This window comes from Bombina bombina, chromosome 7 (assembly GCF_027579735.1).
Source record: "Bombina bombina isolate aBomBom1 chromosome 7, aBomBom1.pri, whole genome shotgun sequence".
Classification (NCBI taxonomy): Eukaryota; Metazoa; Chordata; class Amphibia; order Anura; family Bombinatoridae; genus Bombina; species Bombina bombina.
In genome coordinates this window covers 432,676,746-432,748,834 of record NC_069505.1, presented here as the reverse complement: position 1 = coordinate 432,748,834, position 72,089 = coordinate 432,676,746, and positions in this window count along the sequence as shown.

The following is a 72,089-nucleotide window of genomic DNA, read 5'->3' as shown; positions in this document are numbered from 1 at the left end:
TTCATGTGAACATGCTGAAGGAGTATCAGGAGAGGCCAGAGGACGTAGCCGCAGTATGTGCCCCTGCTGCAGACGACCCAGAGAACTTACCCCTACCCGACTTATTAGAGAAGGACCCCCAGACTGACCTCACTAGTCTTGTGCAGCTAGGGGACCGGTTGAACCCTACCGAGAGGGTACAGGCAAGACAGCTCCTGTGGGAGAAGCAGGCGACGTTCTCCCAAGAGCCCGGCTACACTACCCTAGCTGTCCATAAAGTAGAGACTCCCGGACAGAATCCCCTGCGACAGCCTCCCTACCGTATACCCGAAGCAGTCCGAGAAGGAATGCGGAAGGAGATACAGGAGATGGCCCGGCTGGGAGTGATCGAGCCCTCCGATAGTCCTTGGGCTTCCCCTGTAGTCCTGGTACCTAAGAAGGATGGAACCACCCGGTTCTGTGTGGACTACAGGCGGCTCAACGAGAGGACCACCACTGACGCCTACCCGATGCCCCGGGTAGACGAATTACTAGACCGTATTGCTAGAAGGCGCTATCTGACAACTATAGACCTGTGTAAAGGCTATTGGCAGATTCCCCTGGCCGAGGATGCTATCCCCAAGTCGGCATTCGTCACCCCATTCGGCCTGTACCAGTTTAAGGTCATGCCCTTTGGGATGAAGAATGCTCCGGCTACCTTCCAGCGTATGGTGGATAGACTCCTTGATGGCTTCCAGGAATTTGCTTGTGCATACCTGGACGACATTGCGGTTTACAGTGGGTCCTGGAAAGAACACCTTACCCATGTAGGGCTGGTTCTGGACAAGATTCGGGCCGCTGGCCTGACCTTGAAACCGGACAAGTGCCATCTAGGTATGGCTGAAGTACAGTACTTGGGGCACCGAGTGGGGTGTGGGAGCCAGAGACCGGAGCCAGCCAAGGTAGAGGCTGTGGCTAACTGGCCCACACCTATCACTAAGACCCAAGTACTAGCCTTCCTGGGGACGGCCGGGTATTACCGACGTTTTGTCCCCGACTACAGTACTATCGCCAAGCCCCTGACTGACCTGACTAAAAAGAACCTCCCCAAACAGGTCCTGTGGTCTCCAGCTTGTGAAGCCGCGTTTCAGGCACTGAAGCAGGCCCTTGTGAATGCCCCTGTCTTGGCTGCCCCAGTCCCTAACAAACGTTTTCTCATTCATACAGATGCTTCCATGTATGGACTGGGGGCTGTACTGAGTCAAGTCGGGGAGGATGGAGGAGAGCATCCTGTCGCATACCTAAGCAGAAAGTTATTACCTCGGGAAGTAAGTTATGCGGCAGTAGAGAAAGAATGTTTAGCCCTGGTCTGGGCACTGAAGAAGTTGAACCCTTATCTATATGGACAGGAATTTTCCCTCATAACGGACCACAATCCCTTAGTCTGGCTCAACCGGGTCTCAGGAGACAATGGTAGATTGCTGAGGTGGAGTTTAGCCCTCCAGCTCTATAACTTCACCATCAGCTACCGGCCCGGTAAGCTAAACGGGAATGCAGATGGATTGTCCCGGCAAACTGATATGCCTACCACCACCCAGTCCGGTCATCCCCAAGTTGACCCGCCAAAGGGTCAAGCCGGGTCTGCCGGAGTGTTCCACAAGGGGGGAGCTATGTGACAGACCCTTCGGTCAGGACTGAAAGTGTTAACTTTATTTTCTAAACACAAGTGGCTGGCTCCAGCTATAATCTAATTAATGCTAAGCATTCTATTGTTTGATCACCTCCAGAGAGAAAACGCCTAAGTGATAAGAAGAGCCAAGAGTGTCTTGTGGTTGAAGTGTTTAAGTAATATAATTCTATTGTATCATGTCAAGGGCGCTTCTCCCTTTTATCTAATGTACAACATTCTTTCAACCCCATCTGGGGGGGTCAAAACCTGTATAAATACTAGGCATCTAGCCTTTAATAAATCTCATTCTGTTTTAAAACCTGAAATGTGGAGCTTGGTCTCATGTTTGAGGGGAAATTGATCGGGGTTGTGAATTGCTGATTGTCTATGCAGGACGTTGTCATCTGGTATTAACCCTTGGTACACTGTTGGTACTGTAACAATGGGTATCTTCTCTCTAGGTGTACTACAGGTTTACAGGACTAGTGTGTATGGGTATCTTCTCTCTAGGTGTACTACAGGTGTACAGTACAAGTGTGTATGGGTATCTTCTCTCTAGGTATACTACAGGTGTACAGTATAAGTGTGGTTGGGTATCATCTCTCTAGGTGTACTACTGGTCTACAGTACAAGTGTGGTTGGGTATCTTCTCTCTAGGTGTACTACAAGTGTACAGTGCAAGTGTGGATGAGTATCTTCCCTCTACGTATACTACAGATTTACAGTACAAGTGTGGATGAGTATCTTCTCTCTAGGTGTACTACAGGTGTACAGTACAAGTGTGGATATTTATCTTCTCTCCAGGTGTACTACAGGTTTATAGGACAAGTGTGGATGGGTTTCTTCTCTCTAGGTGTACTACAGGTTTACAGTACAATTGTGGATGGGTATCTTCTCTCTAGGTGTACTACAGGTTTACAGGACAAGTGTGGATGGGTATCTTATCTCTAGGTGTACTACAGGTTTACAGGAGAAGTGTGGATGGGTATCTTCTCTCTAGGTGTACTGCAGGTGTACAGTGCAAGTGTGGATGGGTATCTTCTCTCTAGGTGTACTACAGGTTTACATGACAAGTGTGGATAGGTATCTTCTCTCTAGGTGTACTACAGGTTTACAGTGCAAGTGGGGATGGGTATCTTCTCTCTAGGTGTACTACAGGTTTACAGTACAAGTGTGGATGGGTATCTTCTCTCTAGGTGTACTACATTTTTACAGTACAAGTGTGGATGGGTATCTTCTCTATAGGTGTAGTACAGGTGTACAGTACAAGTGTGCATGGGTATCTTCTCTCTAGGTGTACTACAGGTTTACTGTGCAAGTGTGGATGGGTATCTTATCTCTAGGTGTGCTACAGGTATACAGTACAAGTGTGGATGGGTATCTTCTATCTAGGTGTACTACAGGTGTATAGTACAAGTGTGGATGGGTATCTTCTCCTAGGTGTACTACAGGTTTACATTACAAGTGTGGATAGGTATCTTCTCTCTAGATGTACTACAGGTGTACAGTACAAGTGTGTATGGGTATATTCTCTCTAGGTGTACTTCAGGTTTACAGGACAAGTGTGTATGGGTATCTTCTCTCTAGGTGTACTACAGGTGTACAGTACAAGTGTGTATGGGTATCTTCTCTCTGGGTGTACTACAGGTGTACAGTACAAGTGTGGTTGGGTATCATCTCTCTAGGTGTACTACAGGTCTACAGTACAAGTGTGGTTGGGTATCTTCTCTCTAGGTGTACTACAAGTGTACAGTGCAAGTGTGGATGGGTATCTTCTCTCTACGTATACTACAGGTTTACAGTACAAGTGTGGATGAGTATCTTCTCTCTAGGTGTACTACAGGTGTACAGTACAAGTGTGGATATTTATCTTCTCTCCAGGTGTACTACAGGTTTATAGGACAAGTGTGGATGGGTTTCTTCTCTCTAGGTGTACTACAGGTTTACAGTACAATTGTGGATGGGTATCTTCTCTCTAGGTGTACTACAGGTTTACAGGACAAGTGTGGATGGGTATCTTCTCCCTAGGCGTACTACAGCTTTACAGTACAAGTGTGGTTGGGTATATTCTCTCTAGGTGTACTACAGGTGTACAGTACAAGTGTGGATGGGTACCTTCTCTTTAGGTATACTACAGGTTTAAAGTACAAGTGTGGTTGGGTATCTTCTCTCTAAGTGTACTACAGGTTACAGTACAAGTGTGGTTGGGTATCTTCTCTATAGGTATACTACAGGTGTACAGTACAAGTGTGTATTGGTATCTTCTCTCTAGGCTTTCTACAGGTGTACAGTACAAGTGTGGATATTTATCTTCTCTCTAGGTGTTTTACAGGTGTAAAGTACAAGTGTGGATGGGTATCTTCTCTCTAGGTGTACTACAGGTTTACAGTGCAAGTGTGGATGGGTATCTTCTCTCTAGGTGTACTACAGGTTTACAGGACAAGTGTGGATGGGTATCTTCTCTGTAGGTGTACTACAGGTGTACAGTGCAAGTGTGTATGGGTATCTTCTCTCTAGGTGTACTACAGGTTTACATGACAAGTGTGGATAGGTATCTTCTCTCTAGTTGTACTACAGGTTTACAGTACAAGTGTGGATGGGTATCTTCTCTCTAGGTGTACTAAAGGTTTACAGTGCAAGTGGGGATGGGTATCTTCTCTCTAGGTGTACTACAGGTTTACAGTAAAAGTGTGGATGGGTATCTTCTCTCTAGGTGTACTACAGGTTTACATTACAAGTGTGGATAGGTATCTTCTCTCTAGGTGTACTACAGGAGTAAAGTACAAGTGTGTATGAGTATCTTCTCTCTAGGTGTACTACAGGTTTACAGGACAAGTGTGCCTGGGTATCTTCTCTCTAGGTGTACTACAGGTGTACAGTACAAGTGTGTATGGGTATGTTCTCTCTAGGTGTACTACAGGTGTACAGTACAAGTGGGGTTGGGTATCTTCTCTCTAGGTGTACTACAGGTGTACAGTACAAGTGTGCATGGGTATCTTCTCTCTAGGTGTACTTCAGGTTTACAGTGCAAGTGTGGATGGGTATCTTATCTCTAGGTGTACTACAGGTTTACATTACAAGTGTGGATAGGTATCTTCTCTCTAGGTGTACTACAGGAGTACAGTACAACTGTGTATGAGTATCTTCTCTCTAGGTGTACTACAGGTTTACAGGACAAGTGTGCCTGGGTATCTTCTCTCTAGGTGTACTACAGGAGTACAGTACAAGTGTGTATGAGTATCTTCTCTCTAGGTGTACTACAGGTTTACAGGACAAGTGTGCCTGGGTATCTTCTCTCTAGGTGTACTACAGGTGTACAGTACAAGTGTGTATGGGTATCTTCTCTCTAGGTGTACTACAGGTGTACAGTACAAGTGTGCATGGGTATCTTCTCTCTAGGTGTACTACAGGTTTACAGTGCAAGTGTGGATGGGTATCTTATCTCTAGGTGTACTACAGGTGTACAGTACAAGTTTGGATAGGTATCTTCTCTCTAGGTGTACTACAGGTTTTTTGTGCAAGTGTGGATGGGTATCTTATCTCTAGGTGTACTACAGGTGTACAGTACAAGTGTGGATGGGTATCTTCTCTCTAGGTGTACTACAGGTGTACAGTACAAGTGTGCATGGGTATCCTCTCTCTAGGTGTACTACAGGTTTACAGTGCAAGTGTGGATGGGTATCTTATCTCTAGGTGTACTACAGGTGTACAGTACAATTTTGGATAGGTATCTTCTCTCTAGGTGTACTACAGGTGTACAGTACAAGTTTGGATAGGTATCTTTTCCCTAGGTGTACTACAGGTTTACAGGACAAGTGTGGATGCGTATCTTCTCTCTAGGTGTACAAGAGGTTTACAGAACAAGTGTGGATGAGTATCTTCTCCCTAGGTATACTACAGGTTTAAAGTACAAGTGTGGTTGGGTATCTTCTCTCTAAGTGTACTACAGGTTTACAGTACAAGTGTGGTTGGGTATATTCTCTCTAGGTATACTACAGGTGTACAGAACAAGTGTGTATGGGTATCTTCTCTCTAGGCTTTCTACAGGTGTACAGTACAAGTGTGGATATTTATCTTCTCTCTAGGTGTTTTACAGGTGTACAGTACAAGTGTGGATGGGTATCTTCTCTCTAGGTGTACTACAGGTGTACAGTGCAAGTGTGGATGGGTATCTTCTCTCTAGGTATACTACAGGTTTACAGGACAAGTGTGGATGGGTATCTTCTCTGTAGGTGTACTACAGGTGTACAGTGCAAGTGTGGATGGGTATCTTCTCTCTAGGTGTACTACAGGTTTACATGACAAGTGTGGATAGGTATCTTCTCTCTAGGTGTACTACAGGTTTACAGTACAAGTGTGGATGGGTATCTTCTCTCTAGGTGTACTACAGGTTTACAGTGCAAGTGGGGATGGGTATCTTCTCTATAGGTGTACTACAGGTGTACAGTACAAGTGTGCATGGGTATCTTCTCTCTAGGTGTACTACAAGTTTACTGTGCAAGTGTGGATGGGTATCTTCTCTCTAGGTGTACTACAGGTGTACAGTACAAGTGTGGATGGGTATCTTCTCTCTAGGTGTACTACAGGTGTACAGTACAAGTGTGGATGGGTATCTTCTCCTAGATGTACTACAGGTTTACATTACAAGTATGGATAGGTATCTTCTCTCTAGGTGTACTACAGGTGTACAGTACAAGTGTGTATGGGTATCTTCTCTCTAGGTGTACTACAGGTTTACAGGACTAGAGTGTATGGGTATCTTCTCTCTAGGTGTACAACAGGTGTACAGTACAAGTGTTTATGGGTATCTTCTCTCTAGGTATACTACAGGTGTACAGTACAAGTGTGGTTGGGTATCATCTCTCTAGGTGTACTACTGGTCTACAGTACAAGTGTGGTTGGGTATCTTCTCTCTAGGTGTACTACAAGTGTACAGTGCAAGTGTGGATGTGTATCTTCCCTCTACGTATACTACAGGTTTACAGTACAAGTGTGGATGAGTATCTTCTCTCTAGGTGTACTACAGGTGTACAGTACAAGTGTGGATATTTATCTTCTCTCCAGGTGTACTACAGGTTTATAGGACAAGTGTGGATGGGTTTCTTCTCTCTAGGTGTACTACAGGTTTACAGTACAATTGTGGATGGGTATCTTCTCTCTAGGTGTACTACAGGTTTACAGGACAAGTGTGGATGGGTATCTTATCTCTAGGTGTACTACAGGTTTACAGGAGAAGTGTGGATGGGTATCTTCTCTCTAGGTGTACTGCAGGTGTACAGTGCAAGTGTGGATGGGTATCTTCTCTCTAGGTGTACTACAGGTTTACATGACAAGTGTGGATAGGTATCTTCTCTCTAGGTGTACTACAGGTTTACAGTGCAAGTGGGGATGGGTATCCTCTCTAGGTGTACTACAGGTTTACAGTACAAGTGTGGATGGGTATCTTCTCTCTAGGTGTACTACAGGTTTACAGTACAAGTGTGGATGGGTATCTTCTGTATAGGTGTACTACAGGTGTACAGTACAAGTGTGCATGGGTATCTTCTCTCTAGGTGTACTACAGGTTTACTGTGCAAGTGTGGATGGGTATCTTATCTCTAGGTGTGCTACAGGTGTACAGTGCAAGTGTGGATGGGTATCTTCTATCTAGGTGTACTACAGGTGTACAGTACAAGTGTGGATGGGTATCTTCTCCTAGGTGTACTACAGGTTTACATTACAAGTGTGGATAGGTATCTTCTCTCTAGATGTATTACAGGTGTACAGTACAAGTGTGTATGGGTATATTCTCTCTAGGTGTACTTCAGGTTTACAGGACAAGTGTGTATGGGTATCTTCTCTCTAGGTGTACTACAGGTGTACAGTACAAGTGTGTATGGGTATCTTCTCTCTGGGTGTACTACAGGTGTACAGTACAAGTGTGGTTGGGTATCATCTCTCTAGGTGTACTACAAGTGTACAGTGCAAGTGTGGATGGGTATCTTCTCTCTAGGTATACTACAGGTTTACAGTACAAGTGTGGATGAGTATCTTCTCTCTAGGTGTACTACAGGTGTACAGTACAAGTGTGGATATTTATCTTCTCTCCAGGTGTACTACAGGTGTACAGTACAAGTGTGGTTGGGTATCATCTCTCTAGGTGTACTACAAGTGTACAGTGCAAGTGTGGATGGGTATCTTCTCTCTAGGTATACTACAGGTTTACAGTACAAGTGTGGATGAGTATCTTCTCTCTGGGTGTACTACAGGTGTACAGTACAAGTGTGGTTGGGTATCATCTCTCTAGGTGTACTACAAGTGTACAGTGCAAGTGTGGATGGGTATCTTCTCTCTAGGTATACTACAGGTTTACAGTACAAGTGTGGATGAGTATCTTCTCTCTAGGTGTACTACAAGTGTACAGTGCAAGTGTGGATGGGTATCTTCTCTCTAGGTATACTACAGGTTTACAGTACAAGTGTGGATGAGTATCTTCTCTCTAGGTGTACTACAGGTGTACAGTACAAGTGTGGATATTTATCTTCTCTCCAGGTGTACTACAGGTTTATAGGACAAGTGTGGATGGGTTTCTTCTCTCTAGGTGTACTACAGGTTTACAGTACAATTGTGGATGGGTATCTTCTCTCTAGGTGTACTACAGGTTTACAGGACAAGTGTGGATGGGTATCTTCTCCCTAGGCGTACTACAGCTTTACAGTACAAGTGTGGTTGGGTATATTCTCTCTAGGTGTACTACAGGTGTACAGTACAAGTGTGGATGGGTACCTTCTCTTTAGGTATACTACAGGTTTAAAGTACAAGTGTGGTTGGGTATCTTCTCTCTAAGTGTACTACAGGTTACAGTACAAGTGTGGTTGGGTATCTTCTCTATAGGTATACTACAGATGTACAGTACAAGTGTGTATTGGTATCTTCTCTCTAGGCTTTCTACAGGTGTACAGTACAAGTGTGGATATTTATCTTCTCTCTAGGTGTTTTACAGGTGTACAGTACAAGTGTGGATGGGTATCTTCTCTCTAGGTGTACTACAGGTGTACAGTGCAAGTGTGGATGGGTATCTTCTCTCTAGGTGTACTACAGGTTTACAGGACAAGTGTGGATGGGTATCATCTCTGTAGGTGTACTACACGTGTACAGTGCAAGTGTGTATGGGTATCTTCTCTCTAGGTGTACTACAGGTTTACATGACAAGTGTGGATAGGTATCTTCTCTCTAGTTGTACTACAGGTTTACAGTACAAGTGTGGATGGGTATCTTCTCTCTAGGTGTACTAAAGGTTTACAGTGCAAGTGGGGATGAGTATCTTCTCTCTAGGTGTACTACAGGTTTACAGTACAAGTGTGGATGGGTATCTTCTCTCTAGGTGTACTACAGGTTTACATTACAAGTGTGGATAGGTATCTTCTCTCTAGGTGTACTACAGGAGTACAGTACAAGTGTGTATGAGTATCTTCTCTCTAGGTGTACTACAGGTTTACAGGACAAGTGTGCCTGGGTATCTTCTCTCTAGGTGTACTACAGGTGTACAGTACAAGTGTGTATGGGTATGTTCTCTCTAGGTGTACTACAGGTGTACAGTACAAGTGGGGTTGGGTATCTTCTCTCTAGGTGTACTACAGGTGTACAGTACAAGTGTGCATGGGTATCTTCTCTCTAGGTGTACTTCAGGTTTACAGTGCAAGTGTGGATGGGTATCTTATCTCTAGGTGTACTACAGGTTTACATTACAAGTGTGGATAGGTATCTTCTCTCTAGGTGTACTACAGGAGTACAGTACAACTGTGTATGAGTATCTTCTCTCTAGGTGTACTACAGGTTTACAGGACAAGTGTGCCTGGGTATCTTCTCTCTAGGTGTACTACAGGAGTACAGTACAAGTGTGTATGAGTATCTTCTCTCTAGGTGTACTACAGGTTTACAGAACAAGTGTGCCTGGGTATCTTCTCTCTAGGTGTACTACAGGTGTACAGTACAAGTGTGTATGGGTATCTTCTCTCTAGGTGTACTACAGGTGTACAGTACAAGTGTGCATGGGTATCTTCTCTCTAGGTGTACTACAAGTTTACAGTGCAAGTGTGGATGGGTATCTTATCTCTAGGTGTACTACAGGTGTACAGTACAAGTTTGGATAGGTATCTTCTCTCTAGGTGTACTACAGGTTTTTTGTGAAAGTGTGGATGGGTATCTTATCTCTAGGTGTACTACAGGTGTACAGTACAAGTGTGGATGGGTATCTTCTCTCTAGGTGTACTACAGGTGTACAGTACAAGTGTGCATGGGTATCTTCTCTCTAGGTGTACTACAGGTTTACAGTGCAAGTGTGGATGGGTATCTTATCTCTAGGTGTACTACAGGTGTACAGTACAAGTTTGGATAGGTATCTTCTCTCTAGGTGTACTACAGGTGTACAGTACAAGTGTGGATAGGTATCTTTTCCCTAGGTGTACTACAGGTGTAGAGTACAAGTGTGTATGGGTATATTCTCTCTAGGTGTACTACAGGTGTACAGTACAAGTGTGGATGGGTATCTTCTCTCTAGGTGTACAGTACAAGTGTGCATGGGTATCTTCTATCTAGGTGTACTACAGGTTTACTGTGCAAGTGTGGATGGGTATCTTATTTCTATGTGTACTACAGGTGTACAGTACAAGTGTGAATGGGTATCTTCTCTCTAGGTGTACTACAGGTGTACAGTACAAGTGTGGATGGGTATCTTCTCCTAGGTGTACTACAGGTTTACAATACAAGTGTGGATAGGTATCTTCTCTCTAGGTGTACTACAGGTGTACAGTACAAGTGTGGATGGGTATCTTCTCTCTAGGTGTACTACAGGTTTACAGGACAAGTGTGTATGGGTATCTTCTATCTAGGTGTACTACAGGTGTACAGTACAAGTGTGGTTGGGTATCATCTCTCTAGGTGTACTACAGGTCTACAGTACAAGTGTGGTTGGGTATCTTCTCTCTAGGTGTACTACAAGTGTACAGTGCAAGTGTGGATGGGTATCTTCTCTCTACGTATACTACAGGTTTACAGTACAAGTGTGGATGGGTATCTTCTCTCTAGGTGTACTTCAGGTGTACAGTACAAGTGTGGATATTTATCTTCTCTCTAGGTGTACTACAGGTTTATAGGACAAGTGTGGATGGGTTTCTTCTCTCTAGGTGTACAAGAGGTTTACAGAACAAGTGTGGATGAGTATCTTCTCCCTAGGTATACTACAGGTTTAAAGTACAAGTGTGGTTGGGTATCTTCTCTCTAAGTGTACTACAGGTTTACAGTACAAGTGTGGTTGGGTATATTCTCTCTAGGTATACTACAGGTGTACAGAACAAGTGTGTATGGGTATCTTCTCTCTAGGCTTTCTACAGGTGTACAGTACAAGTGTGGATATTTATCTTCTCTCTAGGTGTTTTACAGGTGTACAGTACAAGTGTGGATGGGTATCTTCTCTCTAGGTGTACTACAGGTGTACAGTGCAAGTGTGGATGGGTATCTTCTCTCTAGGTGTACTACAGGTTTACAGGACAAGTGTGGATGCGTATCTTCTCTGTAGGTGTACTACAGGTGTACAGTGCAAGTGTGGATGGGTATCTTCTCTCTAGGTGTACTACAAGTTTACTGTGCAAGTGTGGATGGGTATCTTATCTCTAGGTGTACTACAGGTGTACAGTACAAGTGTGGATGGGTATCTTCTCTCTAGGTGTACTACAGGTGTACAGTACAAGTGTGGATGGGTATCTTCTCCTAGATGTACTACAGGTTTACATTACAAGTATGGATAGGTATCTTCTCTCTAGGTGTACTACAGGTGTACAGTACAAGTGTGTATGGGTATCTTCTCTCTAGGTGTACTACAGGTTTACAGGACTAGAGTGTATGGGTATCTTCTCTCTAGGTGTACTACAGGTGTACAGTACAAGTGTGTATGGGTATCTTCTCTCTAGGTATACTACAGGTGTACAGTACAAGTGTGGTTGGGTATCATCTCTCTAGGTGTACTACTGGTCTACAGTACAAGTGTGGTTGGGTATCTTCTCTCTAGGTGTACTACAAGTGTACAGTGCAAGTGTGGATGGGTATTTTCCCTCTACGTATACTACAGGTTTACAGTACAAGTGTGGATGAGTATCTTCTCTCTAGGTGTACTACAGGTGTACAGTACAAGTGTGTATGGGTATCTTATCTCTAGGTGTACTACAGGTTTACAGGAGAAGTGTGGATGGGTATCTTCTCTCTAGGTGTACTGCAGGTGTACAGTGCAAGTGTGGATGGGTATCTTCTCTCTAGGTGTACTACAGGTTTACATGACAAGTGTGGATAGGTATCTTCTCTCTAGGTGTACTACAGGTTTACAGTGCAAGTGGGGATGGGTATCCTCTCTAGGTGTACTACAGGTTTACAGTACAAGTGTGGATGGGTATCTTCTCTCTAGGTGTACTACCGGTTTACAGTACAAGTGTGGATGGGTATCTTCTGTATAGGTGTACTACAGGTGTACAGTACAAGTGTGCATGGGTATCTTCTCTCTAGGTGTACTACAGGTTTACTGTGCAAGTGTGGATGGGTATCTTATCTCTAGGTGTGCTACAGGTGTACAGTACAAGTGTGGATGGGTATCTTCTATCTAGGTGTACTACAGGTGTACAGTACAAGTGTGGATGGGTATCTTCTCCTAGGTGTACTAAAGGTTTACATTACAAGTGTGGATAGGTATCTTCTCTCTAGATGTACTACAGGTGTACAGTACAAGTGTGTATGGGTATATTCTCTCTAGGTGTACTTCAGGTTTACAGGACAAGTGTGTATGGGTATCTTCTCTCTAGGTGTACTACAGGTGTACAGTACAAGTGTGGATGGGTATCTTCTCTCTAGGTGTACTACAGGTGTACAGTACAAGTGTGGTTGGGTATCATCTCTCTAGGTGTACTACAGGTCTACAGTACAAGTGTGGTTGGGTATCCTCTCTCTAGGTGTACTACAAGTGTACAGTGCAAGTGTGGATGGGTATCTTCTCTCTACGTATACTACAGGTTTACAGTACAAGTGTGGATGAGTATCTTCTCTCTAGGTGTACTACAGGTGTACAGTACAAGTGTGGATATTTATCTTCTCTCCAGGTGTACTACAGGTTTATAGGACAAGTGTGGATGGGTTTCTTCTCTCTAGGTGTACTACAGGTTTACAGTACAATTGTGGATGGGTATCTTCTCTCTAGGTGTACTACAGGTTTACAGGACAAGTGTGGATGGGTATCTTCTCTCTAGGTGTACTGCAGGTGTACAGTGCAAGTGTGGATGGGTATCTTCTCTCTAGGTGTACTACAGGTGTACAGGACAAGTGTGGATAGGTATCTTCTCTCTAGGTGTACTACAGGTTTACAGTGCAAGTGGGGATGGGTATCTTCTCTCTAGGTGTACTACAGGTGTACAGTACAAGTGTGGATGGGTATCTTCTCTCTAGGTGTACTACAGGTTTACAGTACAAGTGTGGATAGGTATCTTCTCTATAGGTGTACTACAGGTGTACAGTACAAGTGTGCATGGGTATCTTCTCTCTAGGTGTACTACAGGTTTACTGTGCAGGTGTGGATGGGTATCTTATCTCTAGGTGTACTACAGGTGTACAGTACAAGTGTGGATGGGTATCTTCTATCTAGGTGTACTACAGGTGTACAGTACAAGTGTGGATGGGTATCTTCTCCTAGGTGTACTACAGGTTTACATTACAAGTGTGGATAGGTATCTTCTCTCTAGATGTACTACAGGTGTACAGTACAAGTGTGTATGGGTATATTCTCTCTAGGTGTACTTCAGGTTTACAGGACAAGTGTGTATGGGTATCTTCTCTCTAGGTGTACTACAGGTGTACAGTACAAGTGTGTATGGGTATCTTCTCTCTAGGTGTACTACAGGTGTACAGTACAAGTGTGGTTGGGTATCATCTCTCTAGGTGTACTACAGGTCTACAGTACAAGTGTGGCTGGGTATCTTCTCTCTAGGTGTACTACAAGTGTACAGTACAAGTGTGGATGGGTATCTTCTCTCTACGTATACTACAGGTTTACAGTACAAGTGTGGATGAGTATCTTCTCTATAGGTGTACTACAGGTGTACAGTACAAGTGTGGATATTTATATTCTCTCCAGGTGTACTACAGGTTTATAGGACAAGTGTGGATGGGTTTCTTCTCTCTAGGTGTACTACAGGTTTACAGTACAATTGTGGATGGGTATCTTCTCTCTAGGTGTACTACAGGTGTACAGGACAAGTGTGGATGGGTATCTTCTCTCTAGGTGTACTGCAGGTGTACAGTGCAAGTGTGGATGGGTATCTTCTCTCTAGGTGTACTACAGGTGTACAAGACAAGTGTGGATAGGTATCTTCTTTCTAGGTGTACTACAGGTTTACAGTAAAAGTGTGGATGGGTATCTTCTCTCTAGGTGTACTACAGGTTTACAGTGCAAGTGGGGATGGGTATCTTCTCTCTAGGTGTACTACAGGTTTACAGTACAAGTGTGGATGGGTATCTTCTCTCTAGGTTTACTACAGGTTTACAGTACAAGTGTGGATGGGTATCTTCTCTATAGGTGTACTACAGGTGTAGAGTACAAGTGTGTATGGGTATATTCTCTCTAGGTGTACTACAGGTGTACAGTACAAGTGTGGATGGGTATCTTCTCTCTAGGTGTACAGTACAAGTGTGCATGGGTATCTTCTATCTAGGTGTACTACAGGTTTACTGTGCAAGTGTGGATGGGTATCTTATTTCTAGGTGTACTACAGGTGTACAGTACAAGTGTGAATGGGTATCTTCTCTCTAGGTGTACTACAGGTGTACAGTACAAGTGTGGATGGGTATCTTCTCCTAGGTGTACTACAGGTTTACAGTACAAGTGTGGATAGGTATCTTCTCTCTAGGTGTACTACAGGTGTACAGTACAAGTGTGGATGGGTATCTTCTCTCTAGGTGTACTACAGGTTTACAGTACAAGTGTGGTTGGGTATCTTCTCTCTAGGTGTACTACAAGTGTACAGTGCAAGTGTGGATGGGTATCTTCTCTCTACGTATACTACAGGTTTACAGTACAAGTGTGGATGGGTATCTTCTCTCTAGGTGTACTTCAGGTGTACAGTACAAGTGTGGATATTTATCTTCTCTCTAGGTGTACTACAGGTTTATAGGACAAGTGTGGATGGGTTTCTTCTCTCTAGGTGTACTACAGGTTTACAGTACAATTGTGAATGGGTATCTTCTCTCTAGGTGTACTACAGGTTTACAGGAGAAGTGTGGATGGGTATCTTCCCTCTAGGTGTACTGCAGGTGTACAGTGCAAGTGTGGATGGGTATTCTCTCTCTAGGTGTACTACAGGTTTACAGGACAAGTGTGGATGGGTATCTTCTTTCTAGGTGTACTACAGGTGTACAGTACAAGTGTGGATGGGTATCTTCTCTTTAGGTGTACTACAGGTGTACAGTACACGTGTGGTTGGGTATTTTCTCTCTAGGTGTACTACAGGTTTAACGCACAAGTGTGGTTGGGTATCTTCTCTCTTGGTGTACTACAGGTGTACAGTACAAGTGTGGATGGGTATCTTCTCTCTAGGTGTACTACAAGTGTACAGTGCAAGTGTGGATGGGTATCTTCTCTCTAGGTATACTACAGGTTTACAGTACAAGTGTGGATGGGTATCTTCGCTCTAGGTGCACTACAGGTGTACAGTACAAGTGTGGATATTTATCTTCTCTCTAGGTGTACTACAGGTTTATAGGCCAAGTGTGGATGGGTTTCTTCTCTCTAGGTGTACTACAGGTTTACAGTACAAGTGTGGATGGGTATCTTCTCTCTAGGTGTATTACAGGTTTACAGGACAAGTGTGGATGGGTATCTTCTCTCTAGGTGTACTACAGGTTTACAGGACAAGTGTGGATTGGTATCTTCTCTCTAGGTGTACTAGAGGTTTACAGTACAAGTGTGGATGGGTATCTTCTTTCTAGGTGTACTACAGGTGTACAGTACAAGTGTGGATGGGTATCTTCTCTCTAGGTGTATTACAGGTTTACAGGACAAGTGTGGATGGGTATCTTCTCTCTAGGTGTACTACAGGTTTACAGGACAAGTGTGGATGGGTATCTTCTCTCTAGGTGTACTACAGGTTTACAGTACAAGTGTGTATGGGTATCTTCTTTCTAGGTGTACTACAGGTGTACAGTACAAGTGTGGATGGGTATCTTCTCTCTAGGTGTACTACAGGTGTACAGTACATGTGTGGTTGGGTATTTTCTCTCTAGATGTACTACAGGTTTACAGTACAAGTGTGGTTGGGTATCTTCTCTCTTGGTGTACTACAGGTGTACAGTACAAGTGTGGATTGGTATCTTCTCTCTAGGTGTACTACAGGTTTACAGGACAAGTGTGGTTGGGTATCTTCTCCCTAGGTGTACTACAAGTGTACAGTACAAGTGTGGATGGGTATCTTCTCTCTAGGTGTTCTACAGGTTTACAGGACAAGTGTAGATGGGTATCTTCTCTCTATGGGTAAAGTACAAGTGTGGTTGGGTATCTTCTGTCTAGGTGTACTACAGGTTTACAGTACAAACGTGGATTGGTATCTTCTCTCTTTGCTTACTACAGGTGTACAGTACAAGTGTGGTTGGGTATCTTCTCTCTAGGTATACTACAGGTGTACAGTACAAGTGTGATTGGGTATCTTCTCTCTAGGCTCACTACAGGTGTACAGTACAAGTGTGGTTGGGTATCTTCTCTCTAGGTATACTACAGGTTTACAGTACAAGTGTGGATGGGTATCTTTTTTCTAGGTGTACTACAGGTTTACTGTACAAGTGTGGATGGGTATCTTCTCTCTTGGTGTACTACAGGTTTACAGGACAAGTGTGGATGGGTATCTTCTTTCTAGGTGTACTACAGGTGTTCAGTACAAGTGTGGATGGGTATCTTCTCTTTAGGTGTACTACAGGTGTACAGTACACGTATGGTTGGGTATTTTCTCTCTAGGTATACTACAGGTTTAACGTACAAGTGTGGTTGGGTATCTTCTCTCTTGGTGTACTACAGGTGTACAGTACAAGTGTGGATGGGTATCTTCTCTCTAGGTGTACTACAAGTGTACAGTGCAAGTGTGGATGGGTATCTTCTCTCTAGGTGTACTACAGGTGTACAGTACAAGTGTGGATATTTATCTTCTCTCTAAGTGTACTACAGGTTTATAGGACAAGTGTGGTTGGGTATCTTCTCTCTAGGTGTACTACAGGTTTACAGGACAAGTGTGGATGGGTATCTTCTTTCTAGATGTACTACAGGTGTACAGTACAAGTGTGGATGGGTATCTTCTCTTTAGGTGTACTACAGGTGTACAGTACACGTGTGGTTGGGTATTTTCTCTCTAGGTGTACTACAGGTTTAACGTACAAGTGTGGTTGAGTATCTTCTCTCTTGGTGTACTACAGGTGTACAGTACAAGTGTGGATGGGTATCATCTCTCTAGGTGTACTACAAGTGTACAGTGCAAGTGTGGATGGGTATCTTCTCTCTAGGTGTACTACAGGTGTACAGTACAAGTGTGGATATTTATCTTCTCTCTAGGTGTACTGCATGTGTACAGTGCAAGTGTGGATCGTCTCTCTAGGTGTACTACAAGTGTACAGTGCAAGTGTGGATGGGTATCTTCTCTCTAGGTATACTACAGGTTTACAATACAAGTGTGGATGGGTATCTTCGCTCTAGGTGTACTACAGGTGTACAGTACAAGTGTGGATATTTATCTTCTCTCTAGGTGTACTACAGGTTTATAGGACAAGTGTGGATGGGTTTCTTCTCTCTAGGTGTACTACAGGTTTACAGTACAAGTGTGGATGGGTATCTTCTCTCTAGGTGTACTACAGGTTTACAGGACAAGTGTGGATGGGTATCTTCTCTCTAGGTGTACTACAGGTTTACAGGACAAGTTTGGATTGGTATCTTCTCTCTAGGTGTACTAGATGTTTACAGTACAAGTGTGGATGGGTATCTTCTTTCTAGGTGTACTACAGGTGTACAGTACAAGTGTGGATGGTTATCTTCTCTCTAGGTGTACTACAGGTGTACAGTACATGTGTGGTTGGGTATTTTCTCTCTAGATGTACTACAGGTTTACAGTACAAGTGTGGTTGGGTATCTTCTCTCTTGGTATACTACAGGTGTACAGTACAAGTGTGGATCGGTATCTTCTCTCTAGGTGTACTACAGGTTTACAGGACAAGTGTGGTTGGGTATCTTCTCCCTAGGTGTACTAAAAGTGTACAGTACAAGTGTGGATGGGTATCTTCTCTCTAGGTGTTCTACAGGTTTACAGGACAAGTGTAGATGGGTATCTTCTCTCTATGGGTACAGTACAAGTGTGGTTGGGTATCTTCTGTCTAGGTGTACTACAGATTTACAGTACAAGCGTGGATTGGTATCTTCTCTCTATGCTTACTACAGGTGTACAGTACAAGTGTGGTTGGGTATCTTCTCTCTAGGTGTACTACAGGTGTACAGTACAAGTGTGGATGGGTATCTTCTCTCTAGGTGTACTACAGGTTTACAGGACAAGTGTGGTTGGGTATCTTCTCCCTAGGTGTTCTACAGGTGTACAGTACAAGTGTGGATGGGTATCTTCTCTCTAGGTGTACTACAGGTGTACAGTACAAGTGTGGATGGGTATCTTCTATCTAGATGTTCTACAGGTTTACAGGACAAGTGTGGATGGGTATCTTCTCTCTAGGTTTACTACAGGTTTACAGTACAAGTTTGGATGGGTATCTTCTCTATAGGTGTACTACAGGTTTACAGTACAAGTGTGGTTGGGTATCTTCACTCTAGGTGTACTACAGGTGTTGTTACAAAAGCATTAGTTTTCATTGTGTACCTTTAAGTGCTATTTTCACCATTCCGCCCTATTTGCAGCCGGTTCAGAACGAATCCTTTGTGTAAACACATAGGTGGCCGCCATTTCGGGACTTTGCACGTGTTCGCGGCCATCTTACATGCGAACAGCGGTGTTTGCCAGCAACCATCTGGAACTGCAACAATGCACCGTATAACTGTTACCTGAGGGGAGGGGATGTGTGGGGTGTATCAAATGTGTGATTGGTGATTTTATGCCTCCCCCTGGGAGTGTCCTGTTTGCATGTAACTTCAATAAAAAGCAGGCTGGGCATACCAGCTCTCAGTTCTTGGTTGACCCTCAAATCGCAGCTTTGACTCGTTTTTGTGGGCAGAAGGGTATCCTTGTGGTACCACAGCTAGGGGGATTATTCTATATTTACACGACTCGTATAGAAGAGTATGGAAAGCAGCTTCTCCCCTCTTCAGCAATAGGAATCCAGGCTACTAAGCGGTCCATCTCTCAGCAAGACTGAGGGTAACCGTAACATTTGGTGGCAGCGGTGGGATTATCCTGGATTCCCTAGGAGAGGTACAGAACGGATGGAGAGCGCTTACGAAAAATTAAAGCGTACAACCCTAAAGGATTTACTTGAAAGCAGAGGGGGGTACGCCAGCAACCGGCCGAGGAGAGAGCTGATTGCAGAATTGACTGAACTGGATCAGAGCTTCACAATGGCGGAAACTCTGACCACGATTAGTGACGAAAAAACCAGGATTGTGCGGGAGAGGCTCTCACTATACGGGCCAAACCTCTCCATGGAATTGGTGCAACAGTTGATGGCGGAAGCGGACGAGGATATACGAAGGACTCGAGCTCACGAACTCAACCTAGCGAACGCACACCGCCATGCTGTAGCCCCGCAGGTAATCATCCCTGTCGAAAATCCTGGGAGGCCCAAGATACCCTATGCGGCATTTCGACCCTTCCTAGAGAGCGAGACAGGGATTGATGAATATTTGGCGGACTTTGAAAGGCAATGTGCCCTGTACCAGATTCCCAACAGAGCGTGGCCCACGATATTGTCTGGTAAACTATCCGGGCGAGCCCTGGAAGCCTTTCGCACTCTGGGTGCTGAGGAAGTGACACAGTATGAGCTAGTTAAAGAGACACTGTTACGACGGTACGCTGTAACTCCGGACACGTATCGCTGACAGTTTCGGGGCACGAAAAAGAAGCCTAACGATACCCATATGGAATGGGTGCACCGAATGCGGAGAGCGGCAAATCACTGGATGAGCGGAAGTAAAGCAGTGACTGGTGAGGAAATTTTACAATTGTTTCTCTTAGAACATTTTTATAATGGCATGGAGCAGCAGGGGAAGGAATGGCTGCGAGACAGGCGACCTTCTACCTTAGAAGAAGCAGCCAAATTGGCCGATGAACATTATGACTCCCGTCTTCACGAACCCACGAACTACCGAGCTCCAGCACGGGTCAAACCCAGAGAGGTTTACCGTGCACCTCCTCGTGCTGAATTCCGAGCCCCGGTGCCCGCAGGGCCCGCCCGACACTCAGGACCACCCAATACCAGCTCTGATCGTCCCTGACCGACTTGCCACCGATGCAAGCAACCAGGGCATTTCATGGCTAGCTGCCCCCTTAATACGCACCAGACACCCAGGAATTACATATCGTCCTGCCCGGGCCCTCTGTGTTAACCAAGAGGCCCCTAGGGAGGAATATTTGGGGCCGCTTCACGAGGCGGACCCTGTATATGCTGCTTCAGATAACCGCCAGCACCATCGGCAGAAGGTATGACTCGAGGGGCGATCTACCGAGGGATTGAGAGACACAGGGGCTACTATCACGCTGGTACAGAGTCATTTGGTGCAGGAGCACCAGCAATCAGGACAGACTGTGGCCGTTAGAGTGGCGGGGGGGGGGATGTGTACAAAATTCCAACCTCTAAAGTGCATCTTGATTGGGGAGCGGGAAAGGGGGCTGTGAACGTGGGCATAATGGATAATTTACCTGCCGAAGTACTACTGGGCAACGATTTGGGCCCCATGACTTCTGCTTATGCTCCAGTATACAACAACGAGGCGAACCCCGTGACTACACAAGCCCAAGCCCGGACGGAGCGAGAACTCTCACCAGTGCGGGAGACACAGGTAAGACCTACCCCGACCTTGCCTGACATGTTAGGCCCCATACCCTGGGACACCCCAAATGCTTTCGAGACAGAGTCTAAGACTGACCCGACATTACAAAATTACCGGGAACGAGCAGAGACCGGAGGGGGCAGGGCAGATAACGAAACATTTTTATGGGAAAAAGGGAAACTATACCGCTTGACAGAGAAAAGGGGACAGCGTAGGCGACAGCTGGTAGTGCCCCACAAATACCGTCAAGAAATCCTCAAGATAGGCCACGACATCCCCTTAGCAGGCCACCTAGCTGTAACCCATACACTACATCGCATTACTCACACGTTCTTTTGGCCAGGGGTACACGCTGACGTTAGAACTTACTGTAATACCTGCGATGTGTGTCAACGAGTAGGAAGGCGAGGCGATCACCCTAAAGCCCATCTCGTAAATATGCCGGCTTGTGTAGTTGCTCTTCTGGGCGATAAGGTTCATCCCACCGCTGCCACCAATTGTTACGGTACCAACAGGATACCAAGGGTTAATACCAGGGAACAATGTCCTGCATACAGAATCAGCACTTCACAACCTCGATCAGTTTCCCTGCAAACATGAGACCAAGCTCCACATTTCAGGTTTAAAAAAGAATATATTTATTAAAGGCTGAATGCCTAGTATTTATACAGGTTTTGACCCCAGATGGGGGGGTTGAATATAACCCTGGCTTCAGGTTACAGAGGGCATTGGTTAAACAGTAAAACATATGAACAATGCATCAAACCTCTAAGATTTGTCTATTCACAGGTAAAACAGATTAACATATTAAGTACTCAGACAATCTGATGTTGGGCAGTCTAGTTAACATAATCACACAAAACCCAATCAGTTTACCTAGACAGACTCCTGAGACACAATCAGATCTTAAACATACATAGAATACATCTTATTACAGAATATAGGAACAGTTCTTACTAGCTATAAAGTCTTTTATGCCCACTTGGCTTATAGAGTCACAATTGCTCCCACAAGGGGCACTCACACCCTGTACCCATCCTGTATTTATGGATACAGGGTGACATAGACATAAGACAGAGTTATGAAAGTACATGGGGTGTCCAGCATATAAAATTCCATATTTCCATGCAGTCTCTGGGTATCCTTAAGCCCATGTACCTCCAGCCCAAAGAATGTTCCATAACAGGCCCTCCAATTTACAGTGGCGAGATTGGTTTTGTCACAGGTGGCTATTGACCTAGTGGGACCACTGGCTACCCCTAGTCCCTCCGGTAAGCGCTACATTCTTACCGTAGTGGACTACGCTACCAGGTACCCAGAGGCTGTCGCCCTATCCAACATACAAGCGGATACAGTAGCGAATGCACTAGTACAGGTGTTCTCCCGGGTAGGATTTCCAAAAGAAATCCTATCCGACCGAGGCACCCAATTTACGGCTGAGTTGACCCAACAACTCTGGCAGGTTTGCAAAATTAAGTCCCTCCTGAGCTCCCCATACCACCCCCAGACGAACGGGTGTGTGAGAGGTTCAATGGGACCCTCAAGCAAATGCTCAAGACGTTCACTCAGGAACACCGAGACTGGAAACGCTTCCTGCCGCACCTCCTATTTGCTTATCGGGAGGTGCCCCAGGAGACGACAGGGTTCTCTCCCTTCGAGTTTGTTACGGTTACCCTTAGTCTCGCTGAGAGATGGAGCGCTTAGTAGCCTGGATCCCTATTGCTAAAGAGGGGAGAAGCTGCTTTCCATAGTATTCTATATGAGTCTCGCAAATATAGAATAATCTCCCTTAGCTGCAGTACAGCTAGGATACCTTTCTGCCCACAAAAACGAGTCAACGCTGCGATTGAGGGTCAAACAAGAACTCAGGACTGGGATGCCCAGCCTGCTTTTTATTAAGGTTACATGCACACAGGGCACTCCCAGGGGGAGAGGGGGGGGGAGCACAAAATCCCCCATCACACATTTAGATAGAGAGCACTGTCCTTTGACAGGCCACAATAGGATTACAGTACTTAAGATAACAAGTTTACAAGTTCATCTTATCAATTAGCAGTCTGGCTCCAGAGGTGATTAGACAATGGGATTGGTTATCACTAAACTTAGAGCTGAGGCCAGCAAACGTGTATTTAGGCAATAGTTTCTAAAAGCTGAATAAAAAGTTAACTCTTTATGAAATGATACTTGTTACAGTTTTCTTGGAGCCCTTCTTAGGCGCTGGCTTGGCTGGTTCAGGCATTGCTGCTGGGAAATAAGCTCTTCACAACAAAATAACTAATGCTTCTGTAACAGTGCTCCCTTTCTGTGGAACACTCTGGCAGACACGGTCTGACCCCTTTTCGGGGCAGACTAAGGCTGTCCATACCGCTGGTTATGCGGGGCTGAGGTCGGTTTGTCTGGACAACCCGTCGGCGTTGCCATTCTGTTTCCCAGGTCTGTAAGTAATGGTGAAATTGAAGGGTTGCAACGATAAGCTCCAACGTAATAGCCTGCCGTTATCTCCAGAGACCCGGTTCAGCCACACCAACGGGTTATGGTCGGTGACCAGAGTGAACTCCTGACCATATAAATAGGGAGTCAATTTCTTTAATGCCCACACCAAAGCCAAACACTCCTTTTCGACCGCTGCATAGCTGACTTCGTGGGGCAGGAGCTTCCGGCTGATGTAGGCAACTGGATGCTCCCCTCCATCTTCGCCTACTTGGCTGAGGACGGCTCCCAGCCTGAACATGGAAGCATCTGTATGGACGATAAAACGTTTGTTAAGGGCTGGGGCCGCCAAGACAGGAGCGTTAATTAGAGCATTTTTGAGAGCCTGGAAAGCCGTTTCACAGTGGGGAGACCACAGGACCTGTCGAGGTAAGTTCTTCTTGGTCAAGTCAGTCAGGGGTTTGGCAAGTGTGCTGTAGTCTGGTACAAACCGTCTATAGTTCCCTGCCGTGCCCAGGAAGGCTAGGACCTGAGTCTTAGTGATGGGGGTGTGCCAATTGGCGACAGCTTCTATCTTGGCCGGCTCTGGTCGCTGCTTTCCACACCCCACCCGGTGACCCAGGTACTGTACCTCGGCCATCCCAAAGTGGCATTTTTCTGGCTTCAGAGTCAGGCCAGCAGCCCGGATCTGATCCAGAACCATTCCGACATGAGCTAAGTGGTCCTCCCAGGACTCACTGTGGATCGCTATGTCGTCCAGGTAGGCGCAAGCAAAACTCTGGAAGCCATCCAGGAGCCTATCCACCAAGTGCTGGAATGTAGCTGGGGCATTCTTCATCCCAAACGGCATTACCCTAAACTGATATAAGCCGAATGGGGTGACGAATGCCGACTTGGGGATAGCCTCCGGGGCCAGGGGAATCTGCCAGTAACCTTTGCAGAGGTCAATAGTGGTCAGGTAATTTCCCCTGGCTATACGATCGAGTAGCTCATCTACCCTGGGCATAGGGTAAGCGTCCGTCACGGTATTTTCATTGAGCCTCCGATAGTCTATGCAGAACCGGGTGGTCCCATCTTTCTTGGGCACCAAGACAACTGGGGAGGCCCAGGGACTATCGGAGGGCTCAATTACCCTGAGCTGGAGCATCTCATCGATCTCCTTCTTCATTCCTGTCCTAACTGCTTCGGGGATTCGGTACGGAGCCTGGCGCAAGGGAGCTTGTCCCGGAGTATCTACCTGGTGGGTGGTTAAAGTAGTGTACCCTGGCTTCAGGGAGAAGGTGAGGTGTTTGGACTGGAGGAGTTGGTTGAGCTGCTCCCTTTCAGTGGGGCTAAGTCGGTCCCCTATCTGAACCTGCGCCACTATACCTGTGGGGAGACTCTTTTCTAATAGGTCTGGAATGGGTAAACTGTCGGGGTCTTCCTGAGGGGAGCAACATACGGTCGTCACGTTCTCTGGTCGCTCAAAATATTCCTTGAGCATGTTTACATGGAATGTCTTTCTAAGATTGTTGTCATGGCAGCTAGCTATCACATAAGTGGTGTCTCCCCTTTTCTCTATGATCTGGTAGGGACCCTGCCAGGACGCCTGCAATTTGTCTGTCTTCACCGGCTTAAGTACTAACACCTTTTGTCCTATGGTGAAGATTCTCTTTCGGGCCCCCCGATCGTACCATACTTTCTGTCTTCTCTGGGCCAACTGGAGATTAGCCCGCACGGATTTGGCTAATTGCTCCATTCGGTCCCTGAGTTCCAGCACGTATGGCACAATGGGGACACCGTCAGCCTCCATCTCTCCCTCCCAGTGCTTCTGGATCAGGTTTAGGGGTCCCCGTACCTTTCTTCCGTAGAGCAACTCGAAGGGAGAGAACCCTGTCGTTTCCTGGGGCACCTCCCGATAAGCAAATAGGAGGTGCGGCAGGAAGCGTTCCCAGTCTCGGTATTCCTGAGGGAACGTCTTGAGCATTTGCTTGAGGGTCCCATTGAACCTCTCACACAGCCCGTTCGTCTGGGGGTGGTATGGGGAGCTCAGGAGGGACTTAATTTTGCAAACCTGCCAGAGTTGTTGGATCAATTCAGCCGTAAATTGGGTGCCTCGGTCGGATAGGATTTCTTTTGGAAATCCTACCCGGGAGAACACCTGTACTAGTGCATTCGCTACCGTATCCGCTTGTATGTTGGATAGGGCGACAGCCTCTGGGTACCTGGTAGCGTAGTCCACTACGGTAAGAATGTAGCACTTACCGGAGGGACTAGGGGTAGCCAGTGGTCCCACTAGGTCAATAGCAACCCGGCTGAAGGGTTCCTCTACAATGGGCATATTTACTAGATGGGCTTTAGGGTGATCGCCTCACCTTCCTACTCGTTGACACACATCGCAGGTGTTACAGTAAGTTCTAACGTCAGCGTGCACCCCTGGCCAAAAGAACGTGTGAGTAATGCGGTGTAGGGTACGGGTTACGGCTAGGTGGCCTGCTAAGGGGATGTCGTGGCCGATTTTGAGGATTTCTTGACGGTATTTGTGGGGCACTACCAGCTGTCGCCTACGCTGTCCCCTTTTCTCTGTCCAGCGGTATAGTTTCCCTTTTTCCCATAAGAATGTTTCGTTATCTGCCCCGCCCCCTCTGGTCTCTGCTCGTTCCCGGTACTTTTGTAAGGTCGGGTCAGTCTTAGACTCTGCCTTGAAAGCATCTGGGGTGTCCCAGGGTATGGGGCCTAACCTGTCAGGCAAGGTCGGGGTAGGTCTTACCTGTGTCTCCCGCACTGGTGAGAGCTCTCGCTCCGTCCGGGCTTGGGCCCGTGTAGTCACTGGGTCCGCCTCGTTGTTGCATACTGGAGCATAGGCAGAAGTCATGGGGCCCAAATCGTTGCCCAGTAGTACTTCGGCAGGTAAATTATCCATTAGGCCCACGTTCACAGCCCCCTTTCCCGCTCCCCAATCAAGATGCACTTTAGCTGTTGGAATTTTGTACACATCCCCCCCCCCGCCACTCTAATGGCCACAGTCTGTCCGGATCGCTTGTGCTCTGGCACCAAATGACTCTGTACCAGCGTGATAGTAGCCCCTGTGTCTCGCAATCCCTCGGTAGATCGCCCCTCGAGCCATACCCTCTGCCGATGGTGCTGGCGGTTATCTGAGGCAGCATATACAGGGTCTGCCTCGTGAAGCGGCCCCATATATCCCTTCATAGGGGCCTCTTGGTTAACACAGAGGGCCCGGGCCGGACGATATGACCCAGAGGGGTAATTGTAATTCCTGGGTGTCTGGTGCGTATTAAGGGGGCAGCTAGCCATGAAATGCCCTGGTTGCTTGCATCGGTGGCAAGTCGGTCTGGGACGCTCAGAGCTGTTATTGGGTGATCCTGAGTGTCGGACGGGCCTTGTGGGCACCGGGGCTCGGAATTCAGCACGAGGGGGTGCACGGTAAACCTCTCTGGGTTCGACCCGTGCTGGAGCTCGGTAGTTCATGGGTTCGTGAAGACGGGAGTCATAATGTTCATCGGCCAATTTGGCTGCTTCTTCTAAGGTAGAAGGCCGCCTGTCTCGCAGCCATTCCTTCCCTTGCTGTTCCATGCCATTATAAAAATGTTCTAAGAGAAACAATTGTAAAATTTCCTCCCCAGTCACCGCTTTACTTCCGCTCAGCCAGTGATTTGCCGCTCTCCGCATTCGGTGCGCCCATTCCATATGGGTATCGTTAGGCTTCTTTTCCGTGCCCCGAAACTGTCGGCGATACGTGTCCGGAGTTACAGCGTACCGTCGCAACAGTGTCTCCTTAACTAGCTCATACTGTGTCACTTCCTCAGCACCCAGAGTACGAAAGGCTTCCAGGGCTCGCCCGGATAGTTTCCCAGACAATATCGTGGGCCACTCTCTGTTGGGAATCTGGTGCAGGGCACATTGCCTTTCGAAGTCCGCCAAATATTCATCAATCCCTGTCTCGCTCTCTAGGAAGGGTCGAAATGCCGCATAGGGTATCTTGGGCCTCCCAGCATTTTCGACAGGGATGATTACCTGGGGGGCTTCAGCATTGCGGTGTGCGTTCGCTAGGTTGAGTTTGTGGGCTCGAGTCTCTCGTATATCCTCGTCCGCCTCCGCCATCAACTGCTGTACCAATTCCATGGAGGGGTTCGGCCCGTATAATGAGAGCCTTTCCCGAACAATCCTGGTTTTTTTCGTCACTAATCGTGGTCGGTGTTTCCGCCATTGTGAAGCTCTGATCCAGTTCGGTCAATTCTGCGATCAGCTCTCTCCTCGGCCGGTTGCTGGCGTACCCCCCTCTGCTTTCAAGTAAATCCTTTAGGGTTGTACGCTTCAATATTTCGTAAGCGCTCTCCATCCGTTCTGTACCTCTCCTAGGAAATCCAGGAAAATCCCGCAGCTGCCGCCAAATGTTACGGTTACCCTTAGTCTCGCTGAGAGATGGACCGCTTAGTAGCCTGGATCCCTATTGCTAAAGAGGGGAGAAGCTGCTTTCCATAGTATTCTATATGAGTCTCGCAAATATAGAATAATCTCCCTTAGCTGCAGTACAGCTAGGATACCCTTCTGCCCACAAAAACGAGTCAACGCTGCGATTGAGGGTTAAACAAGAACTCAGGACTGGGATGCCCAGCCTGCTTTTTATTAAGGTTACATGCACACAGGGCACTCCCAGGGGGAGAGGGGGGGGAAGCACAAAATCCCCCATCACACATTTAGATAGAGAGCACAGTCCAGGAACAATCCTGGTTTTTTTCGTCACTAATCGTGGTCGGTGTTTCCGCCATTGTGAAGCTCTGATCCAGTTCGGTCAATTCTGCGATCAGCTCTCTCCTCGGCCGGTTGCTGGCGTACCCCCCTCTGCTTTCAAGTAAATCCTTTAGGGTTGTACGCTTCAATATTTCGTAAGCGCTCTCCATCCGTTCTGTACCTCTCCTAGGAAATCCAGGAAAATCCCGCAGCTGCCGCCAAATGTTACGGTTACCCTTAGTCTCGCTGAGAGATGGACCGCTTAGTAGCCTGGATCCCTATTGCTAAAGAGGGGAGAATCTGCTTTCCATAGTATTCTATATGAGTCTCGCAAATATAGAATAATCTCCCTTAGCTGCAGTACAGCTAGGATACCCTTCTGCCCACAAAAACGAGTCAACGCTGCGATTGAGGGTTAAACAAGAACTCAGGACTGGGATGCCCAGCCTGCTTTTTATTAAGGTTACATGCACACAGGGCACTCCCAGGGGGAGAGGGGGGGGGAAGCACAAAATCCCCCATCACACATTTAGATAGAGAGCACAGTCCTTTGACAGGCCACAATAGGATTACAGTACTTAAGATAACAAGTTTACAAGTTCATCTTATCAATTAGCAGTCTGGCTCCAGAGGTGATTAGACAATGGGATTGGTTATCACTAAACTTAGAGCTGAGGCCAGCAAACGTGTATTTAGGCAATAGTTTCTAAAAGCTGAATAAAAAGTTAACTCTTTATGAAATGATACTTGTTACAGTTTTCTTGGAGCCCTTCTTAGGCGCTGGCTTGGCTGGTTCAGGCATTGCTGCTGGGAAATAAGCTCTTCACAACAAAATAACTAATGCTTCTGTAACAGAGTTGCTCTACGGAAGAAAGGTACAGGGACCCCTAAGCCTGATCCGGGAGCACTAGGAGGGAGAGATGGAGACTGACGGTGTCCCCATTGTGCCATACGTGCTGGAACTCAGGGACCGAATGGAGCAATTCGCCAAATCAGTGCGGGATAATCTCCAGTCGGCCCAGAGAAGACAGAAGGTATGGTACGATCGGGGGGCCCGAAAGAGAATCTTCACCATAGGACAAAAGGTGTTAGTACTTACAAATTGCAGGCGTCCTGGCAGGGCCCCAACTAGATCGTAGAGAAAAGGGGAGACACCACTTATGTGATAGCTAGCTGCCACAACAACAATCTTAGAAAGACATTCCATGTAAACATGCTCAAGGAATATTTTGAGCGACCAGAGAACGTGGCGGCCGTATGTTGTTCCCCTCAGGAAGACCCCGACAGTCTACCCATTCCAGACCTATTAGAAAAGAGTCTCCCCACAGGTATAGTAGCTCAGGTTCAGATAGGAGACCGACTTAGCCCCACTGAAAGGGAGCAGCTCAACCAACTCCTACAGTCCAAACACCTCACCTTCTCCCCGAAGCCAGGGTACACTACCTTAACCACCCATCAGGTAGATACTCCGGGACAAGCCCCCTTGCGCCAGGCTCCATACTGAATCCCCGAAGCAGTTAGGACAGGAATGAGGAAGGAGATCGATGAGATGCTCCAACTCAGAGTAATCGAGCCCTCCGATAGTCCCTGGGCCTCCCCAGTTGTCTTGGTGCCCAAGAAAGAATGGACAACCCGGTTCTGCGTAGACTATAGGAGGCTCAATGAAAAGACAGTGACGGACGCTTACCCTATGCCCAGGGTAGACGAGCTACTCGATCGTATAGCCAAGGGAAATTACCTGACCACTATTGACCTCTGCAAAGGTTACTGGCAAATTCCCCTGGCCCCGGAGGCTATCCCCAAGTCGGCATTCGTCACCCCATTCGGCTTATATCAGTTTAAGGTAATGCCGTTTGGGATGAAGAATGCGCCCGCTACATTCCAGCGCTTGGTGGATAGGCTCCTGGATGTCTTCCAGAGTTTTGCTTGCGCATACCTGGACGACATAGCGATCCACAGTGAGTCCTGGGAGGACCACTTAGCTCACGTGGGAATGGTTCTGGATCAGATCCGGGCTGCTGGTTTGACTCTGAAGCCAGAAAAATGCCACTTTGGGATGGCCGAGGTACAGTACCTGGGTCACCAGGTGGGGTGTGGAAAACAGCGACCAGAGCCGGCCAAGATAGAAGCTGTCGCCAATTGGCCAACCCCATCACTAAGACTCAGGTCCTAGCCTTCCTGGGCACGGCAGGGTACTACAGACGGTTTGTACCAGACTACAGCACACTTGCTAAACCCCTGACTGACTTGACCAAGAAAAACTTACCTCGACAGGTCCTGTGGTCTCCCCACTGTGAAGCGGCTTTCCAGGCTCTCAAAAATGCTCTAATTAACGCTCCTGTCTTGGCGGCCCCAGCCCTTAACAAGCGTTTTATCGTCCATACAGATGCTTCCATGTTCGGGCTGGGAGCTGTCCTCAGCCAAGTAGGCGAAGACGGAGGGGAGCATCCAGTTGCCTACATCAGCCGGAAACTCCTGCCCCGCGAAGTCAGCTATGCAGCGGTCGAAAAGGAGTGTTTGGCTTTGGTGTGGGCATTAAAGAAATTGACTCCCTATTTATATAGGCAGGAGTTCACTCTGGTCACCGACCATAACCCGTTGGTGTGGCTGAACCGGGTCTCTGGAGATAACGGCAGGCTATTACGTTGGAGTTTATCGTTGCAACCCTTCAATTTCACCATTACTTACAGACCCGGGAAACATAATGGCAACGCCGACGGGTTGTCCAGACAAACCGACCTCATCCCAGCATAACCAGCGGTCTGGACAGCCTTAGTCTGCCCTGAAAAGGGGTCAGACAGTGTCTGCCAGAGTGTTCCACAGAAAGGGAGCACTGTTACAAAAGCATTAGTTTTCATTGTGTACCTTTAAGTGCTATTTTCACCGTTCCGCCCTATTTGCAGCCATTCGTATGGTTCAGCACGAATCCTTTGTGTAAACACATAGGTGGCCGCCATTTCGGGACTTTGCACGTGTTCGCGGCCATCTTACATGCGAACAGCGGTGTTTGCCAGCAACCATCTGGAACTGCAACAATGCACCGTATAATTGGTTAACTGTTACCTGAGGGGAGGGGATGTGTGGGGTGTATCAAATGTTTGATTGGTGATTTTATGCCTCCCCTGGGAGTGTCCTGTTTGCATGTAACTTCAATAAAAAGCAGGCTGGGCATCCCAGCTCTCAGTTCTTGGTTGACCCTCAAATCGCAGCTTTGACTCGTTTTTGTGGGCAGAAGGGTATCCTAGCGGTACCACAGCTAGGGGGATTATTCTGTATTTACACGACTCGTATAGAAGAGTATGGAAAGCAGCTTCTCCCCTCTTCAGCAATAGGAATCCAGGCTACTAAGCGGTCCATCTCTCAGCAAGACTGAGGGTAACCGTAACAGGTGTAGAGTGCAAGTGTGGATGGGTATCTTCTCTCTAGGTGTACTACAGGTTTACAGGACAAGTGTGGATGGGTATGTTCTCTCTAGGTGTACTACAGGTGTACAGTGCAAGTGTGGATGGGTATTTTCTCTCTAGGTGTACTACAGGTTTACAGGACAAGTGTGGATGGGTATCTTCTCTCTAGGTGTACTACAGGTTTACAGTACAAGTGTGGATGGGTATCTTCTTTCTAGGTGTACTACAGGTGTACAGTACAAGTGTGGATGGGTATCTTCTCTCTAGGTGTACTACAAGTCTACAGTACAAGTGTGGTTGGGTATTTTCTCTCTAGGTGTACTACAGGTTTACAGTACAAGTGTGGTTGGGTATCTTCTCTCTTGGTGTACTACAGGTGTACAGTACAAGTGTGGATGGGTATCTTCTCTCTAGGTGTACTACAGGTTTACAGGACAAGTGTGGTTGGGTATCTTCTCCCTAGGTGTACTACAGGTGTACAGTACAAGTGTGGATGGGTATCTTCTCTCTAGGTGTTCTACAGGTTTACAGGACAAGTGTGGATGGGTATCTTCTCTCTAGATGTACAGTACAAGTGTGGTTGGGTATCTTCTCTCTAGGTGTACTACAGGTGTACAGTACAAGTGTGGATGGGTATCTTCTCTCTAGGTGTACTACAAGTCTACAGTACAAGTGTGGTTGGGTATTTTCTCTCTAGGTGTACTACAGGTTTACAGTACAAGTGTGGTTGGGTATCTTCTCTCTTGGTGTACTACAGGTGTACAGTACAAGTGTGGATGGGTATCTTCTCTCTAGGTGTACTACAGGTTTACAGGACAAGTGTGGTTGGGTATCTTCTCCCTAGGTGTACTACAGGTGTACAGTACAAGTGTGGATGGGTATCTTCTCTCTAGGTGTTCTACAGGTTTACAGTACATGTGTGGATGGGTATCTTCTCTCTATGCTTACTACAGGTGTACAATACAAGTGTAGATGGGTATATTCTCTCTAGGTGTACTACAGGTGTACAGTACAAGTGTGGATGGGTATCTTCTCTCTAGGCTTACTACAGGTGTACAGTACAAGTGTGGTTTGGTATCTTTTCTCTAGGTATACTACAGGTTTACAGTGCAAGTGTGGATGGGTATCTTCTCTCTAGGTGTACTACAGGTGTTACGGTTACCCTTAGTCTCGCTGAGAGATGGACCGCTTAGTAGCCTGGATCCCTATTGCTAAAGAGGGGAGAAGCTGCTTTCCATAGTATTCTATATGAGTCTCGCAAATATAGAATAATCTCCCTTAGCTGCAGTACAGCTAGGATACCCTTCTGCCCACAAAAACGAGTCAACGCTGCGATTGAGGGTCAAACAAGAACTCAGGACTGGGATGCCCAGCCTGCTTTTTATTAAGGTTACATGCACACAGGGCACTCCCAGGGGGAGAGGGGGGGGAAGCACAAAATCCCCCATCACACATTTAGATAGAGAGCACTGTCCTTTGACAGGCCACAATAGGATTACAGTACTTAAGATAACAAGTTTACAAGTTCATCTTATCAATTAGCAGTCTGGCTCCAGAGGTGATTAGACAATAGTTTCTAAAAGCTGAAAAAAAAGAGTTAACTCTTTATGAAATGATACTGGTTACGGTTTTCTTGGAGCCCTTCTTAGGCGCTGGCTTGCTGGTTCAGGCATTGCTGCTGGGAAATAAGCTCTTCACAACAAAATAACTAATGCTTCTGTAATAGTGCTCCCTTTCTGTGGAACACTCTGGCAGACACGGTCTGACCCCTTTTCGGGGCAGACTAAGGCTGTCCAGACCGCTGGTTATGCGGGGCTGAGGTCGGTTTGTCTGGACAACCCATCGGCGTTGCCATTCTGTTTCCCAGGTCTGTAAGTAATGGTGAAATTGAAGGGTTGCAACGATAAGCTCCAACGTAATAGCCTGCCGTTATCTCCAGAGACCCGGTTCAGCCACACCAACGGGTTATGGTCGGTGACCAGAGTGAACTCCTGACCATATAAATAGGGAGTCAATTTCTTTAATGCCCACACCAAAGCCAAACACTCCTTTTCGACCGCTGCATAGCTGACTTCGCGGGGCAGGAGCTTCCGGCTGATGTAGGCAACTGGATGCTCCCCTCCATCTTCGCCTACTTGGCTGAGGACGGCTCCCAGCCCGAACATGGAAGCATCTGTATGGACGATAAAACGTTTGTTAAGGGCTGGGGCCGCCAGGACAGGAGCGTTAATTAGAGCATTTTTGAGAGCCTGGAAAGCCGTTTCACAGTGGGGAGACCACAGGACCTGTCGAGGTAAGTTCTTCTTGGTCAAGTCAGTCAGGGGTTTGGCAAGTGTGCTGTAGTCTGGTACGAACCGTCTATAGTACCCTGCCGTGCCCAGGAAGGCTAGGACCTGAGTCTTAGTGATGGGGGTGGGCCAATTGGCGACAGCTTCTATTTTGGCCGGCTCTGGTCGCTGCTTTCCACACCCCACCCGGTGACCCAGGTACTGTACCTCGGCCATCCCAAAGTGGCATTTCTCTGGCTTCAGAGTCAGGCCAGCAGCCCGGATCTGATCCAGAACCATTCCCACATGAGCTAAGTGGTCCTCCCAGGACTCACTGTGGATCGCTATGTCGTCCAGGTAGGCGCAAGCAAAACTCTGGAAGCCATCCAGGAGCCTATCCACCAAGCGCTGGAATGTAGCTGGGGCATTCTTCATCCCAAACGGCATTACCCTAAACTGATATAAGCCGAATGGGGTGACGAATGCCGACTTGGGGATAGCCTCCGGGGCCAGGGGAATCTGCCAGTAACCTTTGCAGAGGTCAATAGTGGTCAGGTAATTTCCCCTGGCTATACGATCGAGTAGCTCGTCTACCCTGGGCATAGGGTAAGCGTCCGTCACGGTATTTTCATTGAGCCTCCGATAGTCTACGCAGAACCGGGTGGTCCCATCTTTCTTGGGCACCAAGACAACTGGGGAGGCCCAGGGACTATCGGAGGGCTCAATTACCCTGAGCTGGAGCATCTCATCGATCTCCTTCTTCATTCCTGTCCTAACTGCTTCGGGGATTCGGTACGGAGCCTGGCGCAAGGGAGCTTGTCCCGGAGTATCTACCTGGTGGGTGGTTAAAGTAGTGTACCCTGGCTTCGGAGAGAAGGTGAGGTGTTTGGACTGGAGGAGTTGGTTGAGCTGCTCCCTTTCAGTGGGGCTAAGTCGGTCCCCTATCTGAACCTGTGCCACTATACCTGTGGGGAGGCTTTTTTCTAATAGGTCTGGAATGGGTAAACTGTCGGGGTCTTCCTGAGGGGAACAACATACGGCCGTCACGTTCTCTGGTCGCTCAAAATATTCCTTGAGCATGTTTACATGGAATGTCTTTCTAAGATTGTTGTCGTGGCAGCTAGCTATCACATAAGTGGTGTCTCCCCTTTTCTCTACGATCTGGTAGGGACCCTGCCAGGACGCCTGCAATTTGTCTGTCTTCACCGGCTTAAGTACTAACACCTTTTGTCCTATGGTGAAGATTCTCTTTCGGGCCCCCCGATCGTACCATACTTTCTGTCTTCTCTGGGCCAACTGGAGATTAGCCCGCACGGATTTGGCTAATTGCTCCATTCGGTCCCTGAGTTCCAGCACGTATGGCACAATGGGGACACCGTCAGCCTCCATCTCTCCCTCCCAGTGCTCCCGGATCAGGTTTAGGGGTCCCCGTACCTTTCTTCCGTAGAGCAACTCGAAGGGAGAGAACCCTGTCGTTTCCTGGGGCACCTCCCGATAAGCAAATAGGAGGTGCGGCAGGAAGCGTTCCCAGTCTCGGTATTCCTGAGTGAACGTCTTGAGCATTTGCTTGAGGGTCCCATTGAACCTCTCACACAGCCCGTTCGTCTGGGGGTGGTATGGGGAGCTCAGGAGGGACTTAATTTTGCAAACCTGCCAGAGTTGTTGGATCAATTCAGCCGTAAATTGGGTGCCTCGGTCGGATAGGATTTCTTTTGGAAATCCTACCCGGGAGAACACCTGTACTAGTGCATTCGCTACCGTATCCGCTTGTATGTTGGATAGGGCGACAGCCTCTGGGTACCTGGTAGCGTAGTCCACTACGGTAAGAATGTATCGCTTACCGGAGGGACTAGGGGTAGCCAGTGGTCCCACTAGGTCAATAGCAACCCGGCTGAAGGGTTCCTCTACAATGGGCATATTTACTAGCTGGGCTTTAGGGTGATCGCCTCGCCTTCCTACTCGTTGACACACATCGCAGGTGTTACAGTAAGTTCTAACGTCAGCGTGCACCCCTGGCCAAAAGAACGTGTGAGTAATGCGGTGTAGGGTACGGGTAACGGCTAGGTGGCCTGCTAAGGGGATGTCGTGGCCTATTTTGAGGATTTCTTGGCGGTATTTGTGGGGCACTACCAGCTGTCGCCTACGCTGTCCCCTTTTCTCTGTCCAGCGGTATAGTTTCCCTTTTTCCCATAAGAATGTTTCGTTATCTGCCCCGCCCCCTCCGGTCTCTGCTCGTTCCCGGTACTTTTGTAAGGTCGGGTCAGTCTTAGACTCTGCCTCGAAAGCATCTGGGGTGTCCCAGGGTATGGGGCCTAACCTGTCAGGCAAGGTCGGGGTAGGTCTTACCTGTGTCTCCCGCACTGGTGAGAGCTCTCGCTCCATCCGGGCTTGGGCCCGTGTAGTCACTGGGTCCGCCTCGTTGTTGCATACTGGAGCATAGGCAGAAGTCATGGGGCCCAAATCGTTGCCCAGTAGTACTTCGGCAGGTAAATTATCCATTAGGCCCACGTTCACAGCCCCCTTTCCCGCTCCCCAATCAAGATGCACTTTAGCTGTTGGAATTTTGTACACATCCCCCCCCGCCACTCTAACGGCCACAGTCTGTCCGGATCGCTTGTGCTCTGGCACCAAATGACTCTGTACCAGCGTGATAGTAGCCCCTGTGTCTCGCAATCCCTCGGTAGATCGCCCCTCGAGCCATACCCTCTGCCGATGGTGCTGGCGGTTATCTGAGGCAGCATATACAGGGTCTGCCTCGTGAAGCGGCCCCACATATCCCTCCATAGGGGCCTCTTGGTTAACACAGAGGGCCCGGGCCGGACGATAGGACCCAGAGGGGTAATTGTAATTCCTGGGTGTCTGGTGCGTATTAAGGGGGCAGCTAGCCATGAAATGCCCTGGTTGCTTGCATCGGTGGCAAGTCGGTCTGGGACGCTCAGAGCTGTTATTGGGTGGTCCTGAGTGTCGGACGGGCCCTGTGGGCACCGGGGCTCGGAATTCAGCACGAGGGGGTGCACGGTAAACCTCTCTGGGTTCGACCCGTGCTGGAGCTCGGTAGTTCATGGGTTCGTGAAGACGGGAGTCATAATGTTCATCGGCCAATTTGGCTGCTTCTTCTAAGGTAGAAGGCCGCCTGTCTCGCAGCCATTCCTTCCCTTGCTGTTCCATGCCATTATAAAAATGTTCTAAGAGAAACAATTGTAAAATTTCCTCCCCAGTCACCGCTTTACATCCGCTCAGCCAGTGATTTGCCGCTCTCCGCATTCGGTGCGCCCATTCCATATGGGTATCGTTAGGCTTCTTTTCCGTGCCCCGAAACTGTCGGCGATACGTGTCCGGAGTTACAGCGTACCGTCGCAACAGTGTCTCCTTAACTAGCTCATACTGTGTCACTTCCTCAGCACCCAGAGTACGAAAGGCTTCCAGGGCTCGCCCGGATAGTTTCCCAGACAATATCGTGGGCCACTCTCTGTTGGGAATCTGGTGCAGGGCACATTGCCTTTCGAAGTCCGCCAAATATTCATCAATCCCTGTCTCGCTCTCTAGGAAGGGTCGAAATGCCGCATAGGGTATCTTGGGCCTCCCAGCATTTTCGACAGGGATGATTACCTGCGGGGCTTCAGCATTGCGGTGTGCGTTCGCTAGGTTGAGTTCGTGGGCTCGAGTCTCTCGTATATCCTCGTCCGCCTCCGCCATCAACTGCTGTACCAATTCCATGGAGGGGTTCGGCCCGTATAATGAGAGCCTTTCCCGAACAATCCTGGTTTTTTCGTCACTAATCGTGGTCGGTGTTTCCGCCATTGTGAAGCTCTGATCCAGTTCGGTCAATTCTGCGATCAGCTCTCTCCTCGGCCGGTTGCTGGCGTACCCCCCTCTGCTTTCAAGTAAATCCTTTAGGGTTGTACGCTTCAATTTTTCGTAAGCGCTCTCCATCCGTTCTGTACCTCTCCTAGGAAATCCAGGAAAATCCCGCCGCTGCCGCCAAATGTTACGGTTACCCTTAGTCTCGCTGAGAGATGGACCGCTTAGTAGCCTGGATCCCTATTGCTAAAGAGGGGAGAAGCTGCTTTCCATAGTATTCTATATGAGTCTCGCAAATATAGAATAATCTCCCTTATCTGCAGTACAGCTAGGATACCCTTCTGCCCACAAAAACGAGTCAACGCTGCGATTGAGGGTCAAACAAGAACTCAGGACTGGGATGCCCAGCCTGCTTTTTATTAAGGTTACATGCACACAGGGCACTCCCAGGGGGAGAGGGGGGGGAAGCACAAAATCCCCCATCACACATTTAGATAGAGAGCACTGTCCTTTGACAGGCCACAATAGGATTACAGTACTTAAGATAACAAGTTTACAAGTTCATCTTATCAATTAGCAGTCTGGCTCCAGAGGTGATTAGACAATAGTTTCTAAAAGCTGAAAAAAAAGAGTTAACTCTTTATGAAATGATACTGGTTACGGTTTTCTTGGAGCCCTTCTTAGGCGCTGGCTTGCTGGTTCAGGCATTGCTGCTGGGAAATAAGCTCTTCACAACAAAATAACTAATGCTTCTGTAATAACAGGTTTACAGTACAAGTGTGGATGGGTATCTTCTCTATATGTGTACTACAGGTTTACAGTACAAGTGTGGTTGGGTATCTTCTCTCTAGGTGTACTACAGGTGTACAGTGCAAGTGTGGATGGGTATCTTTTCTCTAGGTGTACTACAGGTTTACAGGACAAGTGTGGATGGGTATCTTCTCTCTAGGTGTACTACAGGTGTACAGTGCAAGTGTGGATGGGTATCTTCTCTCTAGGTGTACTACAGGTGTACAGTACAAGTGTAGTTGGGTATATTCTCTCTAGGTGTACTACAGGTGTACAGTACAAGTGTGGATGGGTATCTTCTCTCTAGGCTTACTACAGGTGTACAGTACAAGTGTGGTTGGGTATCTTCTCTCTAGGTATACTACAGGTTTACAGTACAAGTGTGGATGGGTATCTTTTCTCTAGGTGTACTACAGGTTTACTGTACAAGTGTGGATGGGTATTTTCTCTATAGGTGTACTACAGGTTTACAGTACAAGTGTGGTTGGGTATCTTCTCTCTAGGTGTACTACAGGTGTACAGAGTACAGTGCAAGTGTGGATAGGTATCTTTTCTCTAGGTGTACTACAGGTTTACAGGACAAGTGTGGATGGGTATCTTTTCTTTAGGTGTACTACAGGTTTACAGTACAAGTGTGGATGGGTATCTTCTCTATAGGTGTACTACAGGTTTACAGTACAAGTGTGGTTGGGTATCTTCTCTCTAGGTTTACTACAGGTGTACAGTGCAAGTGTGGATGGGTATCTTTTCTGTAGGTGTACTACAGGTTTACAGGACAAGTGTGGATGGGTATCTTCTCTCTAGGTGTACTACAGGTGTACAGTGCAAGTGTGGAAGGGTATCTTCTTTCTAGGTGTACTACAGGTGTACAGTACAAGTGTGGATGGGTATCTTCTCTCTAGGTGTACTACAGGTCTACAGTACAAGTGTGGTTGGGTATTTTCTCTCTAGGTGTACTACAGGGTAACATGACAAGTGTGGTTGGATATCTTCTCTCTTGGTGTACTACAGGTGTACAGTACATGTGTGGTTGGGTATCTTCTCCCTAGGTGTACTACAGGTGTACAGTACAAGTGTGGATGGATATCTTCTCTCTAGGTGTTCTACAGGTTTACAGAACAAGTGTGGATGGGTATCTTCTCTCTAGGTGTACAGTACAAGTGTGGTTGGGTATCTTCTCTCTAGGTTTACTACAGGTTTACAGTACAAGTGTGGATGGGTATCTTCTCCCTATGCTTACTACAGGTGTAGAGTACAAGTATGGTTGGGTATCTTCTCTCTAGGTGTACTACAGTTCTGCAGTACAAGTGTGGTTGGGTATTTTCTCTCTAGGTGTACTACAGGTTTACAGTACAAGTGTGGATGGGTATCTTCTCTCTAGGTGTACTACAGGTTTACAGGACAAGTGTGGTTGGGTATCTTCTCCCTAGGTGTACTACAGGTGTACAGTACAAGTGTGGATGGGTATCTTCTCTCTAGGTGTTCTACAGGTTTACAGGACAAGTGTTGATGGGTATCTTCTCTCTATGTGTACAGTACAAGTGTGGTTGGGTATCTTCTCTCTAGGTTTACTACAGGTTTACAGTACAAGTGTGGATGGGTATCTTCTCTCTATGCTTACTACAGGTGTACAGTACAAGTATGGTTGGGTATCTTCTCTCTAGGTGTACTACTGGTGTACAGTACAAGTGTGGTTGGGTATCTTCTCTCTAGGCTTACTACAGGTGTACAGTACAAGTGTGGATAGGTATCTTCTCTCTAGGTGTACTACAGGTTTACAGTACAAGTGTGGATAGGTATCTTCTCTCTAGGTGTACTACAGGTGTACAGAACAAGCATGTTTGGGTATCTTCTCTCTAGGTGTACTACTGGTTTACAGTACAAGTGTGGATGGGTATCTTCTCTCTATGTGTACTACAGGTGTACAGTAAAAATGTGGATGGGTATCTTCTCTCTAGGCTTACTACAGGTGTACAGTACAAGTGTGGTTGGGTATCTTCTCTCTAGGTGTACTACAGGTTTACAGGACAAGTGTGGATGGATATCTTCTCTCTAGGTGTACTACAGGTTTACAGTACAAGTGTGGATGGGTATCTTCTTTCTAGGTGTACTACAGGTTTACAGTACAAGTGTGGATGGGTATCTTCTTTCTAGGTGTACTACAGGTGTGCAGTACAAGTGTGGATGGGTATCTTCTCTCTAGGTGTACTACAGGTCTACAGTACAAGTGTGGTTGGGTATTTTCTCTCTAGGTGTACTACAGGTTTACAGTACAAGTGCGGTTGGGTATCTTCTCTCTAGGTGTACTACAGGTGTACAGTACAAGTGTGGATGGGTATCTTCTCTCTAGGTGTACTACAGGTTTACAAGACAAGTGTTTTTGTGTATCTTCTCCCTAGGTGTACTACAGGTGTACAGTACAAGTGTGGATGTGTATCTTCTCTCTAGGTGTTCTACAGGTTTACAGGACAAGTGTGGATGGGTATCTTCTCTCTAGGTGTACAGTACAAGTGTGGTTGGGTATCTTCTCTCTAGGTTTACTACAGGTTTACAGTACAAGTGTGGATGGGTATCTTCTCTCTATGCTTACTACAGGTGTACAGTACAAGTATGGTTGGGTATCTTCTCTCTAGGTGTACTACAGGTGTACAGTACAAGTGTGGATGGGTATCTTCTCTCTAGGCTTACTACAGGTGTACAGTACAAGTGTGGTTGGGTATCTTCTCTCTAGGTATACAACAGGTTTACAGTACAAGTGTGGATGGGTATCTTTTCTCTAGGTGTACTACAGGTTTACTGTGCAAGTGTGGATGGGTATCTTCTCTCTAGGTGTACTACAGGTGTACAGTACAAGTGGGGATGGGTATCTTCTCTCTAGGTGTACTACAGGTTTACAGTACAAGTGTGGATAGGTATCTTTTCTATAGGTGTACTACAGGTTTACAGTACAAGTGTGGTTGGGTATCTTCTCTCTAGGTGTACTACAGGTGTACAGAACAAGCATGTTTGGGTATCTTCTCTCTAGGTGTACTAGAGGTGTACAGTGCAAGTGTGGATGGGTATTGTGACGAAACCAATCTCGAGGGCCTGTTATGGAACATTCTTTGGGCTGGAGGTACATGGGCTTAAGGATACCCAGAGACTGGAAATATGGAATTTTATATGCTGGACACCCCATGTACTTTCATAACTCTGTCTTATGTCTATGTCACCCTGTATCCATAAATACAGGATGGGTACAGGGTGTGAGTGCCCCTTGTGGGAGCAATTGTGACTCTATAAGCCAAGTGGGCATAAAAGACTCTATAGCTAATAAGAACTGTTCCTATATTCAGTAATAAGATGTATTCTATGTATGTTTCAGATCTGATTGTGTCTCAGGAGTCTGTCTGGGTAAACTGATTGTGTCCTTGTGTGATTATGTTAACTAGACTGCCCAACATCAGATTGTCTGAGTAAACGTTCTTCCCTAGTGTTACAAACTGCTATTTGTAACTGGCCCTTTAAATGGAAAATTGCCCTGCTTCCCTGGATTTTGGAGAAGCCTATTTGCCAGCCTCCTTCCACATGACTATGGCCCCTGGAAGATTGTGCCCCTGAAAACATATTAACTTTTATTGGGTGTGTATGGCCCTTTAAGAACCGTCTGGGGACATATTGTGACTTTGGTGAACAATGCCCCTTTAAGACTATGTCCCCAGACCTGTGAAATGACTTGTCCCTGGCTTTCTCCCACTTGGTTCAGTTTCATTGTGTGCCATTAAGTGCTATGTGACAGACCCTTCAGTCAGAACTACAGAGATAACTTTGTTCAGCTTCAAGAAGCATTCTAAATACAAGTCTGCTGAGATTAGCTCTAATTAGGTTTAGTGATCAACTTTCCCATTGTCTAATCAGACTAGTATTGATAAGGTGGACTGCATTGTTTTATTGTGTGTAATGTTATCTGCTGAAGTAAATGTTGTGGCCTGTCAAAGGGAGTGTCTCTCTATCTAATATCAAATGTGTGATGGGGGATTTTATGCCTCCCCCTGAGAGTGTCCTGTTTTGCATGTAACCTCAATAAAAGCAGGCTGTGTGCTCCAGCACTTCAGACCTATTTTTGACCCTCTAACTTGCAGCTTTGACTCATGTTTGTAGGGGACAGCTTATAATCACTACAGGGATTGCTATGTTTTTCATACTCCCTTAGCTACAGGGATTGCTACAGAAGGAAGAGGTTCGCCTACTGGAGCCTGGTTCATATAGCAGCGGTGGTTCATATAGTCTGCATTACTGATGGTGGCTACGCAGTAGTTATAGTGTCCACGGTGCTGCTGCTCCTTTGGTGAGCGCTAGGAGCATCCTTTTCTACGGTCCAACTTCCAGCCAGCCTGGAGGCAACCGTAACACCTAGTTAATTAACTTAATATGTTAATCTGTTTTACCTGTGAATAGACAATTGTTAGAGGTTTGATGCATTGTTCATATGTTTGCTTTACTGTTAAACCAATGCCCTCTGTAACCTGAAGCCAGGGTGTATAAATATGTGTGCTGCCTTCAAATAAAGTAGTCATTCTGTTTTAAACCTGAAATGTGGAGCTTGGTCTCATGTTTGAGGGGAAACTGATCGGGGTTGTGAATTGCTGATTCTGTATGCAGGACATTGTTCCCTGGTACTAACCCTTGGTACACTGTTGGTACCGTAACATTGGTGGCAAGCGACGGGATTGATCCTACAGCCAGAAGGACAGCTACAGGAGACACCATTCCGTGGATTTACAAGTTGGGGGCAACGCATGTCCCAGTACAGCGACCCTAAAAGCAACAGAATGGAACCAGCGGTGTTATATGAGGAGGAGAACCTGGATGGCCGGGATGCATTAAGGAAAGGCATCTGGTACCAGGCCCTGGATAATGTACAATACCAGCAGGGTAAGAGTCTCCCCAGTGAAGAGCAGCGGTTGCAGAAGCAAGTGGCCCTGCGGATGCCCTTCCTGGGAGAGCAGCCCCTGGAGGAATGGGTGAAGGCACTAGAGCACCGGGTATGGCAGGAGCTATGGCTGGAGGATGCCTACCAGGCGCTCTGGTGGTATATGGCACAGTATATACCCTGGACAGCTGAGCATGACAAACCAGAGGGAGAGGAGTTTGATGGTCCTGGCTTGTTATGGGAGTCCTTTGCAGAGCCTGACTTTGGGAGCCCTGCGCAGACCAGACTTCAGGACATTTTCTATGAGAGGGAGGCTAGGCATGACTGGGCTGACCCCCATGAAGTAGAGCCAGACCTGGCTCACTTAGCAGCCCTGGAGTGGGAACTGGAGCAGGACTACCGAGATCTCTTCCACTACATTGGGAGGGCTCAGCAGGACAGCAAGGTGGGAGACCCAGATCCAGACCCATTCAGCTGGGAGGATGTTGTGGAGATTTGCTGGGAAGGACCCCAGGTGGCCGGGGGAGATGGGACCGAGGTCTCTCCACCGGTCCTGCAGGGAATTGGGAGCCCAGACTCCATTCCCCAGTGGCAGGCTGAGTTACAGGGGGCAGAGACAGTTGGTCCTGTCCCCCAGCAGCAGAGTGATATACAGGGAATTAGGAGCCCAGACTCCAATCCCCAGCGGCAGCTTAACGCATCAGGGGGAGACAGTAAGCCCCACAACTGTGCAGATGGGACCGTGGTCTCTGCCCTTACAGCACAGGGGGTAGGGACAGCTGGTCCTGTCCCCCAGCAACAGGGCTGTTTAGCCAAAGGGGAGATGATCGGTCTCCCCCTCCAGCAGCACAGCTATGTATCCAAAGGGGAGACAGTCGGTCTCCCCCTCCAGCAACCAGGCTCCCACCAGGCTACTTCCAAGGTAGTGCTGGCACCCGGGCAGAGTACAGCTGGTCTCTGCACACCTCGCAACCCACCAATTCAGCGTACCAGTCCCCCACACAGCTGTGGTGAGGCACCTGGACATGGACAAGTTTTCCCCGTACTCAGGTGTAGTAACCATTTATTGTGGGTGGGCTGTACTACTAATTGTGTTTTATGGGTGGGTTGCTGGACTAACCAGGGCACTGACCGGCAGGAGGTCAGATACCCTGTTAGTCTGTTTGGAAAAGGGGAGAGATGTGACGAAACCAATCTTGCCACTGTACATTGGAGGGCCTGTTATGGAACATTCTTTGGGCTGGAGGTACATGGGCTTAAGGATACCCAGAGACTGCATGGAAATATGGAATTTTATATGCTGGACACCCCATGTACTTTCATAACTCTGTCTTATGTCTATGTCACCCTGTATCCATAAATACAGGATGGGTACAGGGTGTGAGTGCCCCTTGTGGGAGCAATTGTGACTCTATAAGCCAAGTGGGCATAAAAGACTCTATAGCTAATAAGAACTGTTCCTATATTCAGTAATAAGATGTATTCTATGTATGTTTCAGATCTGATTGTGTCTCAGGAGTCTGTCTGGGTAAACTGATTGTGTCCTTGTGTGATTATGTTAACTAGACTGCCCAACATCAGATTGTCTGAGTAAACGTTCTTCCCTAGTTAATTAACTTAATATGTTAATCTGTTTTACCTGTGAATAGACAATTGTTAGAGGTTTGATGCATTGTTCATATGTTTGCTTTACTGTTAAACCAATGCCCTCTGTAACCTGAAGCCAGGGTGTATAAATATGTGTGCTGCCTTCAAATAAAGTAGTCATTCTGTTTTAAACCTGAAATGTGGAGCTTGGTCTCATGTTTGAGGGGAAACTGATCGGGGTTGTGAATTGCTGATTCTGTATGCAGGACATTGTTCCCTGGTACTAACCCTTGGTACACTGTTGGTACCGTAACAGGTATCTTCTCTCTAGGTGTACTACAGGTGTACATTACAAGTGCGGTTGGGTATCTTCTCTCTAGGTGTACTACAGGTGTACAGTACAAATGTGGATGGGTATCTTCTCTCTAGGTGCACTACAGGTGTACAGTACAAGTGTGGTTGGGTATCTTCTCTCTAGGTGTACTACAGGTTTACAGTACATGTGTGGATGAGTATCTTCTCTCTAGGTGTACTACAGGTTCACAGTACAAGTGTGGATGGGTATCTTCTCTCTAGGTGTATTACAGATTTACAGTACCAGGGTGGATGGGTATCTTCTCTTTAGGTGTACTACAGGTGTACAGTACAAGTGTGGTTGGGTATTTTCTCTCTAGGTGTACTACAGGTTTACAGTACAAGTGTGGATGGGTATCTTCTCTTTAGGTGTATTACAGGTTTACAGTACAAGTGTGGATGGGTATCTTCTCTCTAGGTGTACTACAGGTGTACATTACAAGTGTGGATGGGTATCTTCTCTCTAGGTGTACTACAGGTGTACAGAACAAGCATGTTTGGGTATCTTCTCTCTAGGTGTACTGCAGGTGTACAGTGCAAGTGTGGATGGGTATCTTCTCTCTAGGTGTACTACAGGTTTACAGTAAAAATGTGGATGGGTATCTTCTCTCTAGGTGTACTGCAGGTGTACAGTGCAAGTGTGAATGGGTATCTTCTCTCTAGGTGTACTACAGGTTTACAGTACAAGTGTGGATGGGTATCTTCTCTATATGTGTACTACAGGTGTACATTACAAGTGTGGTTGGGTATCTTCTCTCTAGGTGTACTACAGGTGTACAGTACAAGTGTGGTTGGGTATCTTCTCTCTAGGTGTATGTCAGGGTGCCAGGAATCAGACTGAGACGAGAAGTGCAAAAATAATCACACCTTTATTAATAGCAAAAAATAATAAAAAGTCCACAAGTCAAATAACAAGCCAGGAATCAAAACCAGAACTGGAAGTTAGACGAGCCGAGTCAGGAGCCAAAGCGACTAGTCAGACGAGCCGGAATCAGGAACAAGGAAAGCAGCAGAGTCGGGAACAAGCCAGGGATCAGGAACCAGGAAGGTCGTCAGGCAGCCAGGTAATACACAGGAACTCGCACAAACAGGTCTCAGACAACGCAAAAGCAAAGCATACTGAACAGAGGCCCTTTAAATAATAAGTGATGACATCACAATTCTGTCTCACATGGATGATGCACAGAAGTTTGGCCATAAAAGGAAGTGCAGGAATTGAGCAGCATCCCCCACACTGCACCATAGTCAGGAAGAGAGGTGAGTAAAATGGCTGCAGCAGCACATGGCAAACACAACAGGGAAAAAACCCTGACAGTACCCTGCCTTCAACGACCCCTCCCCCGCGGGAGGACAAAAGGCTTATTGGGGAAATGGGCATGGAAGGCACGGAGGAGGGCGGGAGCATGAACATCAGAGGAGGGAACCCAAGAACGCTCCACCGGACCGTAGCCTCTCCAGTGAACCAAATAATGTACACGGCCCCTGGACATACGAGAGTCAATAATGCTGCTGACCTCATACTCCTCATGGTTGTCAACAAAGATAGGAAGGGGACGAGGCAACACAGTGGTAAACCGATTACAAACCAATGGTTTCAAGAGGGAGACATGAAAAACATTGGAGATGCGCATAGCAGGAGGAAGGTCAAGAGCGTAGGCCACAGGATTAACCCGTCGGAGTATTCGAAAAGGACCAACATAACGGGGAGCCAATTTATTGGAAGGAATACGAAGGTTCAAGTTGCGGAAGGACAGCCAAACTCTCTCACCAACCTGGTAGGAAGGTGCGGGCAGACGCCTACGATCAGCCTGGAACTTTTGGCGCTGCATAGAATGATGAAGGCAATCCTGAATCTGCACCCACATGGAATGGAGTTGCCGGAGATGCTCCTCTAAAGCCGTAATACCCTGAGACATGAATCGGGCAACAAGGATGGTTGAAACCCATAATTCGCCATGAACGGGGATATCTTGGAGGAAGCATTAATAGCACTATTATGAGCAAACTCTGCCCAAGGTAACAGTTCAGACCAATTATTGTGGTAATCTGAGACATAGCAACGGAGGAACTGTTCCAGAGCTTGATTAGACCGTTCCGCAGCCCCGTTGGATTGAGGGTGATATGCTGAGGAGAAGGAAAGCTGGATCCCCATTTGAGCACAAAAGGAACGCCAAATTCTGGAGACAAACTGGCTACCCCGGTCCTATACTATCTCCTTGGGTAACCCATGTAAATGGAAGACCTCCCGGGCAAAAATTGAAGCAAGCTCCTGAGCGGTAGGCAGTTTAATCAAGGGAATGCAATGTGACATTTTAGAAAAATGGTCAACCACCATAAGGATAACAGTATTGCTATTGGAAACAGGGAGCTCGACAATGAAGTCCATGGAAAGATGTGTCCAAGGACGCTCACCATTAGCAATAGGTTGAAGAAGACCTACAGGAAGACATCGAGGAGTCTTATTCTGTGCACAAACTGAGCAGGAGGCAACATACGCAGCAACATCCAAACGAAGACCTGGCCACCAGAATTGTCGAGTGACAGAGCAAATCATTTGGTTCTTGCCTGAGTGACCTGCGGCTTTAGGATAGTGGTAAGTGTGCAAAAGTTTAGTTCGAAGATTCTCAGGAACAAAACACTTACCACTAGGTTTCTCAGGAGGTGCATTGGTTTATGCAGCCAGGATCTCCTCCCCCAAGGGAGAAGTCAAATTAGTACGTATGGTAGCAAAAATATGGTCAGGAGGTATAACAGGAGTAGGTACAGATTCCTCCTTGGACAGAGGCGAAAATTGTTGAGAGAGGGCATCAGCCCTAACATTCTTACTACCAGGCAGGTAGGAGACCACATAATTAAACCGAGACAAAAATAGCACCCATCTGGCCTGTCGGGGCGACAAACGTTTTGCTTCAGATAGATAAGTTAAATTCTTGTAATCAGTAAGAATGAGCACTGGCACGCTAGTACCCTCGAGAAGATGCCTCCATTCCTTAAGTGCCAAAATTATGGCCAGTAATTCCCTGTCGCCAATTTCATAATTGCACTCCGCTGGAGACAATCTCTTAGAGAAGAAACCACACGGATGCAAGGAACCGTCAGGCGTAGGACGTTGAGACAAGAGGGCACCTACTCCAGTCTCAGACGCATCAACCTCAAGAACGAAAGGCAGGACAGGGTTAGGATGAGCCAGAACTGGAGTGGCAGCAAAGGCAGTCTTAAGACTATCAAAGGCCTTAATGGCAGTAGGTGACCAATTGAGTGGACCATTCTCTTTACGGGTCATGTCTGTGATAGGTTTGACCAAGGAAGAAAAGTTTTTAATAAACTTTCTATAGTAATTGGCGAACCCCAAAAAACGTAGAATAGACCGAAGACCAACTGGGCGAGGCCACTGCAGAACTGCAGATAACTTGTCAGGATCCATAGAGAACCCTGCAACGGAGATAACATAACCTAGGAAGGTTACTTGAGTCTGATGGAACTCACATTTCTCGAGTTTACAAAACAGGCCGTTCTCACGTAGTCTCTGAAGAACCCATGTAACATCAGAACGATGAGCCTCAAGTGTGGGTGAGTGTATGAGGATGTCGTCTAAGTACACCACACACACTGTTGCAACATATCTTGTAGGACATCATTAATAAATTCCTGAAAAACAGCAGGAGCATTACATAGGCCAAAGGGCATTACAAGATACTCATAATGCCCGCTCCTGGTGTTAAATGCTGTTTTCCATTTGTGGTCCTCCTTAATCCTAACGAGATTGTATGCTCCTCTCATATCAAGTTTAGTAAAGACCGTAGCTCCCTTGAGGCGGTCAAAGAGTTCCGTAATAAGCGGAATAGGGTAAGCATTCTTAATGGTAAGACGATTAAGACCCCCTATAATCGATACATGGTCTTAACTCGCCACTTTTTTTCTTCACAAAGAAGAAGCCAACCCCTGCAGGAGAGCAGGATTTGCGGATAATCCCCCGCGACAGAGCACCGGCAACATACTCCTCCATAGCACACTTCTCTGCAACAGACAGAGGGTACACCCGGCCCCGAGGAGGAATGGCTCCGGGTTGCAGGTCTATGGCACAATCGTAGGACCAGTCAGGAGGCAACGTACCGGCACGCACCTTGTCAAACACATCTAGGAACTCTCGGTACTCCTCTGGCAATTGAGAAACCAAAGAAGTGCACAAGACTTTAACTGGTTTCCGAAGACAAGAGGAAATACATTGCAGGGACCACGACAAAATTTCGGACCTGCGCCAGTCGAGACTGGGATTGTGCTTTTGGAGCCAGGGATAACCCAGAACAACCGGAAAATGCGGAGAGTTTATCACCTGGAACTGGAGGGTTTCAAAATGGAGAGCCCCAACAGCCATGGACAACGGAGCAGTTTCGTGAGTAACGAGTGCGGGCTGAAGGGGCCTACCATCAATGGCCTCAATAGCAAGCGGACAGGAATGGAGTGCTTTGATACAAAAACACTGTCAATGAAATAGCCCGCAGCACCGGAGTCAACAAGAGCCTGGGTGACTATGGAGGAGTCCACCCAGGAAATGACAACCGTGACCAAAGGTTTCTCCTTAAGCGGTTCCGGGGACGAGGATAAACCACCCAAGGTCTGCCCCCGACAGGACCTTAGGTGTGAGCGTTTCCCGCCGTGTAGGACAAGACTTCAAAAGGTAGCCCTGTAACCCACAATAGAGACAGAGCCCCTCCCTCCTCCTAAAGGCCCTCTCCGCTGCGGAGAGGTGCGTGAATCCCAGCTGCATCAGCTCAGCAGTACCTGGTGACTCTGTACCAGGAGGCATTGGAGGAGAGGGAGGTATGGGTGGGAAGAACACGTAGGAGACAATGGAACAGGAGGCTTCTGCAAGCGCTCCTTGAAAGAGGGCCTCTCTCAGAGTCTGATGTCAATTAGGATCAAAAAAGAAACCAATGCCTCGAGATCCTCTGGTAAATCTCTGGAAGTAACTTCATCTTTAATCGCATCACAGAGCCCATGAAAGAAGGCAGCAACAAGGGCTTCATTGTTACAACCTACCTCTGCGGCAAGCGTACGGAACTCAATAGCATACTGAGCAACAGATCTTGTACCTTGCTGAATGGACATGAGTTGTTTAGCAGCAGAGGAGGAGCGAGCCGGAACATCAATACCCTTCAAAAGGAGGCCACAAATTCAGGGTAATTTGAAATCACAGGTTTATTAGTCTCCCACAATGGATTAGCCCAGGCAAGAGCTGTGTCAGAGAGTAACGAGATGAGAAATCCCACCTTAGCACTGTCAGAGGGAAACGCCTGAGGTAACATCTCAAAGTAAATGCCCACCTGGTTCAAAAACCCTCTGCACTGAATAGGATCGCCTCCATATTGCTGAGGTAGAGGTGCAAAACCGGACATGCTCCTGGTAGGCATAGGTGCAGCAGCGGAAACAGGAGCAGCCATAACTTGCGGGACACTTTGGTCCAAATGTGCAGTGCGAGTCAGCAGAGTTTGCAGGGCTAGTGCAAATTGATCCAAGCGGTGATCTTGTACATCCATCCTGGAAATTATGGCAGGTAAAGGTGGATTATTAGCACTATCAGGATTCATGGACTTTGCGTAATGTCAGGGTGCCAGGAATTAGACTGAGACGAGAAGTGCAAAAATAATCACACCTTTATTAATAGCAAAAAATAATAAATAATTTAAAAGTCCACAAGTCAAATAACAAGCCAGGAATCAAAACCAGAACTGGTAGTCAGACGAGCCGAGTCAGGAGCCAAAGCGAATAGTCAGACGAGAAGGAAAACAGCAGAGTCAGGAACAAGCAAGGGATCAGGAACCAGGAAGGATGTCAGGCAGCCAGGTAATACACATGAATTCTCACAAACAGGTCTGAGACAACGCAAATGCAAAGCATACTGAACAGAGGCCCTTTAAATAATAAGTGATGACATCACAATTCTGAGACTGCATCCTGTCTCACATGGATGATGCACAGCAGTTTGGCCATAAAAGGAAGTGCAGGAATTGAGCAGCATCCCCCACAATGCACCATAGTCAAGAAGAGAGGTGAGTAAAATGGCTGCCAGCAGCACATGGCAAACACAACAGGGAAAAAACCCTGACAGTGTACTACAGGTTTACAGTACAAGTGTGGATGGGTATCTTCTCTCTAGGTGTACTACAGGTGTACAGTGCAAGTGTTGATGAGTATCTTCTCTCTAGGTGTACTACAGGTTTACAGTACAAGTGTGGATGGGTATCTTCTCTCTAGGTGTACTACAGGTGTACAATAGAAGTGTGGATGGGTATCTTCTCTCTAGGTGTACTACAGGTTTACAGTACAAGTGTCGATGGGTATCTTCTCTCTAGGTGTACTACAGGTTTACAGTACAAGTGTGGTTTGGTATCTTCTCTCTAGGTGTTCTACAGGTGTACAGTACAAGTTGGTTTGGGTATCTTCTCTCTAGGTGTACTACAGGTGTACAGTGCAAGTGTGGATGGGTATCTTTTCTCTAGGTGTACTACAAGTGTGCATTACAAGTGTGGTTGGGTATCTTCTCTCTAGGTGTACTACAGGTTTGCAGTACAAGTGTGGATGGGTATCTTCTCTCTAGGTGTACTACAGGTGTACAGTACAAGTGTGGATGGGTATCTTCTCTCTAGGTGTACTGCAGGTTTACAGTACAAGTGTGGATGGGTATCTTCTCTCTAGGTGTACTACAGGTGTACAGTACAAGTGCGGATGGGTATCGTCTCTCTAGGTGTACTACAGGTGTACAGTACAAGTGTTGATGGGTATCTTCTCTTTAGGTGTACTACAGACTTACAGTACAAGCACGGATGGGTATCTTCTCTCTAGGTGTGCTGCAGGTTTACAGTACAAGTGTGGTTGGGTATCTTCTCTCTAGGTGTACTACAGGTTTGCAGTACAAGTGTGGTTGGGTATCTTCTCTCTAGGTGTACTACAGGTGTACAGTACAAGTGTGGATGGGTATCTTCTCTCTAGGTGTACTACAGGTGTACAGTACAAGTGTGGATGGGTATCTTCTCTCCAGGTGTACTACAGGTGTACAGTACAAGTGTGGATGGGTATCTTCTCTCTAGGTGTACTACAGGTGTACAGTTCAAGCATGGATGGGTATCTTTTTTTCTAGATGTACTACAGGTGTTAAGTGGACGTGTGGATGGGTATCTTCTCTCTAGGTGTACTACAGGTGTACAGTACAAGCATGGATGGGTATCTTCTCTCTAGGTGTACTACAGGTGTACAGTACAAGTGTGGATGGGTATCTTCTATCTAGGTGTAGTAGAGGTTTACAGTACAAGTTGAGTTTGGTTATCTTCTCTCTACGTGTACTATAGTTGTACAGTTTCTCTTTAACAGGGTCCAGGGCATGGATAAATTGAGCTTCTAGATAAGATTTAAGTTGGAGCATTTTATTGGACCTCTTTTTGCCCTGAGGTTCCATTATCCTCTTCAATTTCAGGTTTAAAGATTTTCTTCCACTTTTTAGTTTTAGAGGCAACTCGCTCAGTCATTACTCCATCAAATACAGTATCACCTTGTGACGGATACCCCGGCTACCCCGACAGGGTAGCTCCGCCAAAGGGGTCCTGCTTCCTCCCTGCCGACTGCAGCTATGTAGCTGGTAAGTAACCACAGCCTGTAGCCCCCCCCTGATGCCCGACAGCACCAGTATTCAGGGTCCCACCCTGTGGCAGACTCCAGCTACCCAGACTAGGTAGCTCTGCCAGAATGTCCTTCCTCTGCCTGGAACAGGCTGCTATGTAGCCCAGGAAAGTGATTTTAGCAGGAGCCCACCCAAATAACTAGACAGATTAGCATTCAGGTGAAAATAGATCTGACTTTATTGTGACAAACACACATCTTTTATACAAAAACTCATCTTGATAAAAACAGGAGACAATGCCACAGTTTTCCCGCCTTTCCCGCCCCTCCAGACAGGCTTGCGCCGGCCATAGCAGCCATGTGTTACAAACTGCTATTTGTAACTGGCCCTTTAAATGGAAAATTGCCCTGCTTCCCTGGATTGTGGAGAAGCCTATTTGCCAGCCTCCTTCCTCATGACTATGGCCCCTGGAAGATTGTGCCCCTGAAAACGTATTAACTTTTATTGGGTGTGTATGGCCCTTTAAGAACCGTCTGGGGACATATTGTGACTTTGGTGAACAATGCCCCTTTAAGACTATGTCCCCAGACCTGTAAAATAACTTGACCCTGGCTTTCTCCCACTTGGCTCAGTAAATAGGGCTTACTGAACCAAGTACCACACAGTCAGTATTACCTGCTGCACCCCCTCTATACACATCTGTTACAGAAGCATTAGTTTTCATTGTGTACCGTTGAGTGCTATGTGACAGACCCTTCGGTCAGAACTGAAAGAGTTAACTTTGTTCAGCTTTAAGAAGCTATTTTCTAAATACAAGTTTGCTGGCATCAGCTCTAATTAAGTTTAGTGATAAACATTCCCATTGTCTAATCACCTCCGGAGTCAGACTGCTAGTTGATAAGATGGACTGCATTGTTTTCTTGTGTGTAACGTGTTATCTGCTGAAGTAATGTAATTCTATTGTGGCCTGTCAAAGGGCGTTGTCTCTCTATCTAAATGTACCAAATGTGTGATGGGGGATTTTATGCATCCCCCCCTGGGAGTGTCATGTGTGCATGTAACCTCAATAAAAACCAGGCTGGGTGTTCCAGCACCTCAGACCTCTTCTGACCCTCTAACTTGCAGCCTTGACTCATGTTTGTAGGGGACAGCTATAATCACTACAGGGATTGCTATGCTCTTCATACTCCCTTAGCTACTGAGCTCTTGTAAGAGCTCTTGTTCCTGATCCTGCTTCGCTCTACAGAAGGAAGAGGTTCACCTACTGGAGCCTGGTCGTAGGTCCAGGGCGCAGAGCAGACGGCGAGATACCAGCCCAGCAGCGGTGGTTCGTAGAGTCTGCATTACTTATGGTGGCTACGCAGAAATTATGGTGTCTACGGTGCTGATGATCCTTTGGTGAGCGCTAGGAGCATCCTTTTCTACGGTCCAACTTCCAGCCAGCCTGGAGGCAACCATAACATTTGGTGGCAGCGATGGGATGGCGTCCTAGCGCAAGGAGCAGCACCCCAACAGCACTGGTATCGTATGAGAGTTATTGAGGGCAATGCTAGCCACTGCGCAGCGTCCCTACCTACAGCAGCATGGAGCTGACAAGACACTGGTCAGAACCCTGTGAAGAGCACCTCAACCTGATCCGTCGCTATGAGGGCGCTGATTTCGTTCCAGAGGTAAAGAGGTGGCTAGTCCGATATGGTCCTGACCCTGCACAGGAGGTAGTCAGTCGAATCATCCGGGAATTGGATACTGAGAGCAAAGCGGCACGAGCCTTTGAGCGCCAACTGTGGAGTTTGGGGGTATGGACACCTGGTCTCCAGCGAGAAAGTGAGTTACAGGGAGCGGAGAGCAATGACCTCCCTCCCCAGCGGCAGCCTGAGTTACAGGGAGAGGAGAGCAGCGACCTCCCTCCCCAGCGGCAGTATACTGTGCAGAGGGAAGAGACAACCGGTCTCCTTCCCCAACCCCAACCAGAGATACCCGAGGCAGCAGGCCTCATAGACTGGTCCTGGGAGGACCCCCAGCAGGCAGGTGGAGATGGGACCGCAGTCTCTCTAACGGCCCTACAGGGATGCTGGGCAGGCGGCCCAGATCCCCAGCGACAGACCCAGCTACAGGGAGGGGAGAGCATCGACCTCCCTCCCCAGCTGGAGTGTGCCTTCGAGGGAGAGGAGACAACCAGTCTCTCTCCACAGCCGCAGCATGTTCCACAGGGAGCGGAGAGCATCGACCTCCCTTCCCAACGGCCGCCGGAGTATCAGGAGGAGGAGGTAAGCCAATCTCCCCCTCCCCAGCTAACTCCTAACTTGGGCCCAGGGTTAACAGTGGAGATGTTAACCCCCACTGACCCCCACGTTCCCTTTACCACCGGGCAGGACTATGCCCCAATTCCCCCAGCAGAAGAGCTGGCATCAGGACAGAGCGCTGCTGGCCTCTGCCCTACAGACCCCCTTGTTACAGGACTGGCCTGCAAACCCCTCACCCCAGCAGAAGCGCTGGCACCAGGGCAGAGTGCAACTGGCCTCTGCCCCCCAAGTACCACCAGCTATTTGCCCAGCTGTGCCAGGAAGGCCGAGGATGCTACACTTTCATCCTACAACCTGGAACCTACAGGCCAGTACTACTTATTGTGGGGGGGCTAATTTGCTGCTAATGTTTATTTGTGGGTGGGTTGTGAGTCTAACTTAGGCACTGACCGACAGAAGGTCAGGTGCCTGGTTAGTCTCCCTCCAAAAGGGGAGATATGTTACAAACTGCTATTTGTAACTGGCCCTTTAAATGGAAAATTGCCCTGCTTCCCTGGATTGTGGAGAAGCCTATTTGCCAGCCTCCTTCCTCATGACTATGGCCCCTGGAAGATTGTGCCCCTGAAAACGTATTAACTTTTATTGGGTGTGTATGGCCCTTTAAGAACCGTCTGGGGACATATTGTGACTTTGGTGAACAATGCCCCTTTAAGACTATGTCCCCAGACCTGTAAAATAACTTGTCCCTGGCTTTCTCCCACTTGGTTCAGTAAATAGGGCTTACTGAACCAAGTACCACACAGTCAGTATTACCTGCTGCACCCCCTCTATACACATCTGTTACAGAAGCATTAGTTTTCATTGTGTACCGTTGAGTGCTATGTGACAGACCCTTCGGTTAGAACTGAAAGAGTTAACTTTGTTCAGCTTTAAGAAGCTATTTTCTAAATACAAGTTTGCTGGCATCAGCTCTAATTAAGTTTAGTGATAAACATTCCCATTGTCTAATCACCTCCGGAGTCAGACTGCTAGTTGATAAGATGGACTGCATTGTTTTCTTGTGTGTAACTTGTTATCTGCTGAAGTAATGTAATTCTATTGTGGCCTGTCAAAGGACGTTGTCTCTCTATCTAAATGTACCAAATGTGTGATGGGGATTTTATGCTTCCCCCCCTGGGAGTGTCATGTGTGCATGTAACCTCAATAAAAACCAGGCTGGGTGTTCCAGCACCTCAGACCTCTTCTGACCCTCTAACTTGCAGCCTTGACTCATGTTTGTAGGGGACAGCTATAATCACTACAGGGATTGCTATGCTCTTCATACTCCCTTAGCTACTGAGCTCTTGTAAGAGCTCTTGTTCCTGATCCTGCTTCGCTCTACAGAAGGAAGAGGTTCACCTACTGGAGCCTGGTCGTAGGTCCAGGGCACAGAGCAGACGGCGAGATACCAGCCCAGCAGCGGTGGTTCGTAGAGTCTGCATTACTTATGGTGGCTACGCAGTAGTTATGGTGTCTACGGTGCTGATGATCCTTTGGTGAGCGCTAGGAGCATCCTTTTCTACGGTCCAACTTCCAGCCAGCCTGGAGGCAACCGTAACACCATGGTTCCACAGATTTCCAGTACCCAGTGGTGGCAGTTTTCGTGTTGATTCAGGGGGAGCGGCGGCAGTTCCAGGGTGTCATTTTAAAGCTCTCGATCCCCAGAATCTACAGTCCAAAAAGCGGAGTTACAGCCCATTGAAGTTATGGGAGTAGGGATGTCCAAAACCCCCAGTTCCCAAAGCAGCTCCTCTCCGGTAATTCCCCCACCTCTTGTCCTCCCTAGGGGCTACTAATCCCCAAAAGAGCGGAGCTCTGGGGCACATGGTTGCTGGAGCGACCAGGGGTAAAGTTAGCGGGTGTCCTGCTGTCCTGTGGCCGACCGGGAGTTCCAGGAGCCCGGACAGCCTGAGAGGAGTTAGGCTGGTGTCCGTTGTGAGGCGGCCAACCGGTAGTTCCAGGAACCCAGCCAGCCTAGGAGGGTTTCCCAGGTCATAGACCAGCTCTTCTCTAAACAAGTTTGGAACACAAAACCATGCAAACAAAAGCTTTCAGAGATTGTGGTTGCTCTGAGGAGCCCAAAACCACTGAGAAACAACAGGGGTGAGGTTGTAGGAGGGTGGGGGTAGCCGTAGCTGTCTGGTATCCGTGACACACCTCATTATCTTTCTACCTGGCCCTTTTTTATAACTAGTAAGATCTGATAGCTATAGTTATGTTCACCATATTAACATTATGCTGATCCAGAGGACCACCTTTTATGTTGGCAATCACCTCCTCCTAATTCACCTCTAAAGCTGCTTAGGACAAAAGATAAATGTACATGAAACTTGAGAACCACCCAGGATAACTAGTAGTGAGCCATGCAGTTTACATGGGTATGGGTATTTTATATAGGGCATTTATAGAAGAATACAAAATGTAGGAGACAGAACTTCAGTTTTAGGAGCCATGTCTCCCTGGGAACTGGGATTTGTCAAGCACTTACTTAGGGGCACTCTCTGTGGAGTTGACTATCACATCAACTGTTTGCTAGCTACAGCATCTTTATTTTCTTTGCTTCAGCTACTAATTTATAATTGTTTAATGTTGCCAGGATTGTATGAAAATTACATTTTAAAAGCCTTCTTTATGTATTACTTGCATAACTAGTAAAATTAATTACCATCCATTTGACGGGGATTGTTTATTTAAGGAGCCATGATCCCCCTTATATTGCATGCTGATGTTTGTCCAGTAGCAGCCAGAGATATATTAGTAACCCCGACAGTTCCTGTGTACAGGGTTTCAAATGTTTAGCCATCTGACCGGTAACAATAGCATCCTGTAGTTTGTACATTTCTCTGTCTTTAATGTTTGATTCCCTCCTACAAATACTTATCAGTTCCCAGGGTATCTGGCCACAATCTCACCGCTGGGATACTTAGGCAGGGATTTAGTACATGTGGGATAGGATTAGTGATAAAGACTAAGGTTAACATTGGACTCCAGCTAAGAGCTTAAGACTGAGGTTAAGGTTTGGGAGCAGGATAATAAGGGATTGGGGTACAAAGTTGGGTTTATGGTTAGTTTATGGCTATAATTAGGGTCAAGTGCTGCAGCCCTCTAAGGCATACAAGAGGTTAACATGAGTTTTCCTCCCTGGCAGTAATGTTGACTGCTACACCCATGCACAGTGCTATATATTCATTGTGTCTATGGCAACATTGTGCTTTGGATATATTGAAGATATTGACACCAGAACCAAATAATAAAAAAACAGTGGAGGAGTGAGGATTCTGTTCTTCTTATGATTGAAACCTCATAAATAGAATCAGAGCTGCGTTTTTTTTTGTCTACTTAGTCTCTTGGAATTTTTCAAAACGGACGGCTATCTATGTAAATATTTAGGATTCCGGATGAGGTTAGCAGAGCTGCTGCTTCGGTGGAGTTTAGGAATTGCTGTTTAGTGACATTTTCAAAGAAACCCATAATTCTGGCACTCTTACAGTAACTATCTTTATAACTCACAGCAACACCTAACATCATGCTGGAGAAACCAGGCATGGTCTCCCTGTCCAAAGTGCTTAGAGGAATATGGCTGCACCTCACTGATGGGTGTGACGACCAGGGTTATCCAACCCTGCGCCAGTCACTTATTTGGCACAGAAAGGGTTATCAGACCCCTTCTACTCTCACTAATATGTCACAATCTAGCCACACCAGGCAAGCTTGTAATTTAGTTCAGTGGGTGCAAGGGTTAACAACACTCTCCAGTCTGTACTAGATGTAAACAAAATGCCCCAAACTCCACTTTAATGCCACCCACACTAAACTAACTATAATATCTGGCTGCCACCACTTAAGATTAAATGATATGGGAAATCTTAAGAAAAACCCCAGACTTACACATTAACTCTTAGAATACAATTTAGCAGAAAATACCCTAAAATATACAGTTCTAATATTCCAGTCTCTTTAAGTAACGTGGTTCAATTATTAGACAAAGGCCAAAGCTTAATAAAGGAATTATTTATTATGCCAAAAATAGTATGCACAATGCATTATTAATAAAAAAGTTGTGACAAATAAAATTACACACAGCAAACAGGTTAAAATAAAATGAAGAAAATAACAGACCTAATACTTTCCTAGCTTATAAGCCTGCCCCAGGGAGATGGGCAAGAGAAGATGGTCACTCACGCTGTAGCAGCCTCCCATGTAGAATGAACAATTTCAGTGTTAAAACACAAGACCCTTATACCTTTTTTCCATAGATCAGGTGGCCTGACCACACCCTCCTGGGCGGGCTAAGAAACCCCCCTGTCTTTTATGACCTTCAATAAACTAAGTCTTTGCCTGAAATTATAGAACCCATTATAATTTCTGCTAGGTAAATCTATTTTCATATAAGCAGGCAGGAAATCTCTTAGTTACATGGTGCAAATCAGTTTGATATCAAATATGCCAGGGTTGTCATATTTACATTCATTTAAAGTCATAATCTGTTTTAAACACACATCTTTCATTGTACCAATGTCCTTTTATTGACCTTATCAGTTTCTGGGACTGAGGCACTGTGTGCTCTGGAGCTGACAGGTTGACTGGTTTTATGACTCAATGCATACACAATAACATTTGGTAGAAGGGGCTTTAGAAACTGTGACAGACCCTTCTGTCAGTACTGAAAGAGTTAACTTTGTTCAGCTTTGAGAAGCTATTTTCTAAAGACAAGGTTGCTAGCCTCAGCTATTGTGTACTGTAATTAAGTTTAGTGATAAACATTCACATTGTTTAATCACATCCAGAGAGCAGACGCCCAAGTGATAAGAAAGACTAAATTGTTTATCTGCTTAAGTAATGTAATTCTATTGTATCATGTCAAAGGGCGTTTTCCCTCTATCTAATGTACAATATTCTTTCAACCCCCCATCTGGGGTCAGACCTGCATAAATACTGGGCATATAGCCTTCAATAAAACGCATTCTGTTTTAACCTTCAATGTGGAGCCTGGTCTCATGTTTGAGGGGGGAATTAGCTGGGTTGTGAGTTGCTGATCCCATATTCAGGACATCTTTCATCTGGTATTAACCCTTGGTATCCTGTTGGTACCGTAACAGAAACTATTTATGAGGGGTTTTGGCACATCAAATAGAAGTCATGTGCTTACTTAACACAGCACACAGTTCTTCTTAAAAAACAAACAACTGTTTTTAGTTCACAAACTAAACAGAATTAACCCCTTAGCAGCTAAATCCTGAGGTATTCGTGAGTCCCAAAGAAGGCCAAAAAAATCGTCTGGGGTTTCCATGTTCCTTGTTCAGAGGAGAATTGCCTAGTATTTGAAGGCTGGACTGTCCTTGTTAGGTGGGATCAGACTCATATACTTCAGGAAAAATCTTCTCTGTGAAAAGCACAATTGGACTATAAGAGGCTTCTCCCAGGTGGTATCTGGGCCATAGAAAAAGCCACTGTGCTGTTGTTCGTTCCTGGTAGAGCACTTCTCTTTCTCTATGTATCACGCCGGAGATACCTAGAGATGCCACTCTGCTTCTGGTGGAGGAATCACAAATCTCATTAGGAAAAGTAGTTAAGGGACCATTTATATAGACTTGGGTAGTAGATCCTTCACCTTCTAGGATCCATTACACATAACTGCCCCCCACCATGTCCTCTGTGTATTCAGAAATTAAAACAATGTGACAGACCTTATCCCACTACAATGTCCCTCTATCCAGTAACAATATCATGAATAATTATTCCTTCAGCGCTTTATTTTAGACCTCTGGTACATATAGACACAAATAAGCACCTTGCTTTTGGCCTCTGACATATTTGCTGCAAACATAGGACCTGGCTGTTTTACGTCAGTGTCACCTCTTTGTCTGCTCATTACGTACCTCATACCTGGCTGTTTTACATCAATGTCATCTCTTTGTCTGCTCATTACGCACCTCATACCTTGCTGTTTTACATCAGGGTCATCTCTTTGTCTGCTCATTATGCACCTCATACCTGGCTGTTTTACGTCAGGGTCATCTCTTTGTCTGCTCATTACGCACCTCATACCTGGCTGTTTTACGTCAGGGTCCCCTCTTCATCTGCTCATTACGCACCTCATACCTGGCTGTTTTACGTCTGGATCCCCTCTACGTCTGCTCATTACACATCTCATACCTGGCTGTTTTACATCAGGGTCACCTCTTTGTCTGCTCATTACGCACCTCATACCTGGCTGTTTTACGTCAGCGTCACCTCTTTGTCTGCTTATTACGCACCTCATACCTGGCTGTTTTACGTTAGTGTCACCTCTTATCTGCTCATTACGCACCTCATACCTGGCTGTTTTACGTTAGTGTCACCTCTCATTTGCTCATTACGCACCTCATACCTGGCTGTTTTACGTCAGGGTCACCTCTTCATCTGCTCATTACGCACCTCATACCTGGCTGTTTTACGTCAGGGTCACCTCTTTGTCTGCTCATTATGCACCTCATACCTGGCTGTTATACGTCAGGGTCACCTCTTTGCTCATTACGCACCTCAAACCTGGCTGTTTTACATCAGGGTCACCTCTTTATCTAATCATTACGCACCTCATACCTGGCTGTTTTATGTCAGTGTCCCCTCTTCATCTGCTCATTACGCACCTCATACCTGGCTGTTTTACGTCAGGGTCACCTCTTCATCTGCTCATTACGCACCTCATACCTGGCTGTTTTATGTCAGTGTCCCCTCTTCGTCTGCTCATTACGCACCTCATACCTGGCTGTTTTATGTCAGTGTCCCCTCTTCATCTGCTCATTATGCACCTCATACCTGGCTGCTTTATGTCAGTGTCACCTCTTCATCTGCTTATTTACGCACCTCATACCTGGCTGTTTTACGTCAGGGTCACCTCTTCATCTGCTCATTACGCATCTCATACCTGGCTGTTTTATGTCAGGGTCACCTCATTGTCTGCTCATTGCGCACCTCATACCTGGCTGTTTTACGTCAGGGTCACCTCTTTGCCTGCTCATTACGCACCTCATACCTGGCTATTTTACGTCAGGGTCACCTCTTCATCTGCTCATTACGCACCTCATACCTGGATGTTTTACATCAGGATCATGACTTTAAATGCTCATTACGCACCTCATACCTGGCTGTTTTACATTAGTGTCAACTCTTTGTATGCTCATTACGCACCTCATACCTGGCTGTTTTATGTCAGTGTCACCTCTTCATCTGCTCATTTACGCACCTCATACCTGGTTGTTTTTTACGTCAGAGTCACCTCTTCATCTGCTCATTACACACCTCATACCTGGCTGTTTTACGTAAGGGTCACCTCGTTGTCTGCTCATTACGCACCTCATACCTGGCTGTTTTATGTCAGTGTCACCTCTTCATCTGCTTATAACGCACCTCATACCTGGCTGTTTTACATCAGGGTCACCTCTTCATCTGCTCATTACGCACCTCCTACCTGGCTGTTTTACTTCAGGGTCACTTCTTTTTCTGCTCATTACGCACCTCATACCTGGCTGTTTTACGTCAGGGTCACCTCTTCATCTGCTCATTACGCACCTCATACCTTGCTGTTTTATGTCAGAGTCACCTCTTCATCTGCTCATTACTCACCTCATACCTGGCTGTTTTACGTCAGTGTCATCTCTTCATCTGCTCATTACGCACCTCATACCTGGCTGTTTTACGTTAGTGTCACCTCTCATCTGCTCATTACGCACCTCATACCTGGCTGTTTTATGTCAGTGTCACCTCTTCATCTGCTTATAACGCACCTCATACCTGGCTGTTTTATGTCAGTGTCACCTCTTCATCTGCTCATTACGCACCTCATACCTGGCTGTTTAACATCAGGATCATCACTTTATCTGCTCATTACGCACCTCATACCTGGCTGTTTTACATCAGGGTCACTTCTTTGCTCATTACGCACCTCATACCTGGCTGTTTTACATCAGGATCATCACGTTATCTGCTCATTACGCACCTCATACCTGGCTGTTTTACATCAGGGTCACCTCTTTGCTCATTACTCACCTCATACCTTGCTGTTTTATGTCAGGGTCACCTCATTGTCTGCTCATTACGCATCTCATACCTGGCTGTTTTACATCAGGGTCACCTCGTTGTCTGCTCATTACGCACCTCATACCTGGCTGTTTTACGTCAGGGTCACCTCGTTGTCTGCTCATTACGCACCTCATACCTGGCTGTTTTACGTCAGGGTCACCTCATTGTCTGCTCATTGCGCACCTCATACCTGGCTGTTTTACGTCAGGGTCACCTCTTTGCCTGCTCATTATGCACCTCATACCTGGCTGTTTTACGTCAGGGTCACCTCATTGTCTGCTCATTGTGCACCTCATACCTGGCTGTTTTACGTCAGGGTCACCTCTTTGCCTGCTCATTACGCACCTCATACCTGGCTGTTTTACGTCAGGGTCACCTCTTCATCTGCTCATTACGCACCTCATACCTGGATGTTTTACATCAGGATCATGACTTTATCTGATCACTACGCACTTCATACCTGGCTGTTTTACGTTAGTGTCAACTCTTTGTATGCTCATTATGCACCTCATACCTGGCTGTTTTATGTCAGTGTCACCTCTTCATCTGCTCATTTACGCACCTGATAACTGGTTGTTTTACGTCAGGGTCACCTCTTCATCTGCTCATTACGCACCTCATACCTGGCTGTTTTACGTCAAGGTCACCTCTTTGTCTGCTCATTACGCACCTCATACCTGGCTGTTTTATGTCAGTGTCACCTCTTCATCTGCTTATTACGCACCTCATACCTGGCTGTTTTATGTCAGTGTCACCTCTTCATCTGCTCATTACGCACCTCATACCGGGCTGTTTTACATCAGGATCATCACTTTATCTGCTCATTACGCACCTCATACCTGGCTGTTTTACGTTAGTGTCACCTTTTTGTATGCTCATTACGCATCTCATACCTGGCTATTTTATGTCAGTGTCACCTCTTCATCTGCTCATTTACGCACCTCATACCTGGCTGTTTTACATCAGGGTCACCTCTTCATCTGCTCATTACGCACCTCCTACCTGGCTGTTTTACGTCAGAGTCACTTCTTTTTCTGCTCATTACGCACCTCATACCTGGCTGTTTTACGTCAGGGTCACCTCTTCATCTGCTCATTACTCACCTCATACCTGGCTGTTTTACGTCAGTGTCATCTCTTCATCTGCTCATTACGCACCTCATACCTGGCTGTTTTACGTTAGTGTCACCTCTCATCTGCTCATTACGCACCTCATACCTGGCTGTTTTATGTCAGTGTCACCTCTTCATCTGCTTATAACGCACCTCATACCTGGCTGTTTTATGTCAGTGTCACCTCTTCATCTGCTCATTACTCACCTCATACCTGGCTGTTTTACGTCAGTGTCATCTCTTCATCTGCTCATTACGCACCTCATACCTGGCTGTTTTACGTTAGTGTCACCTCTCATCTGCTCATTAGGCACCTCATACCTGGCTGTTTTACGTCAGTGTCATCTCTTCATCTGCTCATTACGCACCTCATACCTGGCTGTTTTACGTTAGTGTCACCTCTCATCTGCTCATTACGCACCTCATACCTGGCTGTTTTATGTCAGTGTCACCTCTTCATCTGCTTATAACGCACCTCATACCTGGCTGTTTTATGTCAGTGTCACCTCTTCATCTGCTCATTACTCACCTCATACCTGGCTGTTTTACGTCAGTGTCATCTCTTCATCTGCTCATTACGCACCTCATACCTGGCTGTTTTACGTTAGTGTCACCTCTCATCTGCTCATTACGCACCTCATACCTGGCTGTTTTATGTCAGTGTCACCTCTTCATCTGCTTATAATGTACCTCATACCTGGCTGTTTTACGTCAGGGTCACCTCTTCATCTGCTCATTACTCACCTCATACCTGGCTGTTTTACGTCAGTGTCATCTCTTCATCTGCTCATTACGCACCTCATACCTGGCTGTTTTACGTTAGTGTCACCTCTCATCTGCTCATTACGCACCTCATACCTGGCTGTTTTATGTCAGTGTCACCTCTTCATCTGCTTATAACGCACCTCATACCTGGCTGTTTTATGTCAGTGTCACCTCTTCATCTGCTCATTACTCACCTCATACCTGGCTGTTTTACGTCAGTGTCATCTCTTCATCTGCTCATTACGCACCTCATACCTGGCTGTTTTACGTTAGTGTCACCTCTCATCTGCTCATTACGCACCTCATACCTGGCTGTTTTATGTCAGTGTCACCTCTTCATCTGCTTATAATGTACCTCATACCTGGCTGTTTTATGTCAGTGTCACCTCTTCATCTGCTCATTACGCACCTCATACCTGGCTGTTTTACATCAGGATCATCACTTTATCTGCTCATTACGCACCTCATACCTGGCTGTTTTACATCAGGGTCACCTCTTTGCTCATTACGCACCTCATACCTGGCTGTTTTACATCAGGATCATCACGTTATCTGCTCATTACGCACCTCATACCTGGCTGTTTTACATCAGGGTCACCTCTTTGCTCATTACACACCTCATACCTGGCTGTTTTATGTCAGGGTCACCTCATTGTCTGCTCATTACGCATCTCATACCTGGCTGTTTTACATCAGGGTCACCTCGTTGTCTGCTCATTACGCACCTCATACCTGGCTGTTTTACGTTAGTGTCACCTCTTCATCTGCTCATTACGCACCTCATACCTGGCTGTTTTACGTCAGGGTCACCTCTCATCTGCTCATTACGCACCTCATACCTGGCTGTTTTACATCAGGATCATCACTTTATCTGCTCATTACGCACCTCATACCTGGCTGTTTTACATCAGGGTCACCTCTTTGCTCATTACGCACCTCATACCTGGCTGTTTTACATCAGGATCATCACGTTATCTGCTCATTACGCACCTCATACCTGGCTGTTTTACATCAGGGTCACCTCTTTGCTCATTACACACCTCATACCTGGCTGTTTTATGTCAGGGTCACCTCATTGTCTGCTCATTACGCATCTCATACCTGGCTGTTTTACATCAGGGTCACCTCGTTGTCTGCTCATTACGCACCTCATACCTGGCTGTTTTACATCAGGGTCACCTCTTTGCTCATTATGCACCTCATACCTGGCTGTTTTACATCAGGGTCACCTCTTTGTCTGCTCATTACGCTCTTCATACCTGGCTGATTAACGTCAGGGTCACCTCTTCATCTGCTTATAACGCAGCTCATACCTAGCTGTTTTACGTCAGGGTCACCTCTTTGTCTGCTCATTACGCACCTCATACCTTGCTGTTTTATGTCAGGGTCACCTCTTCATCTGCTCATTACTCACCTCATACCTGGCTGTTTTACGTCAGTGTCATCTCTTCATCTGCTCATTACGCACCTCATACCTGGCTGTTTTACGTTAGTGTCACCTCTCATCTGCTCATTACGCACCTCATACCTGGCTGTTTTATGTCAGTGTCACCTCTTCATCTGCTTATAACGCACCTCATACCTGGCTGTTTTATGTCAGTGTCACCTCTTCAACTGCTCATTACGCACCTCATACCTGGCTGTTTTACATCAGGATCATCACTTTATCTGCTCATTACGCACCTCATACCTGGCTGTTTTACATCAGGGTCACCTCTTTGCTCATTACGCACCTCATACCTGGCTGTTTTACATCAGGATCATCACATTATCTGCTCATTACGCACCTCATACCTGGCTGTTTTACATCAGGGTCACCTCTTTGCTCATTACGCACCTCATACCTGGCTGTTTTACATCAGGATCATCACATTATCTGCTCATTACGCACCTCATATGTTACGGTTGCCTCCAGGCTGGCTGGAAGTTGGACCGTAGAAAAGGATGCTCCTAGCGCTCACCAAAGGAGCAGCAGCACCGTAGACTCTATAACTGCTGCGTAGCCACCATAAGTAATGCAGACTCTATGAACCACCGCTGCTGGGCTGGTATCTCGCCGTCTGCTCTGCGCCCTGGACCTATGACCAGGCTCCAGTAGGTGAACCTCTTCCTTCTGTAGCAATCCCTGTAGCTAAGGGAGTATGAAGAGCATAGCAATCCCTGTAGTGATTATAAGCTGTATCCTACAAACATGAGTCAAAGCTTCAAGTTAGAGGGTCAACATAGGTCTGATGTGCTGGAGCACACAGCCTCCTTTTTAGTGAGGTTACATGCAAACAGGACACTCCCAGGGGGAGGCATAAAATCCCCCATCACACATTTGATATTAGATAGAGAGACACTCCCTTTGACAGGCCACAACATTTACTTCAGCAGATAACATTACACACAATAAAACAATGCAGTCCACCTTATCAATACTAGTCTGATTAGACAATGGGAAAGTTGATCACTAATCCTAATTAGAGCTAATCCCAGCAGACTTGTATTTAGAATAGGTTTCTTGAAGCTGAACAAAATTTAACTCTTAATGGCACACAATGAAACTGAACCAAGTGGGAGAAAGCCAGGGACAAGTCATTTCACAGGTCTGGGGACATAGTCTTAAAGGGGCATTGTTCACCAAAGTCACAATATGTCCCCAGACGGTTCTTAAAGGGCCATACACACCCAATAAAAGTTAATAGGTTTTCAGGGGCACAATCTTCCAGGGGCCATAGTCATGTGGAAGGAGGCTGGCAAATAGGCTTCTCCAAAATCCAGGGAAGCAGGGCAATTTTCCATTTAAAGGGCCAGTTACAAACAGCAGTTTGTAACATATCTCCCCTTTTGGAGGGAGACTAACCAGGCACCTGACCTTCTGCCGGTCAGTGCCTAAGTTAGTCTCGCAACCCACCCACAAATAATCGTTAGCAGCAAAGTAGCCCCCCCACAATACGTAGTACTGGCCTGTAAGTTCCAGGTTGTAGGATGAAAGTGTAGCATCCTCGGCCTTCCTGGCGCAGCTGGGCAAATAGCTGATGGTACTTGGGGGGCAGAGGCCAGCGGCACTCTGCCCTGGTGCCAGCGCTTCTGCTGGGGTGAGGGGTTTGCAGGCCAGTCCTGTAACAAGGACAAGGTCTGTAGGGCAGAGGCCAGAAGCGCTCTGTCCTGATGCCAGCTCTTCTGCTGGGGGAATTGGGGCATAGTCCTGCCCGGTGGCAAAGGGAATGTGGGGGTCAGTGGGGGTTAACATCTCCACTGTTAACCCTGGGCCCAAGTTAGGAGTTAGCTGGGGAGGGGGAGATTGGCTTACCTCCTCCTCCTGATACTCCGGCGGCCGTTGGGAAGGGAGGTCGATGCTCTCCGCTTCCTGTGGAACATGCTGCGGCTGGGGAGAGAGACCGGTTGTCTCCTCTCCCTGGAAGGCACACTCCGGCTGGGGAGGGAGGTCGATGCTCTCCCCTCCCTGTATCTGGGTCTGTCGCTGGGGATCTGGGCCGCCTGCCCAGCATCCCTGTAGGGCCGGTAGAGAGACTGCGGTCCCATCTCCACCTGCCTGCTGGGGGTCCTCCCAGGACCAGTCTATGAGGCCTGATGCCTCTGGTATCTCTGGTTGGGGTTGGGGAAGGAGACCGGTTGTCTCTTCCCTCTGCACAGTATACTGCCGCTGGGGAGGGAGGTCGCTGCTCTCCTCTCCCTGTGGAACATGCTGCGGCTGGGAAGAGAGACCAGGTGTCCATACCCTCAAACTCCACAGTTGGCGCTCAAAGGCTCGTGCCGCTTTGTTCTCAGTAGCCAATTCCCGGATGAGGCGACTGACTACCTCCTGTGCAGGGTCTGGACCATATCGGACTAGCCGCCTCTTTACCTCTGGAACGAAATCAGCGCCCTCATAGCGACGGATTAGGTTGAGGTGCTCTTCACAGGGTTCTGACCAGTGTCTTGTCAGCTCCATGCTGCTGTAGGTAGGGACGCTGCTCAGTGGCTAGCGTTGCCCTCAATTACTCTCTTACGATACCAGTGCTGTTGTGGTGCTGCTCCTTGCGCTAGGACGCGATCCCACCGCTGCCGCCAAATGTTACGGTTGCCTCCAGGCTGGCTGGAAGTTGGACCGTAGAAAAGGATGCTCCTAGCGCTCACCAAAGGAGCAGCAGCACCGTAGACTCTATAACTGCTGCGTAGCCACCATAAGTAATGCAGACTCTATGAACCACCGCTGCTGGGCTGGTATCTCGCCGTCTGCTCTGCGCCCTGGACCTATGACCAGGCTCCAGTAGGTGAACCTCTTCCTTCTGTAGCAATCCCTGTAGCTAAGGGAGTATGAAGAGCATAGCAATCCCTGTAGTGATTATAAGCTGTATCCTACAAACATGATTCAAAGCTTCAAGTTAGAGGGTCAACATAGGTCTGATGTGCTGGAGCACACAGCCTCCTTTTTATTGAGGTTACATGCAAACAGGACACTCTCAGGGGGAGGCATAAAATCCCCCATCACACATTTGATATTAGATAGAGAGACACTCCCTTTGACAGGCCACAACATTTACTTCAGCAGATAACATTACACACAATAAAACAATGCAGTCCACCTTATCAATACTAGTCTGATTAGACAATGGGAAAGTTGATCACTAAACCTAATTAGAGCTAATCCCAGCAGACTTGTATTTAGAATAGGTTTCTGGAAGCTGAACAAAATTTAACTCTTAATGGCACACAATGAAACTGAACCAAGTGGGAGAAAGCCAGGGACAAGTCATTTCACAGGTCTGGGGACATAGTCTTAAAGGGGCATTGTTCACCAAAGTCACAATATGTCCCCAGACGGTTCTTAAAGAGCCATACACACCCAATAAAAGTTAATAGGTTTTCAGGGGCACAATCTTCCAGGGGCCATAGTCATGTGGAAGGAGGCTGGCAAATAGGCTTCTCCAAAATCCAGGGAAGCAGGGCAATTTTCCATTTAAAGGGCCAGTTACAAACAGCAGTTTGTAACATCATACCTGGCTGTTTTACATCAGGGTCACCTCTTTGCTCATTACGCACCTCATACCTGGCTGTTTTACGTCAGGGTCACCTCGTTGTCTGCTCATTACGCACCTCATACCTGGCTGTTTTACGTCAGGGTCACCTCTTTGCTCATTACACACCTCATACCTGGCTGTTTTATGTCAGGGTCACCTCATTGTCTGCTCATTACGCATCTCATACCTGGCTGTTTTACATCAGGGTCACCTCGTTGTCTGCTCATTACGCACCTCATACCTGGCTGTTTTACGTCAGGGTCACCTCTTTGCCTGCTCATTACGCACCTCATACCTGGCTGTTTTACGTTAGTGTCACCTCTCATCTGCTCATTACGCACCTCATACCTGGCTGTTTTACGTCAGGGTCACCTCTTCATCTGCTTATAATGCACCTCATACCTGGCTGTTTTATGTCAGTGTCACCTCTTCAACTGCTTATAATGCACCTCATACCTGGCTGTTTCATGTCAGTGTCACCTCTTCATCTGCTCATTACGCACCTCATACCTGGCTGTTTTACATCAGGATCATCACTGTTACGGTACCACCAGTGTACCAAGGGTTAATACCAGGGAACAACGTCCTGCATAGGGAATCAGCAATTCACAAACCAGCCAGTTTTCAGGTTTAAACAGAATATATGCTTTATTTGAAGGCAGCACACAGATTTATACACCCTGGCTTCAGGTTACAAAGGGCATTGGTTTAACAGTAAAGCAAACATATGAACAATGCATCAAACAATTGTCTATTCACAGGTAAAACAGATTAACATATTAAGTTAATTAACTAGGGAAGAACGTTTACTCAGACAATCTGATGTTGGGCAGTCTAGTTAACATAATCACACAAGGACACAATCAGTTTACCCAGACAGACTCCTGAGACACAATCAGATCTTAAACATACATAGAATACATCTTATTACAGAATATAGGAACAGTTCTTATTAGCTATAAAGTCTTTTATGCCCACTTTGCTTATAGAGTCACAATTGCTCCCACAAGGGGCACTCACACCCTGTACCCATCCTGTATTTATGGATACAGGGTGACATAGACATAAGACAGAGGTATGAAAGTACATGGGGTGTCCAGCATATAAAATTCCATATTTCCATGCAGTCTCTGGGTATCCTTAAGCCCATGTACCTCCAGCCCAAAGAATGTTCCATAACAGGCCCTCCAATGTACAGTGGCGAGATTGGTTTTGTCACATCTCTCCCCTTTTCCAAACAGACTAACAGGGTATCTGACCTCCTGCCGGTCAGTGCCCTGGTTAGTCCAGCAACCCACCAATAAAACACAATTAGTAGTACAGCCCACCCACAATAAATGGTTACTACACCTGAGTACGGGGAAAACTTGTCCATGTCCAGGTGCCTCACCACAGCTGTGTGGGGGACTGGTACGCTGAATTGGTGGGTTGCGAGGTGGGCAGAGACCAGCTGTACTCTGCCCGGGTGCCAGCACTACCATGGAAGTAGCCTGGTGGGAGCCTGGTTGCTGGAGGGGAAGACCGACTGTCTCCCCTTCGGATACATAGCTGTGCTGCTGGAGGGGGAGACCAATCGTCTCCCCTTTGGCTAAACAGCCGTGTTGCTGGGGGACAGGACCATCAAACTCCTCTCCCTCTGGTTTGTCATGCTCGGCTGTCCAGGGTATATACTGTGGCATATACCACCAGAGCGCCTGGTAGGCATGTCAGTTTGCTGGGACAATCCATCTGTATTCCCGTTATGAGAGAGAATTCCTGTCCATACAAACAAGGGTTCAAATTCCTCAGTGCCCAGACCAGGGCCAAACAGTCCTTCAAAATCCCATCAGCTTCTTTACGAGTTTTCTGTACCTGCTCTTTATAGGTATCCACAATCCCTTCATACTGACATAGGGTGCCCTTGAGTTGCTGCACCTCACTATGAGCCAGCGTCAGCTTCTCCTCCAGTGTCACTAAGTTTGTCTTTAATGTTTCATGTTCCACTCTCAAGCTGGTGTTTTCTGCAGTTTGTCGGTGCAGCTTGTCTAGCAGAGATTCCTGTTCTAAACGTGCTTTTTCCTCTGCGCTCCTCTTCTCCTTCATCAGCGCATTGTAACGGGACCTCCACATATCAATAGCGGATAGAGATTTACTGAGCTCAGCGTCCTGGGGCTTAGCAGCAGGTGGGTCAGTCTCTGCTGCACGGATCTGGGCACGGGTAGTCACAGAGTTAACATCAGCGGGACCCATAGGAGCGTAGGCAGAAACAAGGGGGGCCAAGTCATTTCCAAGAAGAACATCAGCAGGTAAGTCCTTCTTGACCCCCACATTCACAGGT